The sequence below is a fragment of the Elgaria multicarinata genome, chromosome 11 (assembly GCF_023053635.1).
Source record: "Elgaria multicarinata webbii isolate HBS135686 ecotype San Diego chromosome 11, rElgMul1.1.pri, whole genome shotgun sequence".
NCBI classification, from domain to species: domain Eukaryota; kingdom Metazoa; phylum Chordata; class Lepidosauria; order Squamata; family Anguidae; genus Elgaria; species Elgaria multicarinata.
The window spans coordinates 32,603,786-32,673,658 of record NC_086181.1 but is presented as its reverse complement, the minus strand read 5'-3'; the positions used below and the strand labels follow the sequence as shown (position 1 = coordinate 32,673,658).

General features: G+C 45.3%; 9 protein-coding genes across 12 annotated transcripts in view; 2 read left to right on the top strand and 7 right to left on the bottom strand.

Moving 5' to 3' along the window:
* Window positions 1-3,375, bottom strand: part of LOC134406349 (urotensin-2 receptor-like) — a 5,806-nt gene extending 2,431 nt beyond the window's left edge. For both annotated transcript variants that reach the window (XM_063137719.1, XM_063137718.1), the window contains exon 1: window positions 2,265-3,375. In XM_063137719.1, the coding sequence (XP_062993789.1) occupies window positions 2,275-3,288 (1,014 nt within the window). In that variant the 5' untranslated portion in view covers window positions 3,289-3,375 and the 3' untranslated portion in view covers window positions 2,265-2,274. The remainder of the gene's footprint in view (window positions 1-2,264) is intronic.
* A 24,295-nt stretch (window positions 3,376-27,670) lies between these two features.
* On the top strand, window positions 27,671-28,421 carry LOC134406702 (histone H1.10-like). Its single transcript, XM_063138231.1, has one exon. The coding sequence runs from the start codon at window positions 27,703-27,705 to the stop codon at window positions 28,387-28,389; it is 687 nt and encodes a 228-aa protein (XP_062994301.1). The 5' UTR covers window positions 27,671-27,702; the 3' UTR covers window positions 28,390-28,421.
* Window positions 28,422-29,159: 738 nt separating this feature from the next.
* Window positions 29,160-29,630, bottom strand: LOC134406704 (histone H3). The gene has a single exon (XM_063138233.1). The coding sequence runs from the start codon at window positions 29,599-29,601 to the stop codon at window positions 29,191-29,193; it is 411 nt and encodes a 136-aa protein (XP_062994303.1). The 5' UTR covers window positions 29,602-29,630; the 3' UTR covers window positions 29,160-29,190.
* Window positions 29,631-33,507: 3,877 nt separating this feature from the next.
* LOC134406707 (histone H4) lies at window positions 33,508-33,903 on the bottom strand. Its single transcript, XM_063138237.1, has one exon. It carries the CDS (start codon window positions 33,880-33,882, stop codon window positions 33,571-33,573), a length of 312 nt encoding a protein of 103 aa, XP_062994307.1. The 5' UTR covers window positions 33,883-33,903; the 3' UTR covers window positions 33,508-33,570.
* A 2,715-nt stretch (window positions 33,904-36,618) lies between these two features.
* Window positions 36,619-37,175, bottom strand: LOC134406706 (histone H4). The gene has a single exon (XM_063138235.1). It carries the CDS (start codon window positions 37,145-37,147, stop codon window positions 36,836-36,838), a length of 312 nt encoding a protein of 103 aa, XP_062994305.1. The 5' UTR covers window positions 37,148-37,175; the 3' UTR covers window positions 36,619-36,835.
* A 1,369-nt stretch (window positions 37,176-38,544) lies between these two features.
* LOC134406705 (histone H3) lies at window positions 38,545-38,999 on the top strand. The gene has a single exon (XM_063138234.1). The coding sequence runs from the start codon at window positions 38,545-38,547 to the stop codon at window positions 38,953-38,955; it is 411 nt and encodes a 136-aa protein (XP_062994304.1). The 3' UTR covers window positions 38,956-38,999.
* Window positions 39,000-39,644: 645 nt separating this feature from the next.
* LOC134406703 (histone H1.10-like) lies at window positions 39,645-40,492 on the bottom strand. The gene has a single exon (XM_063138232.1). It carries the CDS (start codon window positions 40,458-40,460, stop codon window positions 39,774-39,776), a length of 687 nt encoding a protein of 228 aa, XP_062994302.1. The 5' UTR covers window positions 40,461-40,492; the 3' UTR covers window positions 39,645-39,773.
* An 8,416-nt stretch (window positions 40,493-48,908) lies between these two features.
* LOC134406709 (histone H4) lies at window positions 48,909-49,274 on the bottom strand. Its single transcript, XM_063138238.1, has one exon. The coding sequence runs from the start codon at window positions 49,253-49,255 to the stop codon at window positions 48,944-48,946; it is 312 nt and encodes a 103-aa protein (XP_062994308.1). The 5' UTR covers window positions 49,256-49,274; the 3' UTR covers window positions 48,909-48,943.
* Window positions 49,275-62,100: 12,826 nt separating this feature from the next.
* On the bottom strand, window positions 62,101-66,277 carry FIZ1 (FLT3 interacting zinc finger 1). Of its 3 annotated transcripts, none has more exons than XM_063138218.1 (2): window positions 66,085-66,277; window positions 62,101-63,861 (listed from the first exon to the last, which is right to left on the bottom strand). In XM_063138218.1, the coding sequence occupies exon 2, from the start codon at window positions 63,843-63,845 to the stop codon at window positions 62,397-62,399; it is 1,449 nt and encodes a 482-aa protein (XP_062994288.1). In that variant the 5' UTR covers window positions 63,846-63,861; window positions 66,085-66,277; the 3' UTR covers window positions 62,101-62,396. The 3 variants fall into 3 exon arrangements, with proteins under 3 accessions (XP_062994288.1, XP_062994290.1, XP_062994289.1); XM_063138220.1 differs by lacking the exon at window positions 66,085-66,277 and adding an exon at window positions 65,456-65,637; XM_063138219.1 differs by lacking the exon at window positions 66,085-66,277 and adding an exon at window positions 64,157-64,668.
* Window positions 66,278-69,873: the final 3,596 nt, after the last annotated feature.

The following is a 69,873-nucleotide window of genomic DNA, read 5'->3' as shown; positions in this document are numbered from 1 at the left end:
TTCACTACCACAAGATGTAGTGATGCTCACCAATCTGGGTGTCTTTAAAAGTGGGGTGGATAAAATCCTGGAGGAGAAGGTTATCAGTGGCTTCTAGTCCTGATGGCTATGTGCTACCTCCAGTATCAGAAGCAGTAAGCCTATGTACACCAGTTGCTGGGGAACATGGATGGCTGGTTGGCCACCGTGTGAACAGAATGTTGGACTAGATGGACTCTTGGTCTGATCCAGAAGGGCTCTTCTTATGTTCTTATGTTCTTATTGTGGTTGGGAAAATTGTAGCTAAGCTCAAAGGAAACAGGGAATTCTGAATGGGATGGGCGGGTAGCGGATGATGTCAACCTCCCTGCTAATCTAAAAACTAAACCCTGTGTGAGCCATGGCTCTACTACCCCAATGTCTAGACTATCTCATAGCATTTTGCCCTGTGAAGAACATCTTTGGGGATGGGCGGATCTAATCATAGAGGCAAAACAGCATATCAAAATATAGAGTCCGATCCAAATTTAGCCATATTGAAATCAATGGGACTTAAATCTCATTGCTTTCATTAGGCTTGTTCTAAGTATGATCAAGTCTGAATCCTAACCATATAATATACGTTCAAATAAATTATTCTATGACCAAGTCTGGATCCTCTTTCCTTTACTGTGAGTTCCAATATATTATCACTGCTGTCTCATCTTTATATACTTATATACTTTATATACTTAGCTTCAGATTGAAAGGATATATACAGTATATATACTTCAAGCATATTTTCTGGAAAATGAGTTAGCAACATTACTGGCTATTTCTTATCGATTCCTTTACATTCTGCTTTTATAATGGTATCCGAAGATATTTCTGGACTTCATATCAAAGAGAATGACTTTGATTTTAGAAACCTGGGCCAGATCCTCAGTAAGCAGGATATCACACTTTGAAAACGTTTTGAAGACTGTATAGGGAGTGTGTGTCCTGAGCCCCAACAGTTGTCACTACCGTTATAAACCATTTTAAAGCAGTAATGTAGATCCTGCCCATGTTTGCCCCTGTTCTGTTTGATTTCACTCCTAAAGGAAGAATGGCCGGAAGATGTAGAGATGTAAGAAGAAGTAGAGACAATCCTGTGTGTGTTTACGCAGAAGGAAGTCCCATTCTGTTCAATGGGGCTTATTTCCAGGTAATTGTGCATAGACTGCAGGACCAGTTTGCAGTGTGGGTGGGGGAGCTTTTGTCTAAAAACGCTTTAAACGTCCTGTTACGTTATATTTTTAATTAACTGCTCCCTACTGTTGTACAATCTGACACCCCTCTTTTCTAGCCCCCTGCCTGCAGAGTACATAGGACGGTATTGCTTAACCCCAGAACTGTGCACGCAGGAAGGCTCCAACGTCTTGAGACATACATGGGATGCAAAAGTCACAACCCTCTCACAATGAAAGACTCATCCTTTTTTCCTCTCCAAATTGTCTCCTCTCCTAGATGAAGGGGGAAAGGCCCCTGCTAGGTAATCTATAAACTATTAAACGTTACCTCAACTAGTTAACACTGAGAATTAGCTGGGTGGGTGGGGAAGGGGAAATAATAATTCTTGTTGAGCATTTTGTTCAGGAGACGAGGGAGGCAAACTCTGGTGCCTGGAAAAAGAAAATGTGTTCTACGCGTGTCGGAGATGTCTCCTCCTTCAGGAGCTGTGCGTAGCCATTCAATTTCTTAATTCTAAAACAGGCAATAATGCCTTTCTCTGAGGTACTTGTACACGCTGCTTCTAAAACATTTAGCTTCGTTACTTAGCGTGCAGCATGGATGGGCAGGAAAGAGGAAAACCTTCCTCCACTGCTTCTTCTGGCAGGGGAGAAATGGAGCTCCATCAGGATGAGGAGAAATGGAGCTCTCATCATGGAGCTTCAGCAGGAGAAAAACGGAATGATTTGGTTTGTGGCGGTGTGTGAGCAGGGGAAGCGTTCAGCAAAAAGAGGGCCTTTTCTGCTGTGGCACCCCGGCTAGGGAATGAGCTCCATAGAGAGGTTCGCCTGGCGCCTACGTTGTGCTCCTTTCGGCAGCAAGTGAAGACTTTTTTATTTTCCCAGTATTTTAGCATCCTAGTCTTTTAGCTCCACTGTTTAAAATTGATATCTGAAATTTCTGCATTGCTGCTAGGTTTTATTCTGGCTGTACTTTCATATTGTGGCTTTAAGCTCCCATATTTTGTATTTTATGTGACTTCGGAGCATGCACAATCCGTCCTTGGCATTCACTATGCTCCCCACACTCCTCACCTGTATCTGCTCAGACATCCTCTGCGCCTTCGGCCTTCGGCCTGCCTCTGCTTTGGAGGCATCGCAAGGAGGCATGTGACGTCCTCCGCTGGCGAGCCCGCAGGTACTCACGGTAGTTGCGCGTCAGCAGGGTGTAGAGGAACGGGTTGATGCAGCTGTTGCCATAGGTCAGGCAGGTCACCAAGTGGTTGATGGAGATCTCCGTGTGGATGGGCAGGCGGGCCGCCGACGGGCAGTAAAGGGGCAGGAGCTGCCAGACCCAGAAGGGCAGATAGCAAGCCCAGAAGGCCAGGACAATGACGAGGATGAGGAGGAAAACCCGGCTCTTGGGAGAGCGGCCCAAGCCGCTGCGGGTCTGCGACAGCCAGTAAGTCCTGGCCAAGCGCCAGTAGAGGGACCCAATGACCAGGCCGGGCGCCACAATGCTAGTGCTGAAGAGGATGCTCAGGTACACCCTGTACTGTGCCTCGCTCCAGGTGGGGGAGCAGAGACGCCGGATGATCGCTCCGTCTTCACCCACCGTGCGCTCCTCCTGGTGGATCATCACCATCATAGGCAGGGCCAGGGCAAAGGACAGGAGCCAAATGGCCACGGCCAGAGGGCGGCGGCACCGTCGGGCGCGGCGGCCGGCCTGGAAGGGGTGCGCCACGGCGGTGTAGCGCTCGCAGCTCATCAGCGTGAGCAAGAAGATGCTGGCATGCATGGTGAGGAGGTCCAGGCTCAAGAGGATCCGGCAGCCCGCCTCCCCGAATGGCCAGTCCTTCACCAGCCCGTTGTGGACAATGAAGGGGGCCGTGGACAGGTATAGCAGGTCAGCCAAAGCCAAGTTGACCAGGTGGACCCGCAGCGAGGAAGCTGAGGGTGAGGCCCGCACTACTGCCAGGGCGTAGAGGTTGCCAGCCACCCCTGTGGCACACATCAAGCTCAGCACAGCTCCCAAGGCTGCGGCTGACTCTCCTCCCTCCGGCAAAGAGACATTGCCCAGCGGCACCCGCAGGGAATGGTTGGTCGGTGATGGCTCCATGAGCACACAACCGAGGGCCAAATGTCCAGAAGAACAATGTCCCTTCTAGTCCTTGAGAGAGAGAGAGAGGAAAGAACTTTGCTATTATTGATCCACCGCTCGTTATTTCCAGTGATCTATTCTTTAAGCCGCATGTCTGTCTGTCTGTCCAGTTGTCCATCTGTTTTCATTCACTCACTTCCACTCTTCCTGTTGCTCCATCATATTTCTGAACCCCCCATAAAAGCCGATCCGAGTTTGCAAAAGGTATTCTGGTCTGTCTTGTGTCTGGGAGTGCGCACGGTCGCTGTTCCGCATCTGGGCATGAAGGCCTTTTTGTTCCTGGTTCCTGTGCTCAATGCATTTGAAGCTAGCGGTGGCGCGCGGTGTCCAGTGTGTGAGGCGTATGTGCGTGTATCTGTCTGGGGCTGCAAATTCTCTCCTCTCACATTCCTCGCACCCTGCTAGTGTCGGTATGTCGGGGTCGAACCTTGGCCCGGCCCCTCTCAGGGAGCACGGCTCTCGGCTCCTGTCTGTCTTGGAGGAACCTGTTTATCTCATCCCTGGGGTGGGATTCTGACAGCGTGTCAGCTTAAAGGGACTACAAGGGCGGGCGGCGGGACAGCGTCCGGGGGTCCGATTGGTCCGGAGATTGGAACAGATGGAATCACCACACCTCTTCCCTTCTCTGCTCCCCCCCCCCCTCCACAGCCCCAGCCCAAACAGACGGACGCTCAGGGTCCAACTCCCTGCTGGCAGAACCATGCAGCTTTCCATGGAATGATGCCCACCAGGAGAGAGAGAAAATAACCAAGAGATACAAAGACAGAAGGGGACTGTATGGATCAATGGACAAAAGAAACTAATAAATGCAAAGACACAGAGAGCAAGACGTGGAATGAAAAGAACCATGGGACAGGATCTCTTCTTCCGACATCAGGAAAGGGGGTGGTGGCAGATGGCCCTTCCGTAGTTTTACACTTCTGTCCCTAATTCATGGTGGCCCCAGTTAAGAAATGATTACAATACTTCAGACTTTATCTTCAGTGAGGTCTCACCTGCCTGGTTTAATGGAGCAAAGGGGTGGCAATTCAGACAGGGCCTACTCTTTCACAGAGTTCAGGTCTGGGGACTGCTTCTGGAGGCCAGCGGGACTCAGCATTTGGTTGTGTGAAACAATAATGAGGATGAGAGGGTCTCTGAGCGCATGGAGAGTGCATTTTCCTTCAGGATGAAGGAAACACAATTCAAGTGCTCCCAGGCTCTGTTCAGTCCAAATGGAAAATCCATGACACTCAGAAAGTCGCTGCAAGGCCATTATGGCTGGTGGCATCGAGATGGTTTGCCCCATAGGGATGCAGGAACAGAGTGAAGCACCTTCATGGTCCTGCCACTCAGACATCACACACAATACTGTTCTCACTGGATGGGAAGAACTAACTGACTGATTTTACCTGTGATGTCATTTCCTCTGAAAATGACCTGGGTTCAAAAATATTGAGAAGTAAAGGCATTTTTAAAACCTATAGAGCTCGTAGCGTTGAAGTCCCACCCACCCATCTTAATTCTTATCCTTTAAGCCTCCATTGCTGTTACCTAGCCAGTCATAGAGGAGCAGCAGTGAATTTGGCCAGTATCAGGGTGCAAACAACCATACAAGAGACGTTGCTGAAGTTTGTACATTTCAGGATCTAACTACAACCTCTGTAAGCTCATAATGCTCATTTTTCATTTGAGGCACTGCCACGGCACAGGCTCTGAACACCAAGCCTGGCCACGGCTACTCCCTGCTCAAGCCAAGCACCACCGCTTGATACGCCTGAGGCAAGGGATAAAAACCACCTTCCTCCAAACTATGTGGAGAAAGGGGTTTAAATGGAGAAGGATTTCAATATATAAAATAAAACACACTGTGAGTTATATGTGTTGAGGTGAATTATTGTCAGAGTGGGTGCTAAATGTGTAAACTTCAGATGATAAATGCCAAACAGACACGTGGGATTTTTGTGGTAGTTAAAAATGAATGATTAAAATGTATTTTTAAAAGTTCACAAGCTTTGTTTCAAATACAACATTTAAAAACCTTTTTGAAACCTTTCATCCAATCCTTTCACTCATTCACATATGCGCTTTCCTTTCTCTCACACAATCACTCTTGAGCTTTCTTTATTATCTGTATTGATAAATATACATCAACTATGTGCACACCACACTCCAAAGACACCACTCTCTACACTGAACCTCAAATTTCCCAGAACTTAAGTACTCTAAACACAGAGAGCACTAAAGACTCTAAGAGTACCTAAAAAGTCCCCCCCAATCCCCTCAGTCATTCCCTTATATATCACTCCTCCCCCTCCCAAGACATTCTAACTCCGCCCACTCAGGCCAACATTCTAAACTCACCACAGACTTACAAACTGCAGACATACATTTGGGAACTGACTTGTGGGGTGTAACGCCACAGGCACTATAGCTCCAAATGTCCTCTCTTCCATTCCCAGTCACCCACTTATATTGCCTTTGCTGCTGCTGATGTTGTAGCAGTAGTGATGGTGGCAGAAGGGAGGGAGATCTGCCATCAAAATCTCTCCCTCCAGGCCTGGTGCAGGAAGCACCTCTGGCACAGCATTCCAGGTACATTGGGAAATATAATTTCCCCAGGGCACTAAACAATATCAGGCACCCTGGGAAAATTACATTTCCTAAGATGCCCGTCATGCTGCTCTAGTGGTGTTCCGTACTCCAGAGAGAGATATTGAAAGAGATACACAGTCTCTTTCCCTTCACCTCTACTGCTTATATTGAATCAGACACCAGAGAAGAAGAAAGAGATAGCGTGACGGGAGGAGATATTCACTGTTGTAGTCCAGTGGCTGCCATCAGGATTTTGGGTCTCATGAAAGGACTGGAAACTTGGTTCACACAACAGGCTAACCCACCCATTGTAGGTTGTTCTTGAACTGTGGGTTATCGTGTTGTCTGAACACAGCCCTTTTCCTGCAGGGTGGGTTATCATGTTGTCTGAACTCAGGGCATTTTCCACAGGGTGGCTTATTAACTGTCCTTTAATGGTATTCCCAAATCTGTCCTCTAGGAGAAGCCACCTCATCTAGTAATCCCTAGAGAGATAGTTGTCTGTAGAGTCCACCCACACAGTGGTTTTAGAACAATGTGCATATACACACACCCTCTGCTTACCTGGATTTCCAAGGATCTGGTCTCGCTGTTATAATAGCACAGCAGTATTTTTAAAAGGTGATCATGTAGTAAGTGGAGGGTCTTTCTGCATCCTTGATGAGTCTCCAGAACACTTCTCACTGAGTTGAATAACCATGCATTGCTTTGATTTTTAAAGAAAAGACCCTTGCTTCAGAAACCAAAACAAAATGTACCTGCGTTCCTTATTTTTGGCAGGAAAGAGAGGCATAAATTTATCTAGAATTAGGGACTAGATTAAAAGGGTAAAACTTCAATTACAGGTCCCCCATGTAATGGGATGGATTATTATTGGCTTATTACTTAAATAAGTGAAACAGTCTTGTGGCACCTTAAAGACTAACTTTTTTTTAATGACATAGGGCTTCATGGACCAGAGTCCATTATATTGGATGCATAATGTATTAACTTAGGTTGGCAGGTGTGTGTGTGTACACATATCATATACCCAAGATTCTGTTAGCAGAGTCTGTTAAAATATAGGCCTAATCCAGATTTGGATAAATACTTCTCTCGAGTCTCCCCTCCCCACACTAGGATGACCATATGAAAAGGAGGACAGGGCTCCTGTATCTTTAACAGTTGCATAGAACAGGGAATTTCAGCAGGTGTCATTTGTATATATGGGTAACCTGGTGAAATTCCATTGCAACAGCTAAAGCTGTAGGAGTCCTGCCCTCTTTTGTATCTGGTCAAGAGGGAAGGGCTCCTGCAGCTTTAACTGTTGTGATGAAGAGGCAATTTCACCAGCTTCTGCATACACACAAATGACACCTGCTGAAGTTCCCTTTTCTATACAACTGTTAAAGATACAGGAGCCCTGTCCTCCTATTCATATGGTCAACATCTGGGGACCAAAGGTTGGGAAAGGCTGGTGTATAAGATTACAGCATCAGGGATTTAATGTCTAGAGTAGGGGTAGGTCATCCAGATGCTTTTAGACTACAAATCCCATCAGTCCATTATTATTATTATTATTATTATTTATTTATATAGCACCATCGATGTACATGGTGCTGTACAGATAACACAGTAAATAGCAAGACCCTGCCGCATAGGCTTACAATCTAATAAGTTGTAGTAAACAATAAAGAGGGAAGGAGAATGCAAACAGGCACAGGGAAGTGTAAACAGGCACAGGGTAGGGCAAAACCAACAGTGTAAAGTCAGAACAAACTCAATATTTGAAGGCTATAGGGAAACTGGAGGGTCACAGGTTTTCCACCCTCTGGGTTCAGAGGAGGGTGCTGAACTCTAAAGAATGATATCTCTAGCAGTTTCCACTAATGACATTTTAACAGGACATTTTCAGAAAGCCAAGTTAGTGACACTGACAACCTGAGATCAGTGATTTACCAGAAACAGATACCAGAAAACTGGGACTGTCAGAGCTAGGGGGAATATGCTGTTGAGTCAATCAGCTGTAAGGAGAAGACAATTTCATCAATTATACACATGGTGATTATCTCAAAGCACATTACTTGGAAGTAATTTGTTGAGGATTGCTCAGCTTTCTCATTACTGTGCAGGGAGAAACTTTGATGCCTGAACTGGCCACGGTTCTCCAAGTTCCACCTCAAAGCTCAGTCTGCCTTGTTTCTGTTCCCAAAAGTGAACTTGCTTGTTCGAACAGGAAAAGTGAGCATTTAAGTACACTTTAAAAAAAGAAAAGAAAAAAAGTGTGCACCTTAATGAGCACTTTCCCCATTGGCTAAAGCACAGATGCGCCAAAAAGCGCATCTTAAAATGTGTTTTTTTAAAAAAATATGTGAACTGCCCAGAGAGCTTCGGCTATTGGGCAGTATAAAAATGTAATAAATAAATAAATAAATAAATAAATAAATAAAATATATAGTAAGCATATTTCAAATCAGCATCACAAGCTTGGGAAGATGCAGCAGTATCTGCAAAATGTGTTCTCATTCAGGGGTTCAAATGGATGGGGCAAGATCTACTCATAAACAAACCCTAATGAAATCCTCAAATGTCCCTATTATTGTGATATTCTCTTGATTGAAATAGCCTGGGCAAGAAGTTCTGATTTTCTATGGGAAATTATCATAAAGGCTATATCTATCACCTTAACTCTGGGGTGGACATGGATTATTTTTTATTTTTATTTTTATTTTTAAAAAAACATTGTGTGACTTGGTCCTGAAACAAAGACTCTTTCTCAGGAAACTGATCTGATTCAAAATCCACATTTGGAGATAACCAGATGCCATTTGGTAACATCACAACACGATTGGCTTTGGTTATATCACCCTGCTCTGTGATTTCAAAAGGTAAGTACAGTGCATTGATGAATGTGCTTACTAAACTGAAGATAATATGGAGTGGACGGTGGTGGTGCAGAATGAAATCCTTTCCCCTCCTCCACTCCAATCGGGTTCTTTAAGGTGGCGGGGGAATAACGTACTTTCTGCAGGACTCAGAAAGCTGCTTCCCCACACACACACTAGGTGTCCTCTTTTTTGGTTTCCCAAATATGGTCACCCTAGTCATGACGAACTAGGGCCGGCCCTCCCATAAGGAAGGGTGAATCCCCTGGTCAGGCGGCGGATTGGGAGGGGTGGCTGATTGTGTTCCCCCTTCCCCGATGCTGGGAAGGTCCTTGTAATGGCCCCATTCACCTGCTGCAACAAATGCCACAGCGAGAGAGCGGCAGGTAGCACTCCTTTGAGGAACAGCTGCATCTTGCCCCATCTCTTGCTCTGAGCCCTCTCACAAAGCAAGAGATAAGGCTGGTGGGTTTTAAATGAGGAGCCTCTGGACAGGCAGTCTCCAGAGCCACCTCACAATGCCACGGTTTGAGGAAAGATCTCTCAAAGCATGGCATTTGGGTGTGGGTGCCTCTCCGGAGAGGCTGTCCGCACAATTTCTCATCCGAAGTTGGGGATGGGAGAGGAGGTGGTGGTGGTGGTAGCAGTGGTGTGCATCCTTCTGCCTGAAGCAATGGGACATCTTGCACCACCACTGTGACTAACACTCCTAGTCCTCAATAGATTTTACACGGATGATTTACTGGCATTCTGGCACCCCCACTGCCAGAGGCTATATGCAAGTATTCGATTAATTGATATTGGGGAGTGGTGAGAAGCTGAATTCAACTCTCTTCCATGACCTGAGTAATTTTCGGGAAATGTCCCACTGAGATGAAAGCAAAGACAACAGCAGGGGAAAGTCTAAATGCTCTCATGTGCCATCACATATTTACTAATTTTCTGCCTTTTGATACATCCAGGTAGCCTTCATACTACATACAGTGAGTTGAATCCAGATTTAGTCATACCTGAAGTAGGCCCTTTGAAAGCAATGGAACTTGTTAGTCAAATGAGGTGTTGCTATGACTTCACCTCTCTAATAAAGGCATTACGTTTATTTGACAAAGCAGTGTCAAGGCAACACACACACCTCCTGATTGAGAGTGTAAGGCCGTGTACATGAGAAATGTGCATGTAACTTGGGTATATTCACACCCTATCTTTGTTTAGAGGTGTATGTCATACTTGATGACCATGTGTGTGTGTGAGTTGATTGCACATGTCTTTTACAACTACAGTGTGTGTGCATGTATGAATCTGAGATTCAGAAGTGAGGGATTGTGTATCAAATGCATGATACACTGCTATCATGCCATGTGCCATTCTCGTGTTCATCCTTGATTCACACTGTATTTCTGTCCTTTCTGAGTGGTACCATCTCCTTCATGCACACTTATGGGCACCGTCTCACTCCATCTCCCATCTGCCCTTAGATGCCTGCCCCCCATCCACCTCGCTACTAGCGTCTGCCTTTGCATCTCCGCCCCCATCTTAGCCTGGTGAACTGACTTGGCTTGAAAAGCGGTTATTCCTGGCTTGAGTTGTGTGGATTGTACTGAGCGCAGGGGAGAGTGTGGAGGGGGGAATCCTCGCCAGCAATCCAGGGCCGTGGCCAAAGCAAACTTGGTTGGCGCTGCTGGGTTTGTCTAACCTTGTGACCCTCCAGCGCAGGGTTCTCTGGGAGGGAAGGGGTGGGGTGGGGGAATCTAACATAGTGGAGCCAGGCCTAACCATTGAAAAAAAGTTTGGGCCTCAAAACAGAACCTGCTTTGTTAGAAAACCGCAGCTCTCAATAGCAGCAATAAAGAATAATGTGTCTGAGCATGTGCAGAGGGTGTTTCGCCCATTCCCTCACATTTGAGAGCTCTAGTCAAGTCAGGTTACCATGGGAACCATACTTGTGAGGGGCAACAAGCCGGTCTAGGCCTTGCTGCTCTGCAGCCACACTCATGGCAAAGGCCTCTCCCCATCCTTGCTTGGCCTGATAGGGAGACTGCTAGCGCCTAGACAATTGCCTGAGTGGTGAGGTTCCCTCACACAGAAACCCTTCATCCTGTGGTGACAATGGAAGTAGAAACAGAGACTCTGTGGGGGCGGTGGGGGCACATCTTTTATCCCCAGCTATTCCACCCAACACTGGATTGACGACATTGCGTTCTGTCTGTCAGATAACCAGTATTGCGATCTGAAAAATTAGTCAACTCCTAATTCTGTTTGTAGCAGCGGCCTGACCTATTGGGTTTTGTTCTCGCTCTGTATCCCCTACCCCCGTGTAGAGGGGTCTCTCCATTTTTTTTTTTTTAAATGAAATGGTGGGGACTTCGGTTGACAGAGGCCTGCTAATTTGTGACATATAATAAAGACTTTGACATGAGACTGACAGCTTCCATTTTTGAACCCCACACTCCATCCTGGAATGTGAAGCCACTGGCTCCTGCTTGTATGATTCATCCACCTCAACTGGTTTTCATGTCTGAAGCATTTTCTTATGCCTCTCCTCCTGAGAGGAAACCATCAAAGGCTTTCTCAGCTCATAGAGCCAAGCAGGCACCTCCCAAGCACGGTCATTCCTTCTTTTGAACATAAGAAGAGCCTTGTTGGATATGGCCAGAATTCTTTCTGAATCACAATCCTCCTTCCCACAGTTGCCAACCAGATGTCTCTTGGTAGCCAACAAGCAGGGCGTGAAGGCAATAGACTTCCCCTGCTGTTGCTCCCAGCAATTGGTATTGAAGATGCATGTAGCCTTTGTGACTAATAGCCATTGATGGTTCTTTTCCCCCCATGGATTCGTCAAATTGCTCCCTTTAATAGCAAACTCAACTGGTGAGTGCCAATACAATTGTAAACAAAATGGGGCCAATGAGACAGGGGGGAGGAAAGAGCACGCTTAGGAAAATCCTAAGGCTGCAGAAGTTAAGGGGGAAAATGGGGGCGGAGGACTCAGGGGGCAACCCCACTCCCAAGAGAGCACAGGGAGGACTGCGCATGCTCAATGGCCACAGCATGTTGCGTGTCTGTTGTGGGGGTGGGGGAGACAAAAAGACGGAGGTAGGGGAATGGAGTATTATGGAAGAGGGCATGGCTGGCTGGAACACTGAATCAGACCACACAACAACATGCCAGATCCCCTTGAAAGCCAACTCACCCAGGAACCATTGACACATCTTGTGGCAGTGAACTCTGTACATTATTTAGGCAGTGTGCGAAGTATTTTCTCTTGTCTGGCCAAAATCTATTGCTAATCAATTTCACTGGGTGGCCTTAGGTCTAGTACCATGGCAGAAGAAGAAAAGCTGATTTCTGTCCACTTCCTCTATACTGACCTTTCCCAGCCTACTGTCCTCCGGACATGTTGGACTACCACTCCCATCATCCCCAGCCATTGCCTGAGGAAAGCTGTTCTACACTATGCATCATTTCATAAACTATCATTTTCCTCTCTTCCACCCCTTAGTCGTCTCTTTTCTAAAATAAAACTCAAAAGCCTTGAGATACAAAGTTTTCTCAAACCATATCTGCTATAAAACACACATACCCTCAGTCATCTCAGCTTAGTTCAGGAGGTAACTGTCCAGAAAGCTTTGCTGTCTCTATACGGTAACTATAGCAAGATTCCTTTGTGAAAAACTGTGCTTTTGGTGTGCCTTAGAGGATGAAAAACCTGGACCTTCTTTCAGTACCGCAAAGGCCAAGGCCAACGCAAACCATTTCACTGCTGCCTGAGGCAAAGAACAAGATGGCACCCTCACACCCACCCATTCCACATCCAAAGCTCAGACAATGACAACAAGGGAGAGGGCCTTCTCAGTGGTGGCCCCCCAATTATGGCATGATCTCCCCAATGAGGCCTGCCTGGCGCCAACATTGTTATCGTTTTGGTGCCAGGTCAAGACTTTTCTCCCAGGCATTTAACAGCAAATGTTGAGTTTTTTAATTGACCCCATATCTATCTTTAGGCCAGGCTGAGAGTTTAAAGCTGTTTTTAAATGTATATTTGTATGTTGTCTGTTTTTATGCTTTTAAATTTAGTATAGCGATGTTTAATGTTTAATGTTTTAATCTTTGTGAACTGTCCAGAATTTATTTACATTTCTATACCAGCTATGGGGCGGTATAGAAATAATAATAATAATAATAATAATAATAATAATAATAATAATAATAATAATACCACCTAACTGGACTGGCATTCAGTCTTACTTTAACACTGATGATAGGGAAGCAACCTCCACCCCACCTGAGGGCAACAGGCAAGCTCAGAGAGTGCAGGGTATGCGCAGCGGTGTCCTCGTACTGAGGGGAACAACCATGAGGCTCAGGAAGAATCGAGGAGGGGTTGCAGTCACTGCTCCCCCTTCTAGCATTTGGTGCCTGGGGCAGCTGCTTCGCTCTGTCCATGGTGGGGCTGGCCCTGGGAACATTATGTAGGAACAAAGGAAGCTGTTTTGAAGTTGTGGGTGGCTTGTTAACCATGCCAACAACCCACCCTCGCGGGGTTCAGACAGCATGATAAGCCATAGCAACCACCTGCCTGCTGTGGCTTAAATTTTCAAAATGGCTGCCACCACATCCCACAATGTCTTAAATAAGTCCATCTAGTCCAATATTGGCGACACTGACTGTCAGCAGTTCTGACACTGTGGCTCCCTACTTCATGTACCTGGGACCCTGATTCCCCGTTAGCCTCTGCCTTGTTCTTATGAGATGTTTCCTGACACTAAGCCTGCAGTGGTTGGGACTGACAGGGTGTGGATGGGCTGTAGGAAACATAGCAATGAATAGCTTTCCTAATTTCTTTCCTTTTGCATGCCCCCCTCTCCCCCCCTCCCCATTCTCTCCACCTGGTATCCAGACACAGTCCGGGAATGAGAGGCTGTGGAGAGTGAAAAGTATTCCTAGGGAACATCTCATGTCCTTCCTTGGCTGCCACTTCCCATCCTGGAGCCCAAAGACAGCGGGGGGCTCCTGGACGCCGTGCCTAGATTGTGCACTAGCGCCAGCAACTCACAGAAAAATAAACCAAGAGGGAACAGCAGCGGCAGCACCAGATGTGGGGCAGAAAGCCCCACACCTCAATGAACAAATACTCAACATTCTCTCTAGAAATATCAGGAATCCTGAGTTTTGGAATAGTCTAACCTAGGAGGGCTTCTCCTCCTCCTGCCTGCTTTCATCAAGTTGTATCTTTAACTACTAATTGAATTATCTCTTGTCCTTGCATGTTTAATATGCAAGGCATCATATAATATTTATGCCCCTTGTCTTCACAATAACCCCATGCGGTAATTCAGTCTTATTCCCATTTCACAGATACGGAAGACAAAAAGAGGACTCGGCCAACTCATCTAGCAAGTACTGAGCACTGGGAATGTAAACACAGGCCTCTCTGGCTTTCAGGCTGGAAATGCACAGACATGCCTAGGATATATTTGCACTAACACATGCAAATAAAATACTGCTTCCCCACCATTTTTTGTGGGGTGCCTCCCTCAAGAAGATGCTACCTTTTACAATCCTTTCAGCAGGAGGAATCAGATGCAGAAGTCAGTTCCAGCTACGACGTCGGCTTTGGACAAAAATGTTTTGGCCAGCCTCACCCGCTGTGCGAGGCTTTCCCCTTGGCCTCTCTCGCCAGCCTGCGAACATGAGAGGGATCTTTGTTCATGGGCAGAGTTTGTTTTGCCACCTGTGTGTGACAAGCGCTTTGAGGTGAAGCAGGGGGAGTCTGGGAAGGAGGCTTTGATGTCTTCCTTTGGATGGGAGGGAGCAGTATTGCGGACAGGCAGAGGTGGGATGGGGGAAGCCAGGTCCAGCCAGATGCTGGCACCCAGATGTGTACTCAGAGAAATGGTGTGAGTGTGTGTGTGTGCAAGACAAATTGCTGAGGCTGCAGTCTTGTACAATGTTATGTGAGAGTAAGCCTCATTGAACACAGTGGGGCATACTTCTTAGTAAGCCACACTAAATCAGCCAGCAGCTCTAGTGGTTAGAGCAGAGATGTGAAACTTCCAGCCTGCAGGCCTCATGTGGCCCATGGAGTTTCCACATCAGGTCTGTGGATCATCCTTGGGTTCTTCTAGGAGTCGAGCTGCGTGAAGCCAGGGACTGGGGGCAGCTGTTCCTCCCAGTGCTAGCCAGATCCCTTCCTCTGCGCCTCTCTGCCTTGGTTAAATCTCTGTGTCGACCCAAGGATTGGTTACTATCAACTAGTCCTATCCCTCTTCTCCCACCTTCCTTTCTCTAAGTGCAAGACCTGCATTGAATCATTATGATGATGACAAATTGCTTTATAATTGCATACGCTCAGAAGGTTAAGATGAAGGAGAAAGAGAGCGGTTGGCTTCTTTTGTGCTGGGAAATTCCCCGCCATGGATGGCGTTTCCAAGGTGCTTGAGACATCTCGAATGCTCAGGAACCATTCAAGGCTGCAACATCTGTAATTGGTGCAGGTAGCAATAATTGCCACATCCTAGTAACAAGTATGTGCTAATTAGGAAATGGACTCAAGTTGGGGGCAGAATAAGCGGAGGGGGAAGAAAGCAAAGGCAGAAATGATTTAGTGGTAGTGATGGGGTGTGTGACAAAATAATTGGGCAGAGCTGTTTTGTTGCAGCAAGGGCCAAGATCTCTCTCTTTCTCTCTCTCTCTCACACACACACACACACACACATACACTCCATGTACAGAACTGAACAAAACCGATAGCTGAATTTTACTTCTACAACTGATGCTGGGACAATGTCCTTGACCACACTTGTGGATAACAGGCTAATTTAGGTTATGCAGGTTAGGCCTTGTAGCACATACAGCTCTGTCCTCCATCTGATGTCTCAGGCAATTGCCTCACTCTGCCTAACACTGGGTTCAGCCCTAGAATTAGGTATGAATTTAATCCATCATCTCAAAAGAAAGGTTGCATGTCCAATGTGTATACAGATAATTCAGGTGAGTAGATCTAAAGACAATGAGCTACATGCTGCACAGGAATGACTTTAGGGTTGCCAACTTTTCCCTGTAGCCCTGTTCCTGTAATAGCAGTTTGGAATTAAGAAATTAAGCAGGTGAAGCTTTCCCCACAACTTATTCCCACACCTAAGGCATGATGCAGCCCCCTTACTAAAGCTAAGCAGATCTGGGTATTAGGTCCCCTGGGAATCTGTACATATGCCATCTTGAGTTCTACAGTGGAAGAAAAGTGGGATAAAAATCTAAAAAATAAATCTGTGGAAAGGCTTTGGTAAAATGTTTGGGTGACGGGGCCTGACAAGTGAATAGTAAGAGCTGGGCAGTGATAAAGGTGCCTTGGAGGAACACAAGGATACAGGTATCTCTCAGTTACAGCATCTGGAAGGGGTGTTGCCCTAGTGTATCCTCCTCTAGCAATGCCCATGGCACCTGGCATCACCTGGGATAAGTTGGGTGGGTGTCCCTGCCATCCTGTTTTCTCAGACAGCATCTTCCACTATGTCCTTCCCATGTACTTTGTCAACATCTATATACCTGGAAGATACTTTTCTGAAATCTTACCTTGAATGCATTACAACTCAAAATATATAGATGTTGCCACGCAACACAAGTCATGTTCCTGGCAGTCTTATCTGAGCCAGTTGCTCCTGCATTGGAGCCAGTGCCCCCTACTAGAGGGGTGGAGGAGAAGGCTCAAGATGTCCTTCTTAACTAACAACAACTAATGCATTCCCTACAGTTTTCTACATAGGACACCTACACCCAGAATGCCACAAAACCCATTGTCTGCAGTCAAGCCCTACAATACAGCAGCATCTTCTCAGACTTGTCAGACAGACAGCTTAAGGGTCTATTTCTCAGGCATTTCTCAGACTACAATACCCACCCAATGAAGCAAAAAAAAACACATCAACAGAGCCAAACTGGTACTCAGGAATGATCTGTTACATAATAATCTATCAGAAGAGAAAACAACAGAATTCTAGTTGTTGTTACCTATAGTACCCTGCTAAGACCACTCAGACATATCGTCAGTGAGATACAACCCATCCTGGACAATTAGACTGACTTCCCTCTCACAGGCTTTGGGTGCTAGGACTGTGCTTGTTTGCAGCCCAAACCAAAAAGGATACTCACCAGTAACAACAGGCCTTGAAACAGAGAGACAAACTTGTGGCAGACACAAATTCTAATTCCATAGCTACTCTGGCAATGCCATTCCAGGACCAGCTGGAAGCTTCAGCTGGTACAAAACAGGGCAGCCCGTTTACTAATGGGGACTGGCCGGCGAGATCATATTATCCTTTTACAACTTCATTGGCTGCCAGTCCAGGTCCGGCCCGATTCAAAGTGCTGGTATTGACATTTAAAGCCCTAAACGGTTTGGGGCCAGGTTACTTGAAGGAACGCCTCCTCCCATATGTACTTGCCCGGACCTTAAGATCATCTACAGGAGCCCTTCTCCGTGAGCCCCTGCCAAAGGAAGTGTGGCAGGCGGCTACTAGGGGGAGGGCTTTCTCCGCTGTGGCACCCCGGTTGTGGAATGAGCTCCCCAGAGAGGTCCGCCTGGCGCCTACACTGTACTCCTTTCGTCGCCAGCTGAAGACCTTTTTATTCTCCCAGTATTTTAACACTTAATTTTAACTTAAATTTAAATTTTATTGTTTTAACTCTGTATTTTAATTTTATATCAATTTTGCTGCGTGGTTTTTATTCTGGTTGTGCTTTTTATATTGCATTGTGTATTTGTGCTTTTAACCTGTTGATTGTTTTACTATGATTTTAATTTTTGTGAACCGCCCAGAGAGCTTCGGCTATTGGGCGGTATAGAAATGTAATAAATAAATAAATAAATAAATAAATTCCAGGACCTAATAATGCCACCCACTACATCAACTGTTCCTATACCTGCTCATCTTCCATCATTTGTTAGGGATGCCCCACAGCATTCTGCATAAGACAAACAGGCCAGTCTCTATGCAAAAGACTACATGGATGCAAAACTGCCATTAGAAATGGTATTATTAAAAACAAACAAACAAACAGTGGCGGAACATTTCAACCTCCCATGACATGTAAAGGTGCTTGGATGACTGCAGGGGGGGAAAGAAGCCATTGTGGCTTCTCCCCCCTACCTGCACGCCAGTCAGGCAATTACATAATTGCCTGCACTGCAGTGTAGGTTGGTGTGTTGTGCAAACCCAGCACATAGTAGGGGTGACTTTGTGCCCACTCTACAACCTCTGCTGCATGTCATGGGTTGTAGGGTGGGTAGGAAGCAATCCCGCCATGCCTCCACTGGGTTCTCATGATACGTCAACCTCCACTACATCGTGGGTAATTATGTAAACAACTGGCACACGTGGGGGCAGAGAAGCCATGATGGCTTCTTCTCACCCACTCCATCGTCCGAACCTGGACTCTGTCAATAACTTAAGACGGCTTTTCTTGAGCAAAGGAATTTCAAAGACAGATACATCTGTGAAAAATTGCTGAAGCTCAATTCATCAGGAGGTTCAACTCTATTTCCTGACTAAGGTCAAACGGCCTTTTAAAATCATGCTATATAATCTGCTTAGCATTGCAATGATGTCTGCGTTATTAACAACAATGTTTTGTGAATGGCAACTGTTTTAAGGCTATTAGATTGTAAGCCTATGCGGCAGGGTCTTGCTATTTACTGTTTTACTCTGTACAGCACCATGTACACTGATGGTGCTATATAAATAAATAATAATTATTATTATTATTATTATTATTATTACTGTTTGTATTTTCTGCATTAAAATTCTCTGTCAACACAGTTTATGCACACACACACACACAGAGCATGTGTGTATAAATCTCCCAATTTGAGGCTAATACTTGATGAAGTGGACTGTAGTCCACAAAAGCTTATGTCAGAATAAACTTGTCTTTTTTGTTTTCCATACAGGCGTTAATGTCAACCCTGCATCATTTTTACTGTAGTGGATGTGATTTTTTCCTTAGGGGAGGGGGTGGGGAGAAGAGGAAAAAGGGGAGGAGTTCTTGAGCACCTTTAACAACCTTTATTCTGTGCTGGGTATCACCAGTCTTGGAACAGGCAGCCCTAGGAAAAGAAGGAGAAGAAACAGATGTAATAAAAGGAACTGGGGAGGGGGGCATTATGGGGTGGGGAATGGATGGAAAAATAAATAAATAAATAAATAAATAAATAGACAGACATCCAGAGAGACCAAGAGAAAACCAACAAGCATTGACCTTTACCTGGAATCCACCTCCTCAAATCTCATCATCTAAAAACAGGTATGTGGAAATAGGCTCACATTCAGGATGGCTTTCCTTTAAATTGGTGCAAGTCCTTCTAACCGAATTCAAATATATTAAGAGGAGGCTGGTGGCTCTGATGTCAGTGGGGCTAAAGGACAGCTTCTTCACCTCGAATATCTCCTTCAGACTGAAACCTGAAGCAGATACACCAACCCACTGACATTGGAGCCACCAACCTCCACTGAATGTATTTTGTAGAAATTGACTTATCTGTGTATATGTTGTCAAAGTTTATTGAAGAATCAATCTGTCAGGAAGTGGCAAATGAAGAGGGAGGGAGGGAGAAGGTACCACTTTACCCCCCAAAGGTGCTTTAGTCCTTGTAGACAGAACTGAAAATGTCTTTGTAGTTGTGATCTAGAAGTTAACGATAGCTTTAAACCCTGTACCAAAGATGATTCCTCACTTGTTTTTAATCTGCACTTTCTGTTTCCTTATAGTAGAGCTGCATCCTGAATAAGTAGGGTGACCATATGGAAAGGAAGACAGGGCTCCTGTATCTTTAACAGTTCCATAGAAAAGGGAATTTCAGCAGGTGTCATACAAGGACTAATGCATGCAGCACCTGGGGAAATCACCTCTATCACAACAGTTAAAGCTGCAGGAGCCCTGCCCTCTTTTGTATCTGGTCACTCTAGCTATACTCCTGCACCTTTAACTGCATGCATACAAATGACACCTGCTGAAATTCCCTTTTCTATTCCACTCTTAAAAGATACTGGAGCCCTGTCCTTTTCATATGGTCATTTGAACATCTCTGGAATTTGAACAGCTCTGCCCCAGAACTGATTTTGTACCAGTGACTCTTCCCCAGTGGGGAGCAACTCCTCGGTAATGCTTAGGGGGAGCGGATGAAATTCAGTGTGTGTGTGTGTGTGTGTGTGTGTGTGTGTCTAGACGGGCCTTTGGTCTGATCCAAAGGGCTGTTCTTATTTTGAGGAGTGACACGGTTGACATCCTCTTTACCCTGCAACTGAACTCTCAATGCCATTCCTCCTCCTAAAACAGAGTATGCCTCACAGCAGCCCCCTCACCCAGCCTTTCCTGGCACCTCCACGGCCCCAGGCTACGTATGAGCGGGGGCGCGACCTGTGCACCTTTGTGTCTACGGCAGCATCCCACGTTATGCGCACTCTGCAGAGGCCCTGCCGGAACCGTCCCAGCAAGAGGAAAGTGAACCACCGGCGGTTCCTACAGAACCAGATCTGCAAGTAGGTGGACCTGGATCAGCCACCTGCTCTCTTCCCTGAACTATCCAGCAGTGGCTTTATTTATTTATTTCCTATTTACTGCTTGATGCAATAAAATCTCAAAGGGCACAATCCTATGCATGTCTCGGGTGACCATATGGAAAGGAGGACACGGCTCCTGTATCTTTAACCGTCGTATTGAAAAGGGAATTTCAGCAGGTGTCATTTGTATTCATGCAGCACCTGGGGAAATTCTCTCTTCATCAGCACAGTTAAAGCTGCAGGAGCCCTGCTCTCTTTTGTATCTGGTCACTCTAGTATAGCTCCAGCAGCTTTAACTGCTGTGATGAAGAAGGAATTTCACCAGGTGCTGCATGCATACACATGGCACCTGCTGAAATTCCTTTTGCAATATGACTGTTAAAAGATACAGGGGCCCTGTCCCCTTTTCCATATGGTTACCCTAATTCCACTATTCTTTTAGCATAAAATAATTATTTCCCCCTCTCTTCTCTCATTTTTCCTTGTCTGACAAGTCTTTTCAGAATGACCCTATTCAGACAGCAGGCTAAGCCGCCGTGGTGAAGCATTTTGAGCTAAACATTATGGCTTAGCGCATCATATGAACCATGACTTAGTGTATTGTGTGAACCATTCCTAACCATGGTGGCCACATAACCATGGTTTAAACACACTCCCTGCCCATTTGCTGCAGAAGGGTTAGCAGCCTAACCATAGCTTAGCATGTTGTTTGATCAGGCCCAGTATAAGCCTGCAGGCAGAGACTGCCTTGTTTAATTGACACTGTGCAGGGAGCCTTTCTGGCTGAGGCACAGCCTAAAAATTATTCCAATGAATTAATAACCTTGGATGAACCCTCCTGTCACCGCTGCAGGTAGCATCACGGCCTTTTCTTATTTATTTTCTTCCCCAGGAGTTTTTCAGCCATTGAAGCCGCTACTCGCCGCTTGGCCGCCTCCATCCTTTCCCAGGAAGCTCAGCCGCTCCCTGCGGTACCCCAGCCAGTGAGTCCTCCTAAGCCTCCCACACCACTTCTGGACCTGGGGGCCCCAGGCTCTTTTTCAGGCATAGCTGAAGCTTTTGTGGCCCCTGATCCGAGCCCCAGCTGGGCCCTCTCTCTCGATTCCCTGGCATCAGACCCCGATGAGCTTTTCGAACCCATCGCCAAGGAAACGGGCTCAGCAACCGACAACTGGGCCTCGTTTAGCCCCAACCTCTTTGGGAGGCCAAGCTGGCAGGGATGGGATGCACAACCCAACCCACAAGCCCAGGTAGGTTGTGCTGCCTGCGGGACCCGTGCGGAACCAAACATCTGCTCTCCGGTTGCAGCTGAGTGCCCAACCACTGCCTCTGATCTGGAGGCTCTTGCAATTTCTGCCTGTGACACCTGCGTGCCCTTCTGGGACCTGGAACTGTGGTGAACTCCAGTTCCACCACCCATCTGAATCTGGACCAGCAAGAAAAAAAACATCTTCAAATGTCCCCAGCTTAGATCCAGAGAGAAGAGGAACCGAGCCTTACAGAGAGAGACGTGTTTAGAAGTCCTTCAGCATCAATCCACCTTGTCTCCTAGAGAAATCACCTCCCCACAAAACCCTGTTGCGAACCTCCTTGGCCAATACCCTCCGCTTAGCTCTTCAGCGCTCCTGCCTTCCCTCCTGATTTCAGGCTCTCCCCTCTCTCTCTTTCCTTTTCTGTCCTCTCCCCTTTCCCTCCATTCTTCCTTCTGATAAACTGATGAACTCTGCTGTTCCTTGAAGACTAAAACAAAGCAGGCTCAATTACTTGGGCTCAACTGCATTCATCCTTCACCTCAAGCCATTTGCCTTTTGTTACCAAAATATTTAATTGTAAATTATACTTGTTTCGCTAGCTTAATCATTACAAAAAAAGAAGCAGAAAGTTTAATGTACGCTAGCCCCCGACAGACGCGAGAGTTACTTTTGGTTCAGTATCCCCTTGATGTGACTGATAAATGTTTGTTTTCTACTGCCGCCTAGTGGTCTGTTCAATACTTACCACCAGCTATCAGCAAAGTTACCAGCATTTTGGGGGGCGGGCAGCCCTCTGGGATTCCTTCAAGTGAGGACCACTAGGGGTGATGGCAAAATTTAATCCTCACTTAAATGTCCATAAGGGGCAGTATGTTACTTCCCACCCCTGAAAAGTAGGGTGACCATATGGAAATGAGGAAAGGGCCCCTGTATCTTTAACAGTGGTATTGAAAAGGGAATTTCAGCAAGTGTCATTTGTATGCATGAAGCACCTGTTGAAATTCCCTCTTTATCACAATGGTTAAAGCTGCAGGAGCCCTGCCCTCTTGACTAGATATAAAAGTCAGATGACCATAATAATAATGCCACCTGCACGAACACCAGCTATGTCTTAAGGGAAACATTCATTTTTATCATCATCATCATCATCATCAAAAAAATATTTCTTACCCACCTCTCCATTCTGATCGAGGCAGGGAACAGCAGCAAATATAAAATACATAAAACTGAATTAAAACATAATATACATTGTTAAAACATCCAAAAATTCTAAAAACATCCTAAAATTCCACTGGATAGGCCTGCCAGAAGAGATCAGTCTTAATTGCTTTCTTAAATGCTAATGGGCTGTTAAGTTGATGTGCCTCCTGTAGCAGGCCATTCCACACTCTGGGGTGACAGAAGAGAAGGTCCTCTGGGTAACAGTTGTCAATCTAGTTTTTGCTTACTGAAGTAAATTCTTCCCAGAGGACCTGAGTGTGCAGGGCGGATTGTACGGGAGAAGGCGATCCCACAGGTAGCCTGGACCCAAACTGTGTAGGGCTTTAAAAGTAATAACCAATGCTTTATACTTCACCCGGAAACCAATTGGCAGCCAGTGAAGAGACTTTAAAACTGGTGTAATGTGGTCAGCCCTAGATGTACTAGTGACTAACCTGGCTGCCATATTTTGAACTAGTTGATGTTTCTGGACTAGGCACAAAGGTAGTCCTGTGTAGATCACATTGCAGAAGTCAAGCCTTGAAGTTACCAGCATGTGCACTACCGTCTTTATTTATTTATTTTATTACATTTATATACCACCCCACAGCCGAAGCTCTCTGGGCGGTTTACAACAATTAAAAATAGTAAACATTAAAAGTATAAAAATGTAAAAACCATAAAAAACAAAAAACAGTATAAAAACAACAGTATCCATTTAAAAAGAACAATTCTGGGGTCCATTAAAAACAAACTTAACACTGTTAAATGCTGTTAAAATGCCTGGGAGAAGAGAAAAGTCTTGACCTGGCGTTAGGTCTTCTAACTCTAAGAAGGGTGCAGTTCTTATATGATTAACATTTTTTTAGTTAGATAACTGAGATATAGTCATACATTTGACGGGGGGGGGCATAGCTCCACCACCTTGAGAAGGCTAGGACCCTGCACCTTTTGCTTCTGTGGCAGCAAATTGACCACGCACACAGCACCTGTTGGAATTCCCTCTTCATCACAACAGTTAAAGCTGCAGGAGCCCTGCCCTCTTGATCAGATTCAAAAGAGGGCAGGGCTCCTGCAGCTTTAACTGTTGTGATGAAGAGGGAATTTCAACAGGTGCTGCATGCATGCAAACAACACCTGCTGAAATTCCTTTTTCTATACAACTGTTCAAAGATACAGGAGCCCTGTCCTCCTTTCCATATGGTCACCCTACTCAACATGCTTTGGAGGACCCCAAGGCTTGCAAAAGTACAATGATTATTTAAAGAGGGACCTAAGGGGGGGCACCCCTCCTCAAGAAACAGTTCAATGGGGATTGAGTTTGACAAACAATCACAGAATGTTGAAAGTGTGTTCTGCAAAAGAAATGGAAAACTGGGGGCAGAAAGGAGGCATGGCCTGGAGTATGCTGGGAAAGTGCATGGCTAGCTGAAACACTAAACATGAACACTCCATACTGCAACATTTTATTGCTGGTCTCACATGTATATGTGTATGTGCACCATCCCAAGGGAGGTTCATCTTCTTTGAGTGTGTTTGTTATAGAGACAGGTGGTATTGGATGTAAATGTTTAAATAAAACTGAAATTCCAATCATGTTTATAACTTGCTCTTCTTTCTAAAAAATCATCCAAGTGACTAACAAAATGTTTAAATCCATCAACAATCCGTAAAGGAACCAAAATAAAATGGAAACAGCCATAACCAAAAGAAACCACTTGCCTGGAAATTAATGCGGTAACATAGAATTGAAAACACAGCATCGAAGGACCCAACGGCCCATCACAATATGACCATTTTCACTGCTGGCTGGAAGGTGAGCAAGGATGGGACCTGGTGGTTTTTCCTCAGAAAGCCATCACAAAGCGTTGATGCTGAGCTTTATCACACCAGCGTTACACTGTGCAATCACTGTGAATTGCATGCAAAGGACTCAGAAGTTTTCCACCTTATAATCTGCTTTGATTGTGAAATACTCCCATGCATCCTGCCTTATTATGCAATAAAGCAAAAAGATTCACCATATTTAGCCCCTACTTTTTGAGCATATCTTCCGAGCTGCCGCTGGGGCACAGGAGCAGGATTTTAAAGAAATGCTTACATCTGCGTAAGCTTTAAACATAAAGACGCTAAAATTGGCACAGTAATAAATATTAGGGAGAGCTTTAAGCATACCAAATTTGAATTGAATTGGGTCATCCGTTGGTTTTTTTACATTTCCCCCCTTAAACTCACTTCCTGGTATGCAAAGGATCGCTGTTGCCCGGTAGCGAAAACAACAACAACCGCAAAAGCTTAGCACTACGGGAATAATCCGAGGGAAGCAGGTCCGTGGGATAAAGCTAGCTGTAACAGAATGCTGCATGACCACTCCCAAGTCTCTGATGACACAGACACATGCGCACACAGAGCAGAACAAGAATCCCATCAACACTCGGCTTTCCAATCCAATTTGCAACAATACAAATAACTTAGATCCTCCACATTGGATCATGCCTGCTGGCTTCTATATTTAGGTTTACTGCTGTGGGTCTTGGCCTTCTCAAGGGGGTTGAGCTATGCACCCCCCCAATGTATGATTATATTAATCATATAGGAACACGTGATGATAAAAAGGAATATTTCCCTTAAATTATTATTCTTCCCTCACACATATACATCACATTCTAGCTGGTGTGTTCCTGCAGGTGGCATAATGATTGTGGTCATCTATTTACTCATAACACTTCTATATAGCCCAATAGTCGAAGCACTCTAGGTTCACAAAGCAAAACTTAAAACCACAAAATATGAAGACATAATAAAATCATAATATAAAAACAACCCTGCAAGGTAGACTATACTGAGAGAGAGAAACCGACCCACAGCCAGCATCTGAACAGAGTAAAGATTTAGACCAAGATCTCCCTGGGGCACAGCTAATATCTGATCTATGGCTTCAGCTATACCAGCTGCTGATTTAGATATAAGTGGATAACTTCAAACTCCAAAGAGAATGGAAATTAAACTGAGCTGAAGACATGTCCCCCAAATCCACATTAATGTGCTTTTGGAAATCAATTTTATTGAGAGTTAAGCTGTCATCTTTTACCAACACCCCTTAAAATAGGAGTGAGGAGTCATTTTCAACACCAAGTCTGAATTCTAGTGTGAGAAAAGGTGGGGGGAGGATTCCATCTGTGGGTGTGGCCAAAGACAAAGTTGGCATGGCCAAAATATGATTGTTACAGATTAGTAAATCCACTCAGCAGGACAATGGTTCTGCATGTCTACTCAGAAGTAAGCAGGACTGAATTGCTCAGCAGCACTTTCAAATGGCAGAGGTGTAAAGATTTCCCTCTGAGGAGGAAGCTAATTTATTATTATTTTATTGCTATAAAAGCACATCACTTTTATTTTAAATCAAATTGAAATTGCATTTGTTGACAGTCAAATTGTATTAGCTAATCCTGTTTACAAATTTTTAGGGAAAAAAAAGTGAAACAAAATCAAAATATACACATCAGAAAACATACACGTTCCATTAGGCTGCATTGCATTCATTCTTATATCCAGTAAGTCAACCTGCCCCAACTTGACGCTCTTCAGATTGTATTGGACTACAACTCCCAGACTCCCAGCTTCCCCACCTTGGAGAAGGCTGTTCTATAAAGTCCTCTAGCACATGTTAAAGTCCATTCCCCTAAGGGCCAAAATTTATTTAGGAAACAAGTTACCAATTTGCAGAAGCAACGATACTAGGGGTGAACTTAGAACTGATTTTGTAATGTAAGTTTTAGGTTGTTTATTTCTATTTTGATGACCTTAAATTCAGCATCTTAATGCTGGATTGTTTTTAAATGAGTATTCTCCTCTGATCTATTCACCTTTTATCTATGGTCAGATAAACATTCGTCTAGAATAGCCTGCCTACCAATATCCACTTAGTATGAATTTCTCCATGTGCTCCACTGAGAGATAACACTCAATTAGCTTAAATGTAATTATGATATGTAAAGGTGTGCAACTGATCCTGCTTTCCCTTTGCAAGTATACAAGAAAGAACTTACACTTTGATAATGGAAGAAGGGGAAAAACATGAGAAAAGAAAATGAATAAAACGTTTCTCAGTTTCTCAGGGTTAGACAATGGGAACTAATGCAATCAAATATACTTAACAGGGAAGGAAAGGGACGCCTTAAAATTTTTGTGGGTAACTTGCAAACCCAGTCATTTCGAAGCAAAGGGGAGACATAAAGATTTTTTTAAAAAATAATAATTTCTACGACCTCAAACTAAAGGCATTTATCTGTCAGGTACCTTCCCTCCTAGCCCAAACTTAATGAATGAATGTGTTACTTGAGCTACTTCAAACCGCTTTCACGATCAAATCGCCTTTCCGTGGCAACTGCTTTTCTTGCCGGCGGGGTCTCGACCCCCCAAAGTTTGACCTGGCCCCTTTCCCCTGCCCCCAAGTCCAAAGAGAAGTTTTTAATTTACAGGAAAAAGCCAAAGATTTCCAAGTCGAAGACGCGTCAAGCTGGCAACGGCTGCGCTTCTGCCCGATTTCCTGGCGCCTGCGACCACTGGCCAGCCGCAGCCGGCCACGCTGGGCAAGCCCAGGTGCCCCGCGTGCCTTGGCCCCGCGAACGGCGCCCTCCCGAAGAGGGCACGGTCCCCTTTTTGCCATTTTGTGGCACGCAAGAAACACAAAGTTGCAGGGACAAGAGCCATTTCTGGCTCTCTCCGAGCAGGGTCTGTGAACGCACCAATCAGAGCGCAGCTCCGCCCCTATAAATAGCAGGCAGCCGCTTCTTTGCTCCAGTTCAGACTTTACTTTTCGGCTCCGAGCGAGTCTTCGCGCGCCACAGACTCCCTGCTGCTGCTGCTGCTGCCGCCGCCGCCTTTCCAGAAGCCGAAGAAGGAAGCCCGAGGGGAGGAGAGACCATGTCCGAGACGGCTCCCGAAGCTCCCGTGGCCGCGGCGCCGGCCGCCAAGGCGCCGGCCAAGAAAGCCAAGAAGCCCGCGGGCGCCGCCAAGCCGCGCAAGGCGTCGGGCCCCAGCGTCACCGAGCTGCTCACCAAGGCGGTGGCCGCGTCCAAGGAGCGCAACGGCGTGTCCCTGGCCGCCCTCAAGAAAGCGCTGGCGGCCGCCGGCTACGACGTGGAGAAGAACAACAGCCGCATCAAGCTGGGCCTCAAGAGCCTCGTGAGCAAAGGCACCCTGGTGCAGACCAAAGGCACGGGCGCCTCGGGCTCCTTCAAGCTCAACAAGAAGCAGCACGAGGGCAAGGACAAGGCGGCCGCGTCGGCGGGGGCGGCTTCCAAGAAGAAGACGCCTGTCAAGGGCAAGAAGCCGGCGCCCAAGAAGCCCGCCGGGGGCGCCGCCGCCAAGAAGGCCAAGAAGCCCGCGCCCAAGAAGAGCCCCAAGAAGGTGGCCAAGAAGCCCGCCGCGGGGGCCAAGAAGGCGGCGGCCAAGAGCCCCAAGAAGCCCGCCAAAGCCGCCAAGCCCAAGAAGGCGGCGGCCAAGAGCCCGGCCAAAGCCAAGGCGGTCAAGGCCAAGCCCAAAGCCAAGCCCAAGACGCCCAAGGCCAAGGTAGCCAAGACCAAGAAGGGGGCGGCCAAGAAGAAGTGAGGACGCTGCCCCCTACGCACACTCGACGACCTTTCTCATCCCAAAGGCTCTTTTAAGAGCCACCCACACCTTCACCGAGAAAGAGCTGACTTCCCTCTATGCTTGGACACATCCCAGGCTCCTGATGGTTTTAGAACTTAAAAAAGCGATAAAATATCTGTCATCTCATCAACACTTATCACATTAGTGTCACAACATACATCCAGAATAGTTTGACATGAATCAGTTGGACAACATATGTCAGGGACGCTTTAAGGTGGATTCCTGCACTGATCAGGGGGTTGGACTCGATGGCCTTATAGGCCCCTTCCAAGTCTATTCTAGATCGTATGGAATCACAGAATTGAGTGTTGAGTACAAGGCAAGAACAGGGCTGACGGACAATGGTAAAAAAGACTTGCCCGTTCTCCCCATTCAGTGCTAAGGGGCTGGAGGTTCAGTTTTGCTGTAAGGAAGGCGCGCTGGCGGTGCGCCTCACCCGCCAGAGCTTACGCCATATAGCAGGGTCTCAGGGGTCGGCCTAAATTTGGATTCAACCCAAGCATTGTAAACATTGCTGCAGCACTTGCCAACGTATGTTTCCACCTTCCATTCCTTCCCACCATTTCCGTATATCATCGGGTGCGCTACGTTGGTGTTAAAAATGTGTTACAGGGTGCTGTGTGCACTTGTTGCAAAAAATGTCACACGCCACAAACTTGACACAACGTAGCAAAGACGAGCTCTTTAAACGTGAGAAGGTGAGTGGCTCTTAAAAGAGCCTTTGTGTTCTTACGAGTCTGCAGAGATGGAAAGCCGGTTTTAAGCTCTCTCTCCCCGGATGCGCCTGGCGAGCTGGATGTCTTTGGGCATGATGGTGACCCGCTTGGCGTGGATGGCGCACAGGTTGGTGTCTTCAAAAAGACCCACCAGATAAGCCTCGCTGGCTTCCTGGAGAGCCATAACAGCCGAACTTTGGAAACGCAGGTCGGTCTTGAAATCCTGAGCAATTTCACGCACCAAGCGCTGGAAAGGCAGTTTGCGGATCAGCAGCTCGGTAGATTTCTGATAACGCCGGATCTCCCGGAGGGCGACGGTGCCAGGGCGGTAGCGATGGGGCTTCTTCACACCCCCTGTAGCCGGGGCGCTCTTGCGGGCAGCTTTAGTGGCGAGCTGTTTTCGTGGCGCTTTGCCACCAGTGGACTTACGAGCGGTCTGCTTCGTTCTAGCCATCTTCCCAGCAAGCAACGCACCGACCAAACTTCTCCCCTTCGCAGTAGTGAGAAAGAATGAAGCCTGTGGCTGGTTTGGCGGCTATTTATAGCCAGTCTCTCTTCGTCCTATTGGCTCAGAGTAGCAAGGAAGCCGTTAGTAATATTTGAATTTCCCGGGCTCTGTCGTGATTGGGTCAGTGACGGCTAAGTTTTCCGATTCGCTCCTTCTTCTCCCACGCCCAGTCTTTGTTCTCTGGGCAAGGGAACACGTGATACTCGTGTCCACCCAGCGGCTCTTGCTTTCCAAAATAAAATATTCCAAACCCCAACGCCATCCCGCAATATTTCTCAGAAATATACACGAAAGAACACAAGGGGAGAGGATTCCTGCATTCTGCAACTAAGGAGCGTGTAGAAAACATACCGTTCCATACAGTGCAGCTCGTGTCGCTCTGTGATAGAAAACGCCTCAAAACATCAAAGTTCTTCCATTTATGCAGTATGCATGAAGTGAAATCCAAACGACATTTACTCAGAAATAAATCCCACCAAGTTCCATTAGATTTCTCATGGGATGGCTGCAACCCCCTGCAACTCCTTCCTCGGAATAAGCCCCTTTGAACACAGTGGGGCTTACTTCTGAGTAAACAGCATGCATGGGTTGCACTGTACGCACATCTGGGATTGCACTCTGAATATGAGAAGTGATTTCTGAGTAGAAATCTAGGCTCCTCCAGCATTGTGTCTCCAGCAGCGTCTGGAAAAGTCACAAATGAAGGGTATATTGCTTCTGAATAGGGATGCTCCATCTTTAACTGTTATGGCCAACACTTAAAAGTGTGGTATCCCTCAGGCATAGGGACCATACGGGTGAGCTTACCTGCTCAGCCTGCCGCTTGCCCTTGACCTAGACTGCCGGGCAATAACTTCAGAGCCTTTTCCTTGATGTATTCCTTTATTATTAAAAACCTCCTGGAACTGCGACACACCAAACTCTCTGCAGCAAAGCCCACACCACAAAGAGCATGAAACAGATGCCCCACCCAGGCCTTCCATGAGGACCTGGAGACTAGCAGCTATTATTATTATTATTATTATTATTATTATTATTATTATTATTATTATTATTATTATTATTATTTATTTTATTATTATTATTATTATTATTTATTTATTTATTTATTTATTTATATAGCACCATCAATGTACATGGTGCTGTACAGATTACACAGTAAATAGCAAGACCCTGCCACATAGGCTTACAATCTAATAAAGTTGTAGTAAACAATAAGAAGGGAAAGAGAATGCAAACAGGCACAGGGAAGTGTAAACAGGCACCGGGTAGGGTGAAGCTGACAGTATAGGGTCAGAACAAACTCAATATTTAAAAGCTACAGGGAAAAGAAAAGTTTTTAGCTGAGTTTTAAAAGCTGTGATTGAGTTTGTAGTTCTCAAGTGTTCTGGAAGAGCGTTCCAGGCGTAAGGGGCAGCAGAAGAAAAAGGACGAAGCCGAGTAAGGGAAGTAGAGGCCCTTGGGCAGGCGAGAAGCATGGCATCAGAGGAGCGGAGAGCACGAGCGGGGCAATAGTGTGAGATGAGAGAGGAGAGATAGGCAGGAGCTAGACCGTGAAAAGCTTTGAAGGTCAACAGGAGAAGTTTATATTGGATTCTGGAGTGAATTGGAAGCCAATGAAGAGATTTCAGAAGTGGAGTGACATGGTCAGAGCGGTGGGCCAAGAAGATGATCTTGGCGGCAGAGTGGTGGACAGAGACCAGCGGACTGATGTGAGACGAAGGAAGGCCAGAGAGAAGAAGGTTGCAGTAGTCCAACCGAGAGATAACCAGTGCGTGAACAAGAGTCTTGGCAGAAGAGACAGACAAAAATGGTTGAATCCTGGCAATATTATACAGGAAGAAACGACAGGATTTAGCTACTGCCTCAATATGAGGAATAAAGGAGAGCGAGGAATCAAATATGCAGACCTCTTAAAGACTGACAGCTGCAGACCTCTTAAAGGTACATCCGCATATCACAAAAAGTAAGAAAGCTTCTCAGCCTAATATGAACTTTGAAACTTTATGAACTCAAGTTATTTCCTCTACTACAAAATTGCCAGTGGTATCTATGTTAATCCTACATAAAATAGACCCATTGAAATGAATGGAAATTAAATTAGTCTCATTAGCTCCCATTAATTTCAATGGGTCTAATTTACATAGGACTAACACACACACACACACACACACAGAAGGCCTGAAGCTACAGCTTCCCCCAGTGTAGTGTATCTGTTTTTGTGTGTGCGCATGTATGTGAGTATGCATGGGAGAGAGAGAGAGAAATAAGCAACCAATCCTAGCAGTTTTAAATCTCCACCCTGTTAACTATATTCCAGAAGACTAATGCTGATTTGTTGCAGCAAAACAAAGTCTTCTTGTACCACAAAGCCATAACAGGCAAAACTTTTATGAAAGAGGACAGCCTTGCAGTTCATGAAGTGACTGCAATAAACCTGCTATTTTTAAAAAAAGAAGTACCACTAGTGCCACAAGACTCAGCTTTTGCTGTTTAATGTGCTTTAGTGAATGTGTTAGTTCAGGGGCAGGCAACCTGGTGCCCTCCAGATGTTTTGGATTACAACTCCCATAATTCCTGATCATTGGCCATAATAGCTGGTTCTGATGGGAGCTGTAGCCCAAAATATCTGGAGGGCACTATGTGAAATGGGCAAAACCCAAGAGAGGTAGTCAATCTGCATAGGAGAAATCTTTTGGGTGTGTGTGCGTGCCAATGTTCAGTTTAATATCAAGAGCATTATTTTTAAAGAGTTTTACCTTTATGGACTGAACCCAATGTATAAGCAGTTAAGGCTACAATCCTTAATTTCTTACCTGAAAATAAGCACCATTGAATTCAATGGGACTTCTAAATAGACATATGTGAGATTATGCTGTAAGGCTGCAATTCTATGCACCTGGCAATATATATACAGTTCTATGCACCTGGCAGTGTATATACAATGGGACTTATTTCCGTGTAATCATGGAGATCACCTATCTCCAATTGTCCTTTTTCACATTTTAAAACTAGTTTTTGCAAACCTTGTGCTTTTCCTGTGTATCTTTCTATCTCATCCTGACCACTCCCCAAAAGATAAGGATCTATCAGTAAGACTCTGGATCAACATCTGGACTAAATCTGCTTTTTGTAACATCTCACCTGACAGAGATCTGTAGATATTGAAAGCTTGCATATTTTTGTGATCTTTGAATTGGTCTAACAAAGATATTACAGTGTGAGGATTTTGGGATTTTTCTTATGGCCAATAGGACTACTACTTTTTTTTATCTTCTCTTTTCTTGCAAAAAACTTTATTTAGAAGTTGCCTCAGCCATGAATCATTGTTACCCTAGACAATAACTATTCCCTCCTCCCCCAAACTAGGGCCCATTCCCAGCCAGTATGACTACTTGCAAGTCACTCCTTTGTGATAGGTTGAGATGCATTACATTGAATTGGCAAATGGTTGAGGTCTGTTAATGTTTTCAGCTCTGATAAATCAAGGAATTTGCACCAAGTATCATGCTTGGGAAATCCACCTAAATCACCTGGGGTTTTAAGTTAATCTCAAAATTTCCCACATTTCTCTACTGGATTGGAAAGGCCATCCTTTAAATTTTTCTTAAGTCTAGCTTAATACCCATGAGATATGCAAATTCCACATTATATTACAATAAAGATTGGATATGTTAATTTCATGATTTACTGATCTTTTATCACTAGTCTGTTGAAAGGAGAAATTCTGCCCATCAGTGGAACTTTATAGTCATTTTATTTGGAAACCATTAACTGAAAGCTAAAAACAAACAGAAAACCAACTATATTATAATAGATAATCTGTACAATAGATTGAAAAGGACACAGCTCTTTCCTTGTCGATGTAGGTGGCCCTGAAAAGGGCCTTTTGGTTGTATGTCGGGGGAAAACGGATTAGCCTCCGAAGCCGTACAAAGTGCGTCCTTGGCGCTTCAAGGCGTAAACGACATCCATGGCAGTCACAGTCTTGCGCTTGGCGTGCTCGGTGTAAGTCACAGCATCACGAATAACGTTTTCCAGGAAAACCTTCAACACGCCCCGAGTCTCTTCATAGATCAAGCCTGATATGCGCTTTACTCCTCCACGGCGAGCCAAACGGCGAATAGCTGGTTTGGTAATACCTTGGATATTATCGCGAAGCACTTTGCGATGCCTTTTGGCGCCACCTTTCCCCAAGCCTTTACCTCCTTTTCCACGACCAGACATGTTCCCTTCAAGCACTAAACTCTCTTCAACTACAAAGAAGCAATAATAACCTCAGCGCCTCTGCGACTGGGTTTATATGGTAAGGGATCCGACCAGAATGAGAACTGCAGGCGGAGGGGGGGGGAGTAAGTAAGGGTTCTGTTCCCCCACCCCTCTTTGGGCGTCTGACCAATGAATGAGCGATACAGAGTTTTAAACTGACCAATAAGAATTCTGGACGAAATAGTTAACGCAATCTCTCATTTTGGCGCCTCGGTGAATATTTTACTGTATCCGACCACAGTTGTTGCTTTTAAAAATATGTTTGGGAGAATGTCGAAACTAGCGACAACCACTTTAACAAGACTCCGTTACTTTATTTACTGAAATGTGTTGGTTAATCGTTTAAGAAAGATTTCCCCAGCTTTATTTTTCAGTTACCAGGTGATCTAATTGGAAGGACAAGAGACACGGAGGAAGCGGAGAGAGCCTCAGTCAAGAAAAGCTGGAAACCTATTTGCAAATCACACGTTGTTTTACATTCGTGAGTTTATTGTAACCAAGTTGCTTTTTTCATCGGGAGTGAGAATTTCGCAGAACCTTAAATGATAGCCTGAGATTTCTGTCCTCCCATATAATGATAAATTAGATCCCGATTTAATCATAATCAGAGTAAATGCATTGGAATCAATGGGGCTTAATTTAATTTTAACTAAAATCCCATTGATTTCAATAAATCTACTTTGATTATGTCTGGATCTAACCCTGTGACTACAAACCTGGGAGTAAGCCTCATTTTACACAAAATGGCACATTATAGGATTGCATTTCAAAACTGCAGCTCATTGCTTTGAAACCAAGGCAAAGGGTATCAGTGGCTACTAGCCTTGATGGTTGTGTGCTATCTCCAGTATTCGAGGCAGTAAGCCTGTGTGCACCAGTTGCTGGGGAACATGGGCGGGAGGGTGCTGTTGCACCATGTCCTGCTTGTTCATCCCTGGCCAATGGCTGCTTGGCCACTGTGTGAACAGAGTGCTGACATAGATGGACCCTTGGTCTGATCCAGCATCAGGGCACTTATGTTCTTAACTGGTGTCTGTGTTTTGCTTCCCCCCTTCTCCCTCCCAGTCCCCTTTCCTTTTGTATTATACACCTGAGAGCAGGGAATGTCTTATTGTTAATCTTTGTAAACTGCTCTGGGGCCCTTTTATTTGGCTGAACAGTGGGGTAAAATGCTGTTAATTAAAGTAGGATGGAAGGCCCACTGAACTCTGTGGAACTTACTTCTGATTAAGCATGTGTAGGATTGCACTGTCTGACAGCTCCAGCATACACCTGACTGGATATATTGACTTGACACCTTATTCCAGAGTTGCAATTCTTTCTAAATTAATAAATGATTTTTCACAATGACTGGAAATCAGGTATTTCTGAGAGGCTTAGAAGGCTCTTAGAAGAACCTTTGAGATCAACAGGCCCAGGCTCTTGAGCAACCCTCTTCATTTCTTTCGCGGGCACGGATTCCAGGTCTTCCAATATCTGCTTCTTCCCACTTTTATAGATTTTGGGCTACATTTGTGTGCATGTGTGTATGCTAGGGAGAATAATAATTTTAGCAGACCTTTAACACCTTAGAGGCTTAAAGGATAAAACTCTTTATAAAATTATACAATTCACTATAGGAACAATGCATGCCTATAGCAATTTCTACAGCACTTTTGCTGTACCACTGAATGCTGTGTGCTATGGGTCTCACAGACCTGTACAATCTGTCCCATCCATTGCAGACTGGCATAATTTTCTCAAGACTTCCTGTTTCACCAGAGGGGTGGACTAAATGATCATTGAGGTCCCTTCCAACTCTGTGATTCATACATTCATAGCTGAACAGGATAAATAGCAGTCTGGTGCAATGAAGTACCCATCAGTTTTTATGCATGAAACTTTGTATGAAGCTTTGAGATTGCTTTCTTCCCTCTCTTGAATGTAATGGGAAGTTTGTGAAATGCCTCTGTGACTAAATGAGAACTAAGGCCTGCCTACATAGTAATGCTACCTAGATTGGGGGTTATGTAGATCCAGAATGCAGATATAATTAGGATAACCATATGGAATGGAGGACAGGGCTCCTGTGTCTTTAACAGTTGTGTAGAAAAGGGAATTGCAGCTGGTGTTATTTGTATGCATGCAGTACCTGGTGAAATTCTCTGTTCCATCACAACAGTTGAAGCTGCAGCAGCCCTGCCCTCTTGACCAGATACAAAAGCTTTGAAGGCAGGAAAGGGTTAGCAGAATGAAAAAGCCTGATCAGAGAACTTCGTGACACATTCATTGCAACGAATTTAAGTTTACCGCACTCAGTTACCATTGGATAAAGCGCTAGCTATCACGGACCATTTCTTTTTTTTAAAGAGTACTCCTCCCAACAGTAAGCCACCATGAGAAAATGTTTGGGAAGATGTACAAGACTGGAAAAACCTTTGGGAGAGGATGCTTTAATTGCAGACAGGAGGAAAGAAAGCAAAGGTGTAGAAAATGTAGCATTAAAAAAGTAATTGCTTCAAAATAAACGACCAGGTTCATTCTGCTAGAGGTATTCTAGACGGATTAAATAAAGGAAAGCATAAATCCGGTCCAAGAAATTGTTTTGCTGTTATAAAGTAATCCTAAAAAGCGAGTTTATTTGTTTGCAGTGTTTATATACCACTCCATATCTAGATTCTGGAGCGGTGAACATAGGAACAAAACAATAAAGACTTGACTATCAAAGACTGATGCTATAATGTCGCCTTGGAAAGACACAAAAGTAAGCGTCTTCAGCCACATTGTAACCACGATTCGAGTACAGCAGCTCCAAAACAATCGTCCGCACTTTTAAATACAATAAAGGAACACAGCTCTTTTCTTGAAAGCGTGGGTGGCCCTGATAAGGGCCTTTTTGAGTTGATAAATAGGTGAATTAACTTTTAGGGCTTTAGCCACCAAAACCATACAGAGTACGACCCTGGCGTTTCAAAGCATAAACAACATCCATAGCAGTCACGGTCTTGCGTTTTGCATGCTCGGTATAAGTTACAGCATCACGGATGACGTTCTCCAAAAACACTTTCAAAACACCCCGAGTTTCTTCGTAGATCAAGCCAGAAATACGCTTAACACCCCCACGGCGAGCCAAACGTCGAATCGCAGGTTTGGTAATACCTTGGATGTTATCACGGAGCACTTTGCGATGCCTCTTAGCACCCCCTTTTCCAAGACCCTTTCCACCTTTTCCACGCCCAGACATAGCTGCAAACAGAAAAACTACAAACCTCCTAAAGAAGTCGAAAAGAATGATGAGAGCGAGACTAACACAGGAGTATATATATAGCTCTTGGTCCGACCCCAGTGAAAACCTCAAGAGAGGGCGTGTACTATTTAGCCACGCCCTTTCTTCATAAGCCCATTCGTCATCGCGGCCTGGCTTCTTCGCCTATCAATCGCAGGGAATTTGAATTTGACCAATCAGAATTCTGATTATTTCACTGCATTTGGAAATGGTTGGGGGCTCAATAAAGGAATGCTTACGTAGGCACGAAAATGATTCCTGGTTCGTTATTTCCCCTTCCTACATACAAAAGAACTGTGAAATCAAAACTCAAGTGCCTTTTATATGTAGCAAGCTTTTATTTATATTTTTAATTGAAAAGACGCAAGCCTCCCCGGCCATTTTTGAACTATATTCCTGTCCAATAATATTAACAGTGTAAAGAAAGTCCAGGAGAGAATTATTTATTTACTGTCTCTAGTATTAGATGCTTTTTGTTTGACCCAGTAATGCGTTCGACAACCCGTGGTCTAAAACATAGCTTAAAATTGTTTTGCATCCAAGCAAATGAGATCCAGCCCCTATGATGCGAAAAACATCTCCAGTGTTTCTTCGCTGATCTTGGAGAAACATGAAGTTTTCTCCCTTGCACTATGAATGCTCCTCGCAACAGATGAGGAAGCTGCTACAGACTGGCAATACGCTTACGTATATTAGTGCATTAATATATTATTACTGCGCTTCTTGATCTGCCTCTAAAAGTTATGCTTTACATAGCAGCAGCAACAGAACTCCGCCCCCAATGTTACGACGTTTGTCGCTGCAGAAACGACACCTTGGAATTTACAGCCAGTGGAGGCTGGTGGCTCCGATTTCGGTGGGGGCTGTGAATCCGCTCTGCGTTTCAGTCAGAACCAGCTAGAACTCTAAAAGAGCAAACTAAACCTGTTTTGGGCATAGGGTTCAGCACCTTGAATAGCTCCTTTGGAGTTCTGGCTGGTTATGGTTGAAAGCCAGAATAGATTTACAGCCCCACCGAAATTGGAGCCACCAGCCTCCACTGTTTGCAGTGTAACAAAAACGAGGTGCAATGAGCTCATCCTTGAGTACAGCTCAGAGAAAATCGCTCATTGGCTCTAATTGATGGAGTGGGGTTGGGGTGGAACCTCCGTCGGTAACAAAAAAGAATGTTCTCTGTCCAATCATTGTGGAGCCCGGGAAATTTCTTATCCTTCTCCTGCTTTTAAATCATAGCTCTCTCAACCAATCAGGAAAGGAGGGGGCTGCTATAAATTCCCACGAGCCCGCTTTCAGCATTCATTCATTTCGTTTCCAGAGGCTTTTGGTTCCCAGTTTTCCTTTGCTGTAGAGAGGGAATGGCTCGGACAAAGCAGACCGCCCGTAAGTCCACAGGTGGGAAAGCACCGAGGAAGCAGCTGGCAACTAAGGCTGCCCGCAAGAGCGCCCCTGCCACCGGCGGTGTGAAAAAGCCTCACCGCTACCGGCCAGGCACGGTGGCTTTGCGGGAGATCCGGCGCTATCAGAAGTCCACCGAACTGCTGATCCGAAAACTGCCTTTCCAGCGCCTGGTGCGTGAGATCGCCCAAGATTTCAAGACCGACCTGCGCTTCCAAAGCTCGGCTGTTATGGCTCTCCAGGAAGCCAGCGAGGCTTACCTGGTGGGTCTCTTCGAAGACACCAACCTGTGCGCCATCCACGCCAAGCGCGTCACCATCATGCCCAAAGACATTCAGCTTGCCAGGCGCATCCGTGGAGAAAGAGCTTAAGGCAGCTTCGTTCGCCGCTGCTCTCGGTGCCTACTCAAATAATAAACCCAAAGGCTCTTTTCAGGGCCAGCACGTTTTCTGTGGAAGAGCTAGGACTCGCTTCCGTCTTTCCCAGGCCCAAGCGAAATTATATTAAGAGTTTTAGCATTGTGCCTGTAGCTGGCCGCATGCTGGTTGCTGGGAACACGAGGGAGAGGGAGTCCGTGCTTGCACTAATGCCTTGATGACTGGGCTCCGAGAACGCACACAAGTCAACTTGGGATCGTCAAAACTAGCAGCCGTTTTGTCATGGTACACGATTCAGAAATCAGTGCCGAGCTCAGTTACCTTTATAGAGTATTAAAAACTATTATTAAGCAAACTGGGGCCACAGCTAGACCGAAGGTTTATCCTGGGATCCCCCTGTCTGAGCACTGGATCCCCTGTGTGTCACCTAGATGAACAAGTTTGACGCCTGGACGATCCAGGAATAAACCTTAGGTCTAGCTATGGCCTGGGTCTCCAGATGTTTTTGGACTACCAACTCCTTTGTCAATCAGCCCTGACAGCCCACATAGGTTTATGGCGGTGGCTCAGCTAGACCGGTCCACCTTGCTTACTCCATTCTCAGAAAAATCACAACGTAACACTTAAAATTAATGGGTGAATGAATGTTGGTTGCCTGCAGGCACTGACCGAACATTAAAGGGAGGCAAAGAGTAATTCAATATTTAGCACAGGAGGAGGAAGTCAGCTCTTTCTCGGTGAAGGTGTGGGTGGCTCTTAAAAGAGCCTTTGGGATGAGAAAGGTCGTCGAGTGTGCGTAGGGGGCAGCGTCCTCACTTCTTCTTGGCCGCCCCCTTCTTGGTCTTGGCTACCTTGGCCTTGGGCGTCTTGGGCTTGGCTTTGGGCTTGGCCTTGACCGCCTTGGCTTTGGCCGGGCTCTTGGCCGCCGCCTTCTTGGGCTTGGCGGCTTTGGCGGGCTTCTTGGGGCTCTTGGCCGCCGCCTTCTTGGCCCCCGCGGCGGGCTTCTTGGCCACCTTCTTGGGGCTCTTCTTGGGCGCGGGCTTCTTGGCCTTCTTGGCGGCGGCGCCCCCGGCGGGCTTCTTGGGCGCCGGCTTCTTGCCCTTGACAGGCGTCTTCTTCTTGGAAGCCGCCCCCGCCGACGCGGCCGCCTTGTCCTTGCCCTCGTGCTGCTTCTTGTTGAGCTTGAAGGAGCCCGAGGCGCCCGTGCCTTTGGTCTGCACCAGGGTGCCTTTGCTCACGAGGCTCTTGAGGCCCAGCTTGATGCGGCTGTTGTTCTTCTCCACGTCGTAGCCGGCGGCCGCCAGCGCTTTCTTGAGGGCGGCCAGGGACACGCCGTTGCGCTCCTTGGACGCGGCCACCGCCTTGGTGAGCAGCTCGGTGACGCTGGGGCCCGACGCCTTGCGCGGCTTGGCGGCGCCCGCGGGCTTCTTGGCTTTCTTGGCCGGCGCCTTGGCGGCCGGCGCCGCGGCCACGGGAGCTTCGGGAGCCGTCTCGGACATGGTCTCTCCTCCCCTCGGGCTTCCTTCTTCGGCTTCTGGAAAGGCGGCGGCGGCAGCAGCAGCAGCAGCAGGGAGTCTGTGGCGCGCGAAGACTCGCTCGGAGCCGAAAAGTAAAGTCTGAACTGGAGCAAAGAAGCGGCTGCCTGCTATTTATAGGGGCGGAGCTGCGCTCTGATTGGTGCGTTCACAGACCCTGCTCGGAGAGAGCCAGAAATGGCTCTTGTCCCTGCAACTTTGTGTTTCTTGCGTGCCACAAAATGGCAAAAAGGGGACCGTGCCCTCTTCGGGAGGGCGCCGTTCGCGGGGCCAAGGCACGCGGGGCACCTGGGCTTGCCCAGCGTGGCCGGCTGCGGCTGGCCAGTGGTCGCAGGCGCCAGGAAATCGGGCAGAAGCGCAGCCGTTGCCAGCTTGACGCGTCTTCGACTTGGAAATCTTTGGCTTTTTCCTGTAAATTAAAAACTTCTCTTTGGACTTGGGGGCAGGGGAAAGGGGCCAGGTCAAACTTTGGGGGGTCGAGACCCCGCCGGCAAGAAAAGCAGTTGCCACGGAAAGGCGATTTGATCGTGAAAGCGGTTTGAAGTAGCTCAAGTAACACATTCATTCATTAAGTTTGGGCTAGGAGGGAAGGTACCTGACAGATAAATGCCTTTAGTTTGAGGTCGTAGAAATTATTTTTTAAGAAACATTATTGCTCCCCTTTTCTTTGACTGACAGTGAAGGTTAAACTTAACATCGGGGTTCATAAGCTACCGATATTATTTTAGTTTTCCACCAGACTCTATTGAACATTGCAATGGCTTTTATGCTTGCCATCACAAGGGCTGACTCTCAAAACATTGGGAAATGTTTTATGAATTATTTTGACTCTCCTTAACTTATTATTTATCTGTATACTGTGACTGCAATCAGAAAGCCTAATCTAACCCTCACATTTGTGATCCAGAAATTGCATTACTAATTTGATGTATATGGAGTGTCACTCTACAATGTAGTGATGAATGGTTACTGGATAAATTAATACAAATTCAAATACAACTCCAACACTGAAATACAAAGCAAAACCCTGAAAATCAGAGTGTAATAATGAACAGACAACATGATATGATTGGAACAGAACCCAATTTTGATTATTTACCAGGACTTGTTGCTTTTCAAAAATGCATTATAACAGTGTCCAATCTCCAAAACCACAGTTATATTTTAAATGCTCAAAAATCTAAAAAGTAAAAGAGCAGCAAAGAACATATCCTGACCATCAGCATAAGACTGCAGAGTTATGCCTATATAGATTTATTCAGAAGCAAGCCTAACTTTGTTCATGGAGGCTTACTTCCAGGTAAGTGTGAATAGGATTACATGCTAAGAACACAGTCCTGTGCAGGGCATGGTCAATGACCTTAAGGTGGCATTTCTCGAACAAAGAAATTTTGAAGACATATTTCCATGAGAAAATGCTCACGTACAATTGGTCAAGAGATTCAATTCTATTTCCTGTGCTCTGAATAAAGACAAATGTTTTTTGTTTGTGTTTTTCAAATCACTGTGCATATGTTAACTGGCTCACAGTTGCTATATTGTCTGTATTACCACCCATCAATATTTTGTGAATGGCAACTATTAAAATAATTATCATTGTCTGTATTATTATTATTATTTTTGCATTTCAGTTGCCTTTGATTAAACAATTTACCCTCTCCACCCCAGCGTGCGCACGCATGCACACACACACACACACACAGCATGTGATTACACATCTGCCAATCTGATGAAGTGGACAGTGTCCACAAAAGCTTATGCCAAAATAAATGTGTTTGTCTTTAAGGTACCACAAGAGTCTTCATTGTTTTTGTTGCAACAGACTAACACAGCTATCCATCTGGAAATCCTATGCATGGTTACTAAGAAGTAACCCCCATTGATTTCAATGAGACATGCTCCCAAGTGAGTATAAGAATTCAATCTAAAAATAAATAAAGCAAAACCATCACTAGTGTTGCCATATGATATTCAAGATCCAATCCTATATCCATTTACCCAATAGTAAAGTAAGCCCATCCAATACCATGAAATTTAATTCTGAATAGACCTATATAGCATTGCACTAGTATAAGATGTTCCTGTTTCTTCACCACTAAAAGTATTCTCATTGCTGTGGAACCAGGTAACAGCATCTTATAAAGCAGGAGTGGACTGATGGACCACTGGCCAATTTCCACTGGGCCATCATGTAGCATTTGTCCCCACCCTTGATGTAAAGGACAAATCTGAACACAAGGCATCCTAATGCCACTTGTAGGTGTTTCTGCATGCTCAGTTCAGGGGTTCCCCCTAACCAGTGATGGAAGGACTTTAAATTCCATTGATGGACTTGCTCTATCCTCCAAAATCAGGATGGTTCTAGTTTAAAATAGACCAAAAGGAACCTCATCACATTTGTGCTATTTGTCTTCAGTTCCATTTCATTTTGCAGTCCTCAGGATTTTTAACATTATTCATCTCTCTGGTAAAACAACAGTCATACCAACTGCTGAAGGCAGGGTGGTACACCAGCTAGAATTGCAACAGTGATTTGCCATGGCAGATGTAGTTATATAGAGATTTGGACTTACGAGAGTGGTTCTTCTGGCAGCCTTCCCCAGCCTGGTAGCCTCTAGATGCGTCAGTCTACAACTCCCATCCTCCACAGCCAGCATGGAGGATGGAAGTTGTAGACTGACACATCTGGAAGCCACTAGGTTGGGAAAGCTCCCATAGTGCAATGAAGGAATATTTGACTGTGAATCTGCTGTGTGTAAGGACCATTGGAGAGCCATGACCAAACCCCTTTTTATTATTATTATTATTATTATTATTATTATTATTATTTATTTATTTATTTATATAGCACCATCAGTGTACATGGTGCTGTACAGAGTAAAAGAGTAAGCAGCTCTAGGAAGGATGGGGCAGGAGAACTGCAGTGTTTGTTTTTTTAAAACCCTTTCTGCTATTTTTTTTACATTGCATTTGCCTTCACCTGCCACATTTGCTCTGTAGGGAAAATTTGCAAGCATTATGTTAAGAATAGAATTCATTAGCAGGGGGTCTCCAACGTTTTTGAACTGATGGGCACATTTGGGAATTTAAGAAACATGCTGAGGGCACCTCCACTTTCACATGTACCTGTCATGTCTATGGATCTTAGACTGTGTCTTATTCAGCAAAAACATTTGTTTCGTGTCTATTGGACACCACAATGTCTCTTTAATAAGGGACTATCTAATTCAGCTAATTGCTGGCAGGGCAATGCAACTAAAGCTTCTTTTAAACAGATGTTTTGGCAATGCCCAGTAGTTGCTTCTTTTTGACTAGAGGTTATTAACCAGATAAAATTTGTACTGGAACAGTCTTTAACATTCACTGATATCTTTTAAATTATTTACCTGCTTCATGGAAATTAATAAATAGGCAGAATAAATGGATTCTCTGTGCCCTCTTGACAGATATTACAATATTGGAAGGATAAACACTCACTTCCTATAATGCAATGGATTGAATAGGTATTATATAGCCACCTTCAAATGGATACTTATTTGGAGATTTGGTCTGTTTTTGTTGAAACCTATGTATAATTGCTTGAAAGCTGTATGAATTTCATATGTTCATTGGTAAGGATACAAATCCATATATGTATATTAAAATAAATAAATATAAAAGTTTTGCAGGTGGCCCACGGGTGCTGCATTGGGGACTCCTGCATTTGCAAATTTGGGTTCAGATAGCTCATTACAGGAAGCAATTGTCCCTCTTTAGTGGCTGTGGGCACTATTCAACTTGGTTTTCCAGTCTTATAGGCAACACCCTCATCCTTTTTACAAAGTTCAAGGGGCTTTTCTATGTGAGAATTCCTCATTATTATTTTTAAAAAACTACATGCAACATTCCTATTTTTTTCCTTTTAACTGATTAAGACAGTAATGGAAAAAATACAATTTTTCATTTGCATAGCTTTTCACAAACATACTTCTTACAGGACCTGTTCAGAAGACACCTTAAATCAGCCTTCCTCAATCTGCGGCGCTCCAGATGTGTTGGACTGCATCTCCCAGAATGCCCCAGCCAGCTGGCTGGGGCATTCTGGGAGTTGTAGTCCAACACATCTGGAGCGCCCCAGGTTGAGGAAGGCTGCCTTAAATAGCTTCAACCATGGTGGTTGAATAGCTTCAACCATAGCTTCAACCATGGTGGTTAAGCCAGAAAGCCAGGCTGTATTCAGAAGACACCTTAAACCACAGCTTTAACCATGGTGAATAAAGCAAAAGGCTTTATTCACTGTGGTTAAAGTCATGGTTTAAGGTGCCATCTGAAAGGGCCCTTACAAAGAATTGTCCTCTGAGGCCCCACAAAACATGAACCAACCTGTATGTAGCTATTCAATTTCTTGATTCCAAAACCAGCAAAAATTCCTTCTTTTAGGTACTTGTACACAGTTTTTAGAGCATTTAACTCTCATGCCAGATGTAAACCTGAAATGTGTCTTATATATCCCAGGTGGTTCTTAACTAGACTACACCCCAATAAAGCTCAGGCACTGATCCTGCTATTATTTTTTTGTCAGCATTTGATATATGCATTACCAATTGCTGTTGAATACACATTGCAGTCTGTATATCAGCCCAGAGAATTCTTAGACCTCATTAAGCCCATTGGCCTCATACTTTTTAAAAAGATAATCCAAAATAATTCTCTTTTGCTTAGTAATTTATCATTCCCATTCACCTTTTCAACAGCCCAAAAGATAAAACCACTGGGGTTTATGTTGCTTCTCGCTGAAGTGCTTGACCATTGGAATTCCAACTCTCTGATGTCTTAAATTGCATAGATGCTCCCCTATTCTAAGTTTTAAAGGTCTCGAAGTCTTGCCAATATAGATCTTCTTACAGGGACAGGAGAAGGCATAAAATACAATTTAGGACATTGGTGATTTGAATATGATTTCCAGTGCTTGGGTTGACAAAGGATGTTTTATTTTTAGTATGTTTACAATATGGATGATGTCCTTTTGGCTTTGATACATTAAAAACTGTTGGTTGTGTATTCATGTGTTCATTCCATTTATAGTCTGTGAGCACTAACCAATCCTTGAGGTTTTTTGTTCTTTTAAACATTATTCTGGGTCTTCTTGCTAAACCTGGCAAATCCTGGATGAGATGTCAGTTGGAGCAGATATGTTTGTAGTTTTTTTGTAACAGGATTAAATGAAGGAATGCATGTTACTTGTTGTTCAGTTAGGTCTTTTTGTTGTTGTTGTGTTGGGACACAACAGATTGTCTCCTTTACAGGTGTTCACCTTATTCATAGCTGATCTTACAACCATGGCAGGGTATCCTCTTTTTTTTAAAGACATTGTGCTAAAAACTATGATTCCTTTAGGAAATCTTGAATTTTTTTGAGCAATTGGCTGTAGGGTAAATTGTTGCAAAGATGTGCTGGATAACTGTCATATCTTAGAAATGTATTTTTGTCTATGGGTTTATGGAAGATCGTGGTCAAAAGACCATGTGTGTGTGTTTTTGGACTACAATATGCAGAAAGTTCACCTGTTCAGTATTATGTGTTGTTTCAAAACTTATATTTGAATCTTTTACATTAACCCAATGGAAATTGGAAAACTTATTCTAACTTATTGTATTCACCTCTCCAAATCATAAAAATGACAATATATCACAGCCATGTGATCACATTGCAATCAAAAGGGTTATTATTGAAAATAAACTGTTGTTTAAAAATTTTCATGTACAAATTGGCAATTTCTGGAACCATGGGGCACCCCATGGCTACTCCTTTTTCCTGCCAAAAGAAATTCTAATTAAATGAAAAATCATTCTTTTGTAAAGCTATGTCAGCCAAAGAAACTAAAAAATGGGTTGACAGGATTTTTTCTTCATGTTGTTGCAGCATATTAAAAATATCTTGCGCTTGGTCTTGTGGAATGCTGGTATATAAGGATCTCATGTCCATGGTGGCAAGAATGCCACTTGGCTGTATCTTTACAGAGTCTATCTTTTGCAAAAAAAATGTGTAGGATCTCAAACATATAATTTCATGGATGGGATGAAAGGCTTAAAAAAATAATCAACAAATTGAGATATGGGCTGTAATATTGAGTCCACCCCCAAGAGTATGGAACAGCCTGGGGGAGGATGAATACCTTTGTGGCTTTTTGGCAAGACATAAAACAAGAACTTTTTTAGACAATAATTTAAATTCAGAAGCACTAATCCATCCCGTAATTCGACCTCCCTCCAAAAGATTATGAATTTGTAAACTTATCTTTTGTAGGGTCGTTTTTGGCTGGGATTATTATATTTATTTTTATCCTGCCTTTTGCCCAATACTGGGCCTCAAGGTGGCCTTACAAAGTTTAAAACATACATTCTAAAACCTAGGAAAAGAAAAGTACAAAAATAATAAAGTTTAAAATGCACAACAAAATTATAAGTCATTAACATAGATGGAGGACCAGATTATTCTCCAAAGGCCTGCTGGAACAAACAAGTTTTAGCCTGCTTCCGAAAGCCCATCAAGGAGGGAGCCAGTCTAGCTTCCTCGGGAAGAGTGTTACAAAGCACTGGAGCAGCCACCGAGAAGGCCCTCTCCCATGTACCCACCAAGCGTGCCTGTGAAGATGGTGGGACTGAAAGAAGGGCTTCTCCAGAAGATCTCAAAGCACGGGCAGGCTCATAAGGGAGAATATGGTCTTTCAAATAACCTGGACTCAAGCCATATGTATGATGCCTGGGCCCGTATCTGATGGAATACCTCTGCTTCATAGTCACTCCGGTTTAGAATGACTATTGCACCCCTTTTGTCTACCTCCTTAATGATGATGTCGGGATCTTCGGATAATTGGCTTAATGCATTCATTTCAATTTTTGTAATGTTATGCCATGATCTTTATCTGCTTCTACAGTCTCACGTTGTTGAAGGATGTGTCATTCATCTAATTGAACAGCTAGACCTATTGGTCCAGGTGACATAGATGTGGACGGGGTTTTAAATTTTGATTGTAACTCTGTGACACTCTTGTTTCTGAAAATAATATTTCAATTTGATGTGATGTTGCAAAAAAACCCTGAACATATCAAAGCTTGTTTGTACTAAGTCATGTTTTGGAGTGGGAACAAAAGAGTCCTTTTTCTGTAACTCGCATATTTGTTTCTGAGAGAACCTTATCTGATAAATTAACCAGTACGGTTTCCTTCTCCTTGACCGCCTGCAGGATAGCTCTGGCACTTATCCCTTTCGGCCCCTCTGGTATGTAGTCCATTGATCTGCTCTCCTTGAAGATCTTGAAAATGGTGTCGTATGGAAGTAGTTGATACATCCCTTCTGTCTCCCATAACGATTATCATAATCTTATCTCTGCTAAATTTGTTTGAAGTCTTAATTCTTCATGAAACTTCTTGATCCATAGAAGCAAAGTAAATCTATGTTCAAAATCTTTTGTACCGAATAACCTACCCCACAGGGTTGTTGTGAGGATAAAATGAAGTACGCCATCTTGAGGAAAGGACCCATTAAAAATATAACAAACCCTCCCACCCCTCAGAATATTCCACCAGCTATAGCTTGTGCTTGATCGAAACAATACTAACCAAGGTTCTTTTCCACCCCACTCCATCCTCACGTTGCTATGGTCACCCTTTGCCATTCCACTTTTCTTTTTGCATCTTCCGCTCTAACTTTCTCCCTCCCTTTCTGGGAAAAAAGAGGAGAGAGACTTTTTAATAGAACAACTTTCTTTTACATTTCTGGCTGTCTGATGCCATCTCATGGCAGTTTACATTCCATGCAGAAACGCTGGTGTTTAATAGTAAGTTTTATTTATTTATTTAGAATTTGTCACGCTGCCAAGTAGTTCTGGCGGGAAACTAAAACTCCGCCTCTTTTCTGTGTCTGGGTTTCTTTGTTCTCCGATTAAGCATGGTGGAGAGAAACCGGCCCTTACATCGTTTACTTCTCCCGTTCTTATGAGTAGGCAGAGGTACAGATATGGCTTGGGAAACAAGAAATCTCTGTAAATAAAACATAAGAAGAGACAAGACAAAACCTTCATGCTACAACTACAGAAACCCCAAATATGTCTTTGAACGGGTTCTAGGAAAATGGCGACCGTTTTCTGTTTTTCTCAAATACCTTCCAAGGGTAGAATTAGGATTACAATTTAACGATTACTATTTAATCGTGAAATAGTACAAGGTATTTCATAAGACGTAGTGTTAATGCAATATTTAATATTAGCGGATAATTAAAACCATTTCATGACATGAAAGTCTTAACGGAAGACACAGAAATAACAGGGTGACTAGCCTAGCACACCGTATACAAGTAGAGCTTAGCCATTTTTCACTAACAGAAAACAGCCCTCTTTAAGAAAGAGTGGGTGGCCCTTAAAAGGGCCTTTGGTTTTTTCTTCTTGCTAGGAACGGCGGAATCGCGTCTTAACCACCAAAACCATACAGAGTACGGCCCTGGCGTTTTAAAGCGTAGACGACATCCATAGCCGTCACAGTCTTCCTTTTGGCGTGCTCGGTGTAGGTAACTGCATCACGGATAACATTTTCCAGGAAAACCTTCAACACACCTCGAGTTTCTTCGTAGATGAGTCCAGAAATACGCTTCACTCCACCGCGACGAGCCAAGCGGCGAATGGCAGGCTTAGTGATACCCTGGATGTTATCACGGAGTACCTTACGGTGCCTCTTGGCGCCTCCTTTGCCCAGGCCTTTCCCCCCTTTTCCACGTCCAGACATCTCTGCAGCAACAAGTATCTAGCAAGACAACTAGAATGGACTCAAAGCAGCAGCTGTCGCCTTTATATAGCCCGAAGACGGACCAGAGTGTAAAACAGCACGAGAATGCTGCAGCTCCCCCTTCCGCCCACTATGGGGCCCCGCCCATGCGTCCTCCCCAATCAATCACAGGGATAATGAAAACCGCCCAATCAGAGTTCAATGAAAACTCTCCAATCAGAGCTCAAGCCAACTTCGATATATTCCCGAACAGGCAAGCCGAGACGTGGTTACTTAGAAGGAAGTCCCACGTATCCAAAGGGGCTTACTCCTAAGTAAATGTGTGCACGATTGCAGCTCTAGAATCCAAGGTCCCACTCAGACAGATGCATAGACATGCAAATCTCAAATAGGGGAAAATACATTTCCAATCATTCTTAAAAGTATAGGAGTTCTGCCTTCCTTTTGGTCAGGCAATCCTGAGAACCGTGTGGTTTAATTTTCCCACTTATTTGACATACAGACTTATAGGAGCAGTTGGAACAAATTTTCAGAGGGGTAGCTGTTTTAGTCTGTGGCAGCAAAAAACAACAACAGACACAAGCAAACGAATTTAAGAGTCTTCCGACTCCGTGACTTCATGGACCACCCCACGCCAGAGCTTTCTGTCGGCCGTTGCCACCCCTAGCAATCCCAAGGTCAAGTCTGTCACCTCCAGAATATCATCCATCCATCTTGCCCTTGGTTGGCCCCTCTTCCTTTTGCCTTCCACTTTCCCTAGCATCAGCCTCTTCTCCAGGGTATCCTGTCTTCTCATTATGTGGCCAAAGTACTTCAGTTTTGCCTTTAGTATCATTCCCTCGAGTGAGCAGTCTGGCTTTATTTCCTGGAGTATGGACTGGTTTGATCTTCTTGCAATCTTGAACTAAATGGGCCTTAAGTCCGAATAGACATGCATAGGATTGCACTGTAAATGAATGTTAAACCTATTTTGTTATTTCTGTCACCCTCACCAGCCTCTGTTCCTACATCTTTCTGTGGGTGCTGTTGTTTGTGTTCACAAAATCCTGCTAGCTGCTGGTTTCCAGGGCAATAATTGAACATTTGTTTTACTACTATACACTTTTACGGGTGCAATCCTATGCATGTTTAGACAGAAAAAAATGTCCTACCAAGGATATATGAATCTATGAAGCTGCCTTATAAGAAGTCAGCCCGTTGATCCATCTAGCTCAGTACTATGAACACTGATTGGCAGCGGTTCTCCAGGGTTTCAGGCAGGGGCCTTAGAGATGCCAGGAACTGAGCACTACTAAATCCTATACGCTTCCTATAAGCAACAATAAGTACAGAGGTTGAGATTATTTCAAATTAAATAACCAAGGCTAATAAACTGTGCTGCTGCATGTGATATTCTAAAATGCAAAAGTTGGATGAATTTTCAAGGTTTTGGAGTGGGTAAAATGTTTTGATGGAAGAACATACGTACATACGTACGTACGTGTGTGTGTGTTATAACAAAAACAACAGAGTACTATAGCATCTTAACATTTTTTTATTGTGGCATAAGCTTTTGTGGACGAGAGACCACTTCTGTCAAAAGTGTGTGCTGTCAATTCGTTTCAGTGGCAAAGTTTGAGCTTTAACTGATATTGATTTTTTTTTAAAAAAAAAAACTTTAGATAATAATCACATTTTAGATGCAAGACATAAATAAAATTAAAAATCAATTCACTCTTTAAGAGTACAATCCTATGCCAGTTCAGACTAGCTGGGGAATGCTGGGAGTTATAGGACATTTTTTTTTCTACAATCAGGGACTCTCCAATCCAGCATGATTAGGAGCTAGGCTCAAACTATCTTGGGGGCAAGTGATTATCTTCTAGATAGGACAAGATGACACAACCTGAAGCAACTCGATAAAGGCCCTGGGTCAGACCACCATGCCTACATGCCTGTCTTTAGATTGCAGTGAGTTGTTCCTTTACAAAGGATGCCAATTCCAACATGATGCATTCTCTTCCATCCACCCCTGACCATGAGATAGTTTGAGCCTAGGTCATAATGATGCTGGATTGGAGAGTCCTTGATTGCAGTCTGAGTCATCCATTAGGACGGGAATACTGTGAGTCCGTATTTCTTGATCTTTGTGGCAACACGCCTCATAACTCACTCTGTGATTCTTGCAGGAGAAAAAGCAAATCCCGCATCAAACCTGGTGCCCCCAAGAGGGCATTTGCCCACAGTCCCTGCAGCAATGATGTCTCTTTACTAAAAATGTTCCTGAAAGCAAAGTTCAGTATAATGACGGGCACACCCCTTACTAACAAAGAGGTAGAGTTATCACACACTTGAATGCCTTCAAGGCATGTTGCCGTGGCTTGTTCTGCAAGGATTACCCTTTAAAGTGCTTTAAATGTTCACATGACACTACGGGGCAAAATGTCCCACATCATACAAAAGCGCAAGAAACAGGTGCTAGCCTTAACCAAAAACTGAACAGTTGATAACAAAGAAAAGTAAATAAATAATCAATAAATAAATATAATTTAATACATAGTGTAATGATCAAAATTAACACTAAATATAATTTTCAAGGAGCACTTTTTATACACATTCAATCAAAATAATGCAATAAAAACCGTGCTTAGTAATCACAGTATGCCTATGCATACTGATCATTACACTATGTATTAAATTATATGTATTGATTATTTATTTCCTTAACTTCTTTGTTATCAACCACATTATACAAAATCATAATAGATGGAAAAATTCACCATGATCAAATATGGAATGTATCACACTGTAAAAATCCAAATGTTACAGTTTGCACAGTTATCTATCCAGTATTAAGTCTGCTGCATGTCCACTTCAGTTCATCTCCACATGGACTCTAAATTTGGATTGTACATTAGAGTGCATTGCATCACACCCTGACTGTAATACTGGAGCAGAGTTGAACCTGGAGTTTTATATATAAATCTTAATTATATTTTAATTTTATGCAGCGATATGTATTCCATCTGTTCACATTTTTCATAGGCATATTATTTTTTATGAGACAACATGCCTGATGACTTCTTTTCAGAAACAATTTATCTCTCACAATAACTGCTTATTTGTTATATTTATTTGTCTATCATTTATGTATAAATTCCTGGCAATTCCTTACTGATGTGTGGTAAATGTTTATTCGTCAGGAATCCTTTCTTCTGGCTCGGCTTTTAACCCACTTTCCTTCCAACGTTTGGCCAACCTCTATGCTCTAAGAGGGCCGGGGGAAGGGGGCGCAGATGGATTGGGACCCCTGCTCTAGCACCCCAGCTCCTGGTTCCATCACAAATCAGATGGAGTCTCTATGGAACTTCCAATCCCTTCCTCTTCCTGATGAGTCAGGAAGGCTGAGTGATCCTGACTATCAAAGCAGGAGTTGCTGAGGTAGAGTTCAGGTTGAGTGACAGTGGCTGTTTCTGTCAAGTGGCCTCGCTGGTGCCTCAGGAGACTGTAGGAGCGGGAGAAAAACTTGTGGCACACGCCACACTGGTGAGGCTTGTCTCCTTCGTGAACTTGCCGATGGCGAGCCAAGTCGGCCAGGCGCTTGAACTCCTTCTGGCACATGACACACTGGAATGGGCGAGCCGCCATGTGGGTCACGTCATGCTGCTTCAGGTGCGAGAGGCGCCGGAAGCGTTTTCCGCACTGGCCGCACTGAAAGGGCAGCGCTCCTGTGTGAATGAGGAAGTGCGTTGCCAGGTCGTATTTGCTCTTGAAGGGCTTACTGCAAACGCTGCAGACATAGGCCTTCTTGGGGGTTGGCGTGGAACAGGAAGTGAACCGGGGGAAGGCCACTTCCACTTCCTGGCTAGCGGCCTGATCGAACAGAGGGCAGCCACCACCCCCGGCATGCATGCGGCTGTGTTGCCTGAGGTAGGAAGAGAGGCGGAAGGCCACTCCGCACTCGGAGCAGGAGAAAGGCTTTTCACCTGTGTGGACGAGGTAATGGCGCGAGAGCGACCACGGCCGGGCAAAAAGCTTGTGGCAGATGCCGCACTGGTGTGGCTTCGTTCCCTCCTGCTCCTCAGCAGCATCCCTGCTCGCCGCCTCTTTGAAACATTGATGGGCCTTCAGCTCGCCCTTGGTCTCAAAAGCCTCCTTGCAGGCAAGACATAGCAATGTCCAGTCTTCCTGCAGCAGCACCTGCTTCTCATTTCTAGCGGTGGCAGCGGGGGCCACGGCAACACTGGCCCCGAACTGTGCCCCCTTCTTCCCCCGCAAGCCTTGCCTGTGCTGGAGAAATTTACCGGGCTCCTGGAAGCGCTGGGGGGAATTGGCACTGCCTCGGGGGCGTTCCACGGCATGGCTGTGATTGTGGCGGGCCAACTGCACCGAGTGGCTGAACGTCTTGTGGCAAAGAGAGCACTGGAAAGGGTTTTGGCCCCCACGGGCCAGGCGGTGACGTGCCAGGTTGTAAGGGAATTTGAAGTCCTCGCCACAAACGCGGCAGGAATTTTGGCTCTTCCTCCGCACTCAGCAACGGTGCCCCTTAAGTGGTTCTCCAGAAAAGAAGGCCTTCTGACAGGAAGGAAGGACAACGGTGAGTTGCAGTTTGGGAGGAATTGGGGAGGCTTTCTTCTTCAAGGGAATTCTGGTTCAGGTGGATCTAGAGGTTCAGGTAACTCCATGGGTGAGCCCTGCACAGGACAAAAGGGTGAGACCATTAAAAACCACCCCCACGCACAACACTGTTTATTTTGTAGGATTCAGAAATGCAAGGTGCCAGGTTGTGAATTACACAGAACTATCACTCAGGATGAGGCTTTAAGTAGGGGACACACACACACATTAAAGTGGGGGGAAACAAGAGGAATTCTGTGGCAGGAATGTTAGGGTGCCCAGTGTTATTGTTTTTGGACTTCCTTCAATCTTAAAGTTTAGGGAATCCTGAACCAATTATTTATGGCACACAACAGTCCTCTGAGTCTCTAATTTTTCTCCCTCTGTCATTTTCTCGGTGTCTCTCATCCTGGAGGCCAGGATGGCTACAATCACACACATTTATGGCATAATCCTGTGCTTTTTTAGGCAGAAAAGGTCCTACAATTCCCAGCATGCTCCAGTCAGTATAAAAATGCATAGGATCGCATCCTTAAAGCAGTAAAGCTGCAATCCTAAACACACTTACTTAATACAGAGTACTACACTTACTTACTTTGGACAGAGTGGGACTTACTTCTGAGTAGATAGACAGAGGATTGTGCTATAAACCTGCAATCCTATGCACACTTACCTGGAAGTAAGCTCCACTGGACACACTGGGATTTACAGCTGAGTAATCATAGTTAAGATTGCAATGTGAGGTTTGTCAATAGCTAGTTGCAATGTAAACCCAAGTGATTTGAATCTTCTCCAGATTTCCAGGCAGGCAAGCAGTTGCAAAGTGGGAGACGCTTCTTGTTGTTCCTTTCCAGCCACTGATGCGCAATGGGTGGGTGTGTTTGAGAGGATGCGAGCTGATAACTTACACCGATTTGTGTGTGTATATTCCCTGCCTTTCTTCCATGAAGGAACGTAGAGCTGCCAGGCAAACTCTTATCCAGGAACTGACCTCTGCCAAGAGCATCCTTTCTCTACCCAGGTAGCCCACTGGATGGGAAAGAAGGGGAGGACAGAAAAGAGGGTGTCAGAAGAGAGAGAAAAGGGAGTATCGGGGGTGGGGGAAGAGAGAGAGAGAGAGAGAGAGACAAGGGAGTGTCAGAAAGAGAGAAAGGGGAATGTGAGAGAGACAGAGAAAAAGGTGTCAAAAAGAGAGAGAGAAATGGGATTGTGAGAAAGAAAGAGAGAGAGTCAGAAAAAGAGAAAGAGAGAAGGCGGTATCAGAAAGAGAGAGAGAGAGGGTGTCAGAAAGAGAGAGAGAAAAATATTTTGCCCAGTTTTTCCCCCATGCCAAAAGAGTGGATTGCCTCGCCTAAGGGTTAGTTACTGGCAATATCAGCTTTAAGCTAAATCTACACCTCTCTGTTTGGTATTTTGGCTCCACCCACCACTGGAATGCCACATACCCCTTAAAAATGTGATTGGTGTGTTTTAAGATCCTAGCACTTCTGCTGGCTTTTGCATTGCTTTTTACTCCAGTTTTCTTCTGTTTAAACTTTTTAGTGTATTATATAGGATTTCATTATGTGTTCTTGTACCTTATGGTTTTAAATTTGGTTTTGAGAACCAGCTTGGAGAACTTTGGCTGTCAGGCAGCCTAGGAATAAATGAATGAATGAATGAATAAGGTCAAAGCCGACACTTGAACTGAGCCTGGAAACAAACTGATAGGCAATGAAGAGGGCTTAATACAGGAGTGATATAATCTAACCCAGCTTTCTTCACTCAGTCACCTCCAGATGTGTTGGGTTGCAATTCTCATCATCCCCAGCCAGCTGAACATGGGAGTTGCAGTCCAATACATCTAGAAGACACTGGGGTTGTGGAAAGCTGGGTTAGGGTGTAATTCTAAGGAACATTTTGACAGAAACAAAGGCCTACAACTCCCAACAAGCCCCAGCCAGCCATGGCTGGCTAGGGCATGCTGGGATTGTAGGCCTTTTCTCTCCCTCTAAATATGCACAGGATTGCACCTTTAGAGTGTCAGACTGGGGAGAGTAGCAAAATCAACACAAAGTCTTATGTGGTATCTGATCATCTTGAAAGTGCCACATGCCTCTGTTGCTTTTGGGACCTGACAGGGTTGTTGTAAAGATCAAATTGAGGGCGGAGTGGGAGATGAAAGGCGGGCTGCAGAGAGGGGGAAAGTCACAAGGCTTCTGGGGTCCTCCGATCAAAGAGTACGGTCTGGTGGGTTTGGAGAGGTGGTTCAGAATTCCTGGTTTCCTTGACAGTCTCAGGTGAAGGAAGGGGGCTTGTCCGGGTTCCTCCTCCCCATCCCTGAACTCCACCTCGTCTTTTCTTTCCCCCCAAAGCTTGGGGAAAGTGAGAGGAGGGTAGAGGTTTGGCCCTCCCAGGCCTTCAGGGTTCAGGCGGGTTGAGATTATTGGAGTATGCGGATGCCACCTGGGGGCGCATCTCCAATCGGTTCCCCTCCCCTCCCCTCCCCTCCCCATCTCGCACCCCAATTATCTATCAGGCTTTGTTTCCAGCATCATTTCACTCCGAAAGCGAGACACTCACGAATCCCTTTCCTCCGATCTGTCCCTTCCCCTCGAAATGAGCACCTTTGTGCCGCCCACCTCTCCACCCGGTTGTTCGCACGGCTCCCCTTCCTACCTGGATCCGCAGCCTCCGCCGCCCTAAGGGGGAGGCGCTTGGGCTGGGGGCGTCAGCGGCGAGGGCGGTGGGAGCAGCCGGCGGCGCGAGAACATACGTCGTCCTTGGGAAACACACCCATTTGCGCCCCCCCACCACCACGCCCCGCTCCATCAAATATCTTCACTCTCCTAGGCACCAGCATGGGCTGCAGTGATCAAGGGTTGGATCCAGAATTAGTCATCCGTCGAGCAAGCCCAATGAAATCAATGGGACTTAAAGTTAGTCACGACTAACTTCAGTCCTATTCATTTCAATGGGTCTGCTGTGAGTATGACTAAATCTGAATCCAATCCGCAATCTGGACAGCCCCCAATGGGTGGGTGTAGAAGCCTTCTCCATACTCACAATACATTTCGATGCAAGGAGCAATGAACAAGATGGCGCCCCCTCCCATTCCATGTAGGGTGACCATATGAAAAGGCGGACAGGGTTCCTGTATCTTTAACAGTTGAATAATAAAGCGAATTTCAGCAGGTGTCATTTGTATGCATGCTGCACCAGGTGAAATTCTGTCTTTATCACAGCAGTTAAAGCTGCAGGAGCAGTGCCCTCTTTTGTATCTGGTAAAGAGGGCAGGGATCCTGCAGCTTTAACTGTTGTGACGGAGAGGGAATTTCACCAGATGCAACAGGCATACAAATGACACCTGCTGAAATTCGCTTTATTTTTCAATTGTTAAATACATAGGAACCCTGTCCTCCTTTTCATATGGTCATCCTAATTCCATGTACAAAAGCCAAATGGACAGGCAATTGAATATTCCTTCCAACACACAATGGGAGAAGGTCCACCACTGCAACTGAAGGCAGCAGGCTAGCATAGGGAATGTAGGGCAGGCTGCATGGTTCATAGTTCCCTTCTCCAACACCTTACTGCCATTCCTATCATCTGCTGCCTGAGGTGTTCTCATTCTGCCTAATGATTATATTTATTTACATAGCACCATCAATGCACATGGCAGGGCCAGCTCTGCACGCTGAACAAGGGCAGCGTGAGAACACAACTTTGCAATCTCATGACAGCCCGCTCCATGCAGGTAGTTTACAGCAACCTTCCCCCAAGATGGCATTCTTCAAAGGTCTTGGACTTCAACTCCAATCAGCCCCAACCAGCATAGCTAATGGTCAGGAGTGCTGGGAGTTGTAGTTCAAGACATCTAGATGGCACCAGGTTGGGGAAGACTGACCTGCAGCCTCTGTGTTTCTTCCCCAGTCTAATAGCCACCTCAGGTAAGTGTCTGCCTGCCTACAATGCCTACAATCAGGTAAGTGTCTGCCTGCCTACAATCGCTGGCACACTAGCAGTTTGCCCAGGGCATTAGCAACAAACACACAGAGACAGAGGAGTCTTTAGGCCTTTCATGACTTGATAATGATGGTAAAGAAAAGATGGTCCCAGGGCAATCCCTGAGAGAAAATTAAGTAGCCACCTTGCTAGAATTAAGGTCTAGATTGGGATGGCTCCTGGAAAGAGAAACTGCCCGGGAAACCTCACAAATGCCACACTGAATTCCATAACGGAAAAAAGATGGGACGTAGATGTACTAATAAAATGATCAAATAGTTGTTTTGTTTTTTGTTGATGCTCTTGTAGAGAAAATGCACACCGCATACAGCACAGTGCAAGCATGACACACACTTGGCAATTAGCCCACACTTGGTGAAGGCATGCATAAGCCCACATACGCAACTGCCATCACAACGCACAGCCTGCTTAAACGACAAGTTTACCTCCTGTTCAACCGCATACAACGTTGTGCACACACAGTACTATTCCCTTAAATACTGTTTGAATGCTATCTTCCTCCATGGGATGGTTGCGATTCAAGTTGAGCTGAAATTTCTCAGAAGACATTTTTCCAAAAAGCTTTCTAAGATTTGTGTGAATGCCAATTTGTAGAGCGTTCTCCAAATATTCTACACCATTGTTGTTGTTTTAAAATAGTTTTAACACGCCACACACACGCTGCCACCACCAATGTCCCAGAATGATGCCAGGTCCAGGATATTGTGGAGGATGCAAAATGGTGGTCAGACTGCCAGCGTCAGACAAAAACATTAGGAAAAAAGAAATCCCGACTCCCAGGAAATTGTTGGGGAATTTCTCTTCCCCACTGAAAATTTCATTGAAATGGTACCCACCATATTTATACCCGCAAATAGGGTGGAGGATTTTGACAAGCCTTTTGCATAGAGCACTAGTTGCCACCAATAGCAAGCGCATGGGTACAACTCATGCTTTCGCTGTAACCACACAAATCATGTCCTACTGGACACACGCAAATAATACAACTGGTCCTCTATATTACATGTATTCAAAGCCCAATATATACATATCCACTGGGGTGTCACTAATACCTAAATTCCCAGTATACGATTAGCTCCAAAGATGACTGTAAGTTAGCTTTTGCTAACAATATACAACACCCCCTTCCATTTTTTTTCCAGCACTTTCTGTTCCTGATCTTGGAACAGAGTCTAGGAAATGCTGAAAAAAGGGGCTGGAGTATGCTGGAAATTGTAGGATTCCCGCCACCCTGGTCTAAACATGCATAAAATAGCACCCTAAATAAATGAATCCATTTTGGTTTTGCTGTAGCAGACAAACGCAGCTACCCCTTTGGAACCTGCCTATCAGAGATACTGGTCTAGGTAGATCAATGGCGTGGATCAGTATAAGGTAACATCATGTGCTCAGAGCAGAGACGTTTTTAACTGAAGTGTGCATTCCAACCAACGGGCTGGATCCAGATGTTTTAGATTCGCCGTACAGATCCATTTAAGCAATCCATTTAGGCAAAGACTATGACCTGTGTACCTGCTCAATCTGATGTCCAGATGCTAACTGTAGGTAGGAATTTCCAAGGCCCCTGCTGCTCTCCCTTCTTTAAACCAGTCTTGGACTGGACAGCTCTTCAAATAGAGGATTGTCTTCTGAAAAGTAGACCAGTCTACCTGTACCTTAGGATAACCTTGCTCTCCATAACACAGACACACATGCTGTAGAAAAGTGTCCAGCCAGGCGGCTTGCATTCCACAGAAGATAAGGAACTGGAGTTTGGTCAGGAACATATTTTTATTAGATTATTTTCAAGGACCTACCAAGGGTTTAAAGAAACAAACAAAAAAGAAAAAAAGGAGAGTAAGACCCAACTATTTGTCAGTAAATAATTCCATGTAGGAGAGGGCAGACATTTCTCTCTGTAGTGGAATTTTAATCCATTGTTAGGGCATTTGTGGTTACCTTGGTTTTCATTTTCATGTGTAGGACTGGAAAATTGACCACCCCATCTTATATCCCAATTTTTCTACTTCCAGAAGATGCTTTTCTTTTCCAGTTTGTTTTCAGATAGCTTATTTGACTATGAAAGACGTCTATGTGGTTTCCAAGCTCTCAAGAGACCCAGGTCTTCCTGAGATGTTACCAACTCTTGCATAAGCTCAAAGTTTTTGGAGACTACAGAGACACACAAGCCTAGCCCAACCCAAGAGCCTCCTCAACTCCAGACCCCATATAGCCAAGTATGGCTCAGTTCAGAATATACATTAGTCAACGCAGTGTGGAAACGCCACTCAGGTTGAATTCCTAGGGGTTACTCCCCACACAACATGTTCTAACTCCACTGTTGTGTGACTGAGCTACTGCGGAGTTGAGTAAAAACATCACGACATCTAACAGTTCCTCCGCCCTCTCTCCTGACCCAGTCCTCCTGATGGTATCCCATCAGCCATTGCTGCAAAAAACCAATCCCCGTGGCTCTCCTAGAGCAGCACCTGCTCCTTTCGCCGCTCTTGCCAGAGAACTCTGTAGCCAGTGGGAAAAGTCAACTCAACGCCACGGAAAACTCCAACGGTTGTGCAGGAACTCTCCTCTGCACAGTGTGGATATTCTGCGTGGAGTATTTTTTTTAAAAAAAACACCACACCACTGCATGGAGTTTCCCCGCCAGACAACACATTTCTCAATGGTGGTGTAAGAACACCACTGTGGAGTTCTAAAATCACTGCTGAGAAACATGCTGTCTGAACTGAGCCTATGAAGGAGAAATTTATCCAGGCTCCTCCCTATCTTTTTAAACATTCCAAATGATCTCTTCGCTGAAATATTTTGTTAAATGTTGCCTGATACAGAAGATCAAACCTGTTCATCGGCTGGAGCCTTAATATCAAAGGCAGTGCATCCCTTTAGCATTCAACTAGTTTTTAGGAATGAATAGTGAATTTGTTTTAAAAAAATGCTTCTGCTTGGCAAGTTAAAACCAAGAGAAATGGTGTCATATTATGAGGACAGAAGAAAGGAAGCAGAAGTAAAACAAGCAGACAGTCTAATAAGAAGCAACCCATCTCCCACGATAAAAAGTGAGTGCTTGATTTAATGTTGTTAAGTTAGAAAGCCTACAGATAAAAGTTACGTGAAGCTGCAGGACCCCATTTAACCTTAGAGGCCTACATGAGACGCGATTACTACACAACCTGCAGGCAGCCTGTTGTCTTCAAGGCAATTTTGCTCCACCCAGTGATGACCCAAACATGATGATTGTAGCAGCTTCTTTTTTTAAAAAAAAATCTAGTCCTTATAATTGCAAATAGCATCTCTGGAAACAAAACAACAGCCTTTGAACCAAAGCCAAAAAATCAGAGCGCAGCTAAAAGCACTTCAACCTCTGTAGTTAAAATCTTGTGATTTTAAGCCAATCATGTGCATTTCTTTAAAGGGTATGATCCCTGCTCTTTAAAAAAAAATGTATGCGGACAGAAATATCAGAGATGTGAAGCAAAAAGGGCCTCAAATATAACAGTGAACGTCCCTAATTCAACTTAAAACCTTTCTGAGCCTCCTGGTAAATAACGTATACAGTTATTCTACAAGCTTATATGTATTTTAAAGTGGTTCAGTGGTCCAGGTTGTCCCAAAACAGCCTTGTGAAACGTAGTTTTGTGAAGGTGCTGAGATTTCTCTGATCCACCCTCCGCCATACCACAGAACTACAAGGCCCAAAATTCTTTGGAGAACAGGTGTCCTGGCAATTAAGCCAGTTCATATTTGCAATGACAACATGCCTTTCGAGTTGGGAGGGAAAGGCAGAAATCTCACTTAATTTGGATCACTCTTGTCCAGGGGCAGAGGGATGAGAAGGAAAGGAACAGAGCCACGTCATGGCATAAGGTTCCTGGAAATCTATGTTTCCATTGGCTAACAGTGTTGCCTTTAACACCAAGGTTAGAATCCTTGCATTGCAGCAGCTGCGTAGTGATGGGGATGAGTTAGTAACATATCTCCTGATTCAGTGCCTAGGTTGACATGCATTGGGAGGAGATTGCATCTCGCATGAGAACTGGGAGACCTTCTTCACACTCTGGGAGCTACTATGAGCCTGCAGCTATCTGGGACAAAGCCACTTTGGCATAGTCAGGCTCACTCGGATATACATGCCTTGGCCCGAGGGGCACATTTCCTGGCACCTCTTCATTCTGGCCCTGGAATATGATGGGTGTGAATCCCAAAAGCTCAATTACCTCTCCCCACCCCACCCCACCCCCACACACTCAAAGACTTTATAACTGCCACGCATGTGCAATACACTCTATTAACAGTAGTGGAACATTAGTAAATAATAGTAATACTTTTGATCGGTTCATTTCACGGTTGCGAGTCCTTGCCCTACAGTAACAGACCAGGAGGGAAGAGCAAGGGCAAGCGAAGTTCTAAGCGCAACATCAGGCAGAGTGACATCTCCGAAACCGGATCGCCTCTGGCTGCCACTGTGGGGCGGAGGTAGAGGAGAGCAGTGCTGGGATGGGGCAGGGGGAGGCTGTTCTGATGAGACTGGGGTCCCCCCGCCCCGCTAGTCAATCCCACGGTGCAGCTTGAGATGGCGGGAGAGGTTGCTCAAGGTGATGAAGCCCTTGTGGCAGAAGGTGCACTTGAAAGGGCGCTCGCCGCTGTGCAGCAGCCGGTGCCGTTTCAGGTAACACTCGTGCCGGAAGAATTTGCCACACTCGGTGCACTGGTAGGGTTTCTCGCCGGTGTGCACCAAGACGTGACGGTCCAGATCCCGTGGGCTGCGGAAGTACTTCTCGCACTCGCTGCATTTGTAGAGTTTCTTGCCGGGCCGGGCCGGGAATGTCCGCAGATCCAGCGGGGGCAAAAGGTGGCGTTCGAGCTCGCTGCCCGGGCCCGGCATCGGTGAGGTGGACACAGCATGGCTCAACTGGTGCTCCTCCAGGGCCTGCAAGTTCACAAAGGGCTGGCCACATATGCCGCAGGTGAAGGAGGGCTCACCGCCGTGGGCGGTCAAGTGAGCTGCCAGGGTGTTGCCGTTGGCGAAAAAGGTCCCGCACTCACACTGGTACAGGGTCTCGGGGGGACGAGTGTCTGGAGGGTGGCAGGTTGGGCAGCCTCTGCTGTGTTGCGGGGCCTGTTCCTTCTGCTCCCCCCCTTTCTGCTCTTCTCCCAGGCCCTGCAATTCCGGCACCCCCTCGCTCTGCTGGACCTTCTCGGTGCAGATCTGGCACGGTGGGGGCCTGTCCTTAGCATGCGTGAGTTTGTGGCGCTCCAGCAAGGATGCGGCATTGAAGTCCCTCTCGCAGTCCGGGCATTTAAAGGGCTTGATGTCAGTGTGGGCCAGCCAATGGCGGCGCAGTTCAGACGCCAGCTGGAAGTGCCGCCCACAGGCCCCGCAGCCGAAGGGGGCGGCCCGGCCTCGCCCGGCACTGCAGAGGTGCCCCAGAGGGCTCTGCTCTTTGCCGCAGGCCAGGCAGCGGGGGGTGGGGGTCTGAGGAGCGGCAGCAGCAGGAGAAGCCCGGTGCTGCCGCTTGAGGTGGCGGCCCAAGCTGCTGCGGGAGGAGAAGCGGAGCTCGCAGACGTGGCAGCAGTAGGGCTTCTCGCCGGTGTGCACCACCTGGTGATGGAGGAGTCCTGTGGAATCCCGGAAGCCTTTCGGGCACATGGTGCAGCGGTAGGGGCGCTCCCCAGTGTGGCTCCGGATGTGGTTCACCAAGTTAAAGGAATGCTTGAAGCTCTTGACACAATGAGGACACTGGAATGGCTTCAGCTCAGTGTGCCGGGCAAAATGGCGGCGCAGGTCCGAGCGGTAGCGGAAGCTTTTGTCACACTCGGAGCAGTGGAAGGGGGCCCGGGCGCCTGCCCCATTGTCAGTCAGGAGCGATGGGTCGTCCTCAGCATCCGAGTAGAGAACCGCACACTCTTCCACAGTTCCACTGGAGGCCCGAACACCATCCGCAGGCTCTAGGGAGTGCTGGCCTTCTGGCCACTCTTCATCACAGTTCTCCATCTACCCAATGGTGCCTCTGGGGAGCAGAAAGAAGAGAGTCAGGGACCTGAACAGAGGTCCCAAAGCCACTGAACTCAAATCCTCACTGTACATAAAGATTCAACCACACAATCCAGGCCATTAGAGACTAGCATAGAAGATGCCTGCAAAGCGAACAGCTCCAGGCCACACACACACAACAGGCTAGGGCAGGAATGGTAGGAATCTGCCCGTAAATTATTGAGCACATATCCGAAGATGGCTCTTCACACTACAAACTACAAAGCCATTCAGGACAGGTTGGTTAAGATAAGGTTCAGGTTCATTTTTACTTTCAGAAATAGGATCTAGGTCAAAGGCTTTTGGGAATTCTCAAATCTTCTCAATCCCAGATGAGAAGCAGACAGTATAAGGAATGTGGGAGATCTCTCAGGTTCAAATCTGTGTCCAGCCATAACGGGTCAGTTGACCTCAGGGAAATCACCATCTGAGCTCCCAATCAGTATCATTGGGTTGAAACAAACAAACGAACAAAAAAACCCATTACCTTTCTGCAGCAAAGTACCACAGAGGGATTTGACATGCTCAAAAACTTCATGAGGTTTGCAGCTCCTGACTTTCTTGAACAGAAGTGTGTTTGGGGACCTGGCAGTAGTCCTTTAGGGACAGAGTGAGGAGACCCAGGTTTGTGTTTACAAGATTTACAGTGCAATCCTATCCATGTCTACTGGGAAGTAAATCCTATGCAGTTCAATTGGACTAACTCCCTGGATTGTGTGCATAGGATTGCAGCCTAAAGCTACGAAGTGAAGTCACTCCCTTTCAAGGCATCCAGCAGTCCCCGCTCTAACCACCCTACCCTATGCTAAGCCGTTCTATCCTAGCTTCCCTCCACCCCCCCCCAATCCCTGAAGTCCTAATTCTCAGCCATATTCCATGTGCAAGCCGTTCATATACACACCCCAACAACTGCAGATGCAGTACTACAAGAAGTTGCTCAGGGGGGTTAGAAGAACATTATTTATAGAGCACAGGAGTTTTTTGCTGCTTTTATATATTTTTTATTTTGTCTCTGCAGAGGCCACCAGTGAGGGAGGAAGCAGCAGCCAGGCACCTCTCCACCGTGCCTGGGTCCAGCTCCAGCTGAGAGCCCCCTCCCTCCTGCTACCAACTGTCACTGCAGAGGCCACCAGTGAGGGAGGAAGCAGCAGCCAGGCACCTCTCCACCGTGCCTGGGTCCAGCTCCAGCTGAGAGCCCCCTCCCTCCTGCTGTCAACTGTAACTGCTGAACTTTCCAACTAAGATTGTAGTGCCTGAATTTGCTTTCCTTTCCCCCCTCCTCCTCCTCCTCCCTCCCAATCCCCTTTCCTTTTGTGTCATGTCTTTTAGATAGTAAGCCTGTGGGCAGGGATTGTCAAGAAATACTTTTGTAAGCCGCCGTGAGAGCCTTTTTTGGCTGAATGGCGGCATAAAAATCCATAAATAAATAAATAAATAAATATAGTGTACAAAACCAGGTGGGGAATAACTACAATGGTATGTGAATTTTAAATTGCACCTAAATGCATGTTTGGGTGAAAGGTTAGCTTCTACTGACATTTTTTTGACAGTTTGTTGTGAAGCTAGTTTACCTTTGTGGCAGGTTGAGGTAGAAGAACAGGCGGAAGTTGGGTTCTGTGCTAGTGGAGACTCTAAGCGAACCCCAAAGACCCAGCATCGCCCATATAATTCTAATCTCTCCCTTCACTGCACAACCGGATCACATGCTTACACCCTCTTAATGGATCCAGAATAACTACTGCAGCACAAGTTCTGAGATCATGATAATCGATGCATGTATCACATCATCCATAGTCATGCACTGTGGAAAATATTCACCCATTTACCCCTCTTCACTACAAGCAAGGAGTTAGAGGCGCTGAGAATAAGTAATCTGCGTTAAGTGATCATGAGTATGCACCCTTAAGAGAACCCAGGAGTCCTGGCTCCCAGCATTTCATTACTTTGACCCTACAAACTCTGCCATCTGCCCCCAACCTAACGAACCCAGGCGTCCTACCTGCCCATCCCTTTCTTGACCTCTTTATCATCCCCACCTGCATGACCTACTTGGCACACACCCCCGGAATGCTAAACAGGTATTTGGGAACTGGAAGGGGTGTGTGTGTGTGTCTGTGTCTGTCCCCCTGCTCCTCTTACAAGTCTGATGGGAATCCATCCCAAATCCCCTCCTGCTCTCCCCCCACCCCCCGGTACTCACAACTTGTTATAGGTGCCGACATTTTAGTGGAAGGGAGTCACTTCTTCAGGGTGAGGGGGCAAAGCCTCTCCCATCCCCCAAAGTAGCAAGCCGTCAGATGGTGCGGGTGAGGTGTTGACCTCTTGCGACAGTCTGTCCCCTCCACCCTCAAATCCAGCCCCTCTGGAAGTTAGCAGGACACCCCACCCCCCACTCCGCCCCCATCTTTTCTGCGGGCAAGGAGGGGGAGGAGGAGTAAAAACGGTCACATCATCGCCATCCTAACTGTGGGCATGTGAGGGGGCTTAGAGCCTGCGCGAGGCGCCATTTTTGGTATGGGCAGCTTGAGGTGAAGGATGATGCGATATTTACTCCGCTTTGGAGGAGGTGTTAGGCTCACTTTTAAAAAGCTCACTGAAAAATTAAGGAGAGTCTTGATATTTTAACTCGAGGAAATGGTGTAGGTCTTCAGAGGGCGAGCAACGGAATCATTTGGGGGCGCCATCTTTACTGTGGCACAGGAAAGGGCAAGGGGCCGCCATATTTTCTCTGGGCAACAAGCAAAGCACGGAAAAAAGACACCATCTTTATTGTTACCAGGACAGTCCAAACAAATTTTTTTAAAATCCGCCATATTTGTTGTGGGCAAAAAGGTTGACGGTCCGTGCTTTGCTCTCAAGGAGGCGCCAAATTTTCGTTTTGACCTACATAATTAAAACAAAAACGAAGGGAAAGAGATAGAGGAATGCTATGATTTGTGTGATCAGCGAAATACTGTGTTTACTGTAGGCAAAAAAGAAAAAAGCACGAAGCCTCAAAGAAGTGCCATCATTAATGAGGGAAGGAAGTATAGAAGGGGAAAGGGGCAGAGGACTCTTTTTAAAATTTTGTCTTCGAAAATGCAGGAAGGATAAGTGATTACAGTGTTTCTTCATCAACTACAGATTTTGAGATCCCAGAACCGGAAAGGGCTATTATTTCTTGCTGCCTGAACTGGCAGAAATTCAACAGGTCAAGCTCCTGCTACTTCAGCCTTATGTGGGGAATTTCAGCCTCTCGCACACGTGTTGAAAGCACAGGAGTCCTACCAGGGGAGGAAATTAGGTAGCAACTGTAAATGAAGGTGAGTGTAGTTAAATATTATGAGGAGGGAATTACTTTGAGTTGACATCCCATTGTACCCAATTTCCACTTAGCTGGGAACATACTTTCAGACATGCTGCTGAATTATCCAAATCAACACCAACATGCTTTAAATGATGGGGGTTGTTTTTGTGTGTGGTGGATGTATGTGTCTGTATTCTAATATATTTGTTAATTTCATTGAATTTCATATAGCCTAATTTGCCCTGACAACTCAGAACAGGTAACAGCAACAAAACCCCATTAAAACAAAATAAAATTATATCACACTTATAGTTAAATTCTCCCTTCAAACCTCTACTGGCTCTGTTCTCTCTGGCCTGGGTCAGACAACACGCTAAACCATGTTGCTTAACCACAAAAGGGTTAATTCCGTAAACCATTTTGTGACTAAGCAGCATGGTTAGTGTGTTGTCTGAACCAGGCCTCTGTCTCCCCTCTCCGAACTACTGTAACACCAGTTTCACCCTGCTAACAAATATTTTTTTAGGCTTAGATGAGTCTGGAAGGTAAAGGAGTTCTGCAATTGATTTATTATGATCGCACTTGTGATCTTTGAGATCTTGATGGGACATGTTAGGCCAGGCCCTAAAGCATTTAGCACTTTGTAGGTCAAATCCAGCATCTTGAGTTACGGTTGAAGGCCGTAAAGAACCTCAGCAGACGGTGAAATGCTGATGCATTATATTTGTGATTACATATTCTCAATAGAACAGTGTTCAAGGTTAGGATGGTCATGTCACAAAGTAATGAGTGGGAAATCTGGATCTGATCATCTCAGCAGGTGAAGAAAGAAACTTCTGGTAAGTCTAAGAGCAGCTTCCAGATGGGACTTTTATTGTGCAATTGCCCTGATATAATCAGTCTTCCATTTGTAATATTCCTGTATTTTTCCATGGCTTCTTGTCTTTTTTCTTACCACACACACAAAAAAAATACTAAGAAAGAATAGCTACACAATGCCTTTTGACTGGTAGTGGTAGGAGCTGTCCCTCTGGAAGTACCATGAATTATTATTATTTTATTACACTTGTCTCATAAAATAAAATAATCATTGGAGGCTGAAACCTACAATTGTATTCTCCCACTATATCCTCAGAGCTAGAATTCCAATTCAGAGACCACCCCACTTGTGCTTCACACAACTCCACACCTTTTTTACTTGAAGTTAATAACTGTTCCTGAATAGCTGTCTTTTGATTCTATACTCCTTACCAGTAGCTGAGATTAAACTCCCTGTTCCACTTACAAACACACGTAAGTGACACTTTCCCCCTTTAACCATTTTAATGTACCCTCACCATGAAAAAAAGAGGCTGTGTTAAGTGATTATTCCATATTGATCTAGAGAATAGCCCTAAAAGAGGGGAGGGGTGTTATAATTTTTACACAGCACAAATGAGAAAATAACCTTTTTGCTGTGATTTGTTTAAATTCTCTTAGGGCACAATCCTATACCTGTCTAGCCAGTAAAAAAAAGTCCTACAATTCCCAGCATGCCCCAGCCAGCCATGGTGGCTGGGGCATGCTGGAAGTTTTAGGCCTTTTTTCTGCCTAAACATGCATAAAAATACAATCGTAAGCTAGTATTCTCATTATAGAACAAAAACACAAGCAGTTTGCTACAAAATTGACTTCTGATCTGAAACCATTTTCTAGTCAGCAAGCCAATACTGGAGAACTTGTGGCCTTCTAGATGTTTTGGACTCCACTTCCCATTAGTCCAGCCAGCATGGTGATAGGCAGGGATGATACAAGTTGTAGCCTCAACATCTAGCAGGCCACAGGCTCCCCACTCTTGGTCTATACACAATCTTGTGTAACAGTCTGGGACTCTGACCCTAAATTGCAATATTTGGGAGTGAGGATTGTTGCAAACACTATAATGTAACTGCCTAGCTATACTAGAGTGACCAGATACAAAAGAGGACAGGGCTCCTGCAGCTTTAACTGTTGTGATGAAGCGAGAATTTCACCAGGTGCTGCATGCATAGCAAGGACACCTGCTGAAATTCCTTTTTCTATACAACTGTTAAAGATACAGAAGCCCTGCCCTCCTTTTCATATGGTCACCCTAATAAAATGAGCATCTGTAGCCATGAACACGTCCATTCTGTCACTTCCAAACTAGAAAATGTTTTACTAAATAAGGATGCTGTGGCGAGCAGAGTCAGCCCTGGAGGGCCTGTGCTGGGCCAGATGCTGGCACCAGGCCCATTTGCTGGGTGATCATTTGGGGGCGGCCTGAACTGCAAGACCCCAAACTTTGACCCCCAAGGCCCTGCCCTAACTGCACAAGTACCCACAATTGCACAGAATATGTCATTTAAATTGTCTTGTATGATCCTGAAAATCAGGCTTTTTATAAAAAAAGAGGGAAGTTTCCCCAAGGGCCAGACTAGATGTAATGTTGAATGCATCCTTGTATTTCACTCAAGTTTTTAAAAATGCAGGCGACATCAGTTGGGGTGGGGGAGACGTAATTATCAGTATAGCAGAAGGCACAGAGGAGGGATTTAAATATTTTCTCCCCCTGCTAGGGTCCAGAAGAAATTCCTCTCTGAAGATGCTATTTGAATTGGGAGGAAATTCCGCCACTCATTGTACAGGGACCTGTGTAACCACTGTCAAACATGACAATGAAGCAATCTAAAGGAAGTTTGCATT

Bases quoted from the DNA above. Each gene is read 5' to 3' on its own strand.
- LOC134406702 (XM_063138231.1), top strand. From the start codon at position 27,703: ATGTCCGAGACGGCTCCCGAAGCTCCCGTGGCCGCGGCGCCGGCCGCC.
- LOC134406704 (XM_063138233.1), bottom strand. From the start codon at position 29,601: ATGGCTAGAACGAAGCAGACCGCTCGTAAGTCCACTGGTGGCAAAGCG.
- LOC134406707 (XM_063138237.1), bottom strand. From the start codon at position 33,882: ATGTCTGGTCGTGGAAAAGGAGGTAAAGGCTTGGGGAAAGGTGGCGCC.
- LOC134406706 (XM_063138235.1), bottom strand. From the start codon at position 37,147: ATGTCTGGGCGTGGAAAAGGTGGAAAGGGTCTTGGAAAAGGGGGTGCT.
- LOC134406705 (XM_063138234.1), top strand. From the start codon at position 38,545: ATGGCTCGGACAAAGCAGACCGCCCGTAAGTCCACAGGTGGGAAAGCA.
- LOC134406703 (XM_063138232.1), bottom strand. From the start codon at position 40,460: ATGTCCGAGACGGCTCCCGAAGCTCCCGTGGCCGCGGCGCCGGCCGCC.
- LOC134406709 (XM_063138238.1), bottom strand. From the start codon at position 49,255: ATGTCTGGACGTGGAAAAGGGGGGAAAGGCCTGGGCAAAGGAGGCGCC.
- FIZ1 (XM_063138218.1), bottom strand. From the start codon at position 63,845: ATGGAGAACTGTGATGAAGAGTGGCCAGAAGGCCAGCACTCCCTAGAG.